We start from the raw sequence: 63,397 nt of genomic DNA, 5'->3' as shown, positions 1-63,397 counted from the left end.
ACGATAAGGGTATGGTTTTTCCATTCTTGCATTCCAAGACCGTCCTTGGCTTTTTCTGCTCTTTTGTCCTTGGGTCACCACATTATATATATGGCCTGTAAAACTTCCCTGGTGGCTCAGACAGTAAAGAATTTGCCTACAGTGCAGGAGACCTGGGTTCAATCCATGGGCCAGAAAGATCCCATGAGAAGAGAACGGCAACCCACTCCAGTATTCTTGCCTGGAGAATTTCATGGAAAGTGGAGCCTGGCAGGCTACAGTCCATGGGATCGCAAAGAGTTGGACATGACTGAAGCAACTTAGCACAAAATAGCACATGTCTAACGCCTGTATGAGCGACTTCACTTTCACTTTTCACTTTCATGCATTGGAGAAGGAAATGGCAACCCACTCCAGTGTTCTTGCCTGGAGAATCCCAGGGACGGGGGAGCCTGGTGGGCTGCCGTCTCTGGGGTCGCACAGAGTCGGACACGACTGAAGCGACTTAGCAGCAGCAGCAATGCCTGTATTCATTCTCTATGGATGCTATAACAAATTACCCAAAACTTAGTGGCTTAAAGTGATACAAAATTATCTTATGGTTCTGGAGCTTAGATGTCCTACACAAGTTTCACTGTGCTAAAATCAAGATGTCATCAGGGCTGCATTCCTGTTTTAAATCAATAGGGAAAATCAGTTTCCTTGTTTTTACTAGCTTCTGGAGGCCACTCACATTCCTTGGCTCATAGTCTCTCTTCTCCATCTTCAAAATCAGCAAGGGTAGGTCAAATCTTTCTCGTATTGCATCACTCTGGCCTTTTCTGCTTCCCTCTTCTATTTATGGGGAAATGACATTGAAGCCAACCAGAAAATCCAGGATTATCCCCTTATGTTAAAGTCAGCTGATTAGCAATGCTAATTCCATCTGCAACCTAATCCCCTTTGTAGTGCAACATATTCACAGGTTGGGGAGATAACATGTGGATGCCTAGAGAAGCAGTTATTTCATCTACACACTGCCTAGTTACTCTTCCCACTAGAGTATAACTCCATAAGACAAGGATTTTTATCTGTTCAGTTTATTGCTCTGTCCCTAGACTAGCTCAATAAAAGTATAGGAAATGTGTAGATACTTGCTATGGACTGAATTTTTATTCCCTACTTCATGCCCCCTCCCCTGCTGCAATTCACATATTGAAACCCTAATCCCCAATGTGATAGTATTTGAAGATGTGGTCTTTGGGAGGTAATTAGTGTTAGATAAGCTGAATGGGCATGGGGGTGAGGAGTGCTTCCCAGGTGGCTCAGTGGATAAAGAACCTGCCAGCCAATGCAGGAGACGAAAGAGAGGAGAATTCGATCCCTGGGTCAGGAAGATCTCCTGGAGGAGGGCATGGCAACCCCTCCAGTATTCTTGCCTGGAGAATTCCATGGGCAGAGGAGCCTGGTGGACTGCAGTCCATGGGGTTGCAAAGAGTTGGACACTACTGAGCAACTAACACACACACACACACACACACACACACACACACACACACGCTAAGTACTTTACATGAAGTATCCCATTTAATTCTCAGAAGATCCCCACGTGGTAGGTACAGGTGAAGACACTACAGACTAGAAAGTTGAATTAACTTGCCTAAGGTCATGCGGCTAGAACACCATGTAGGTGGGTTTTAGACTGGACAGTATGACTTAAGCCCACGGCCTTAACCCTCACACTGCACTGCCCCTATCACATGGCAATGGGCAAACCAGGGTCTTGCCCTCAGTATTCTTCCAATCTAGTAAAAATGATGAGAGAAACACAAGCAGCAACACACACACACACACAAAGACTATGGAGTGTAGTGTAGAAGAGGCCAGCATGTTTTTGTGGAATGTAGGGATGGGATAGATTAATTCTGGTTGGAGCTGATTGTAGGCAACTTTAGGGAGGATGTGGCATTTGGGCTGCACTCAAGATGGTGGACATTGGTGGAGTCGGATGGAAAGGCTGTTTCAGACAGAAGGAGCCACAGGAATAAGGATATCTGAAAGGAGAAAAATGCTAGATGTGTTCCGGAAACCAAGATTCATCTTGTTGGTATGGGGACTATGCATGCAGTTAGAGGATGGGGCTGGGATCCCAAAAGCTAGGCTAGAGATCAGGGGGATTTAATGATTTTGTTAACAGTTCTTAATGGAGAAAAATGACCTCAAGAAGCTTCCAAAGTAATGTCTGAAGCTGTGACTCAAAAGGCAACAAGCAGTAGAGAAAAACGAACATCTTGTAGAGGAAACTGTGTTCAGAAACTGCTAACTGTTTGCAGGGCAATCCTGGACCTACAAATCTGAGTTTAGGGCACAGCCTCAAATACAGGAGGCTCAAAAGTTTCTAAAAGAGGGCAGAAATGGACAATGAGAACAACTGGCCACTGCCAACCTTTGGACAAGTATGGTTCTCAACACTTCCACTTCACAGATAAAGGAACTAAGGCTGGAAGGATTAAGTGATTCATCCACGATGACACAACCACTAAAATTGAGACACTGAATCTGGATCTCATGACCATCAGTGTTCTGTGTATCCTGATACATAAGTGGAAAAGGCCACAGGGTGTATCAGTCCCTGGTGAGGAGGTTGTCAGCTTTTAGGTTCTTTCGCATCCCAGGTTCCTATGGGATAAGTCTGATGAGGAATTTGGATGTGGCCACTCATGAATCTCACTTCCAAGCTCTTCTAGGGAAAAGAGAGAAGCCAGAATTATCTGAAAGATGAAGTATAGACAGACAAGGTTCATAGTAATTAAGAGAATGGGCTTCGAAGTCTGAAAGACTGAGCTTAGCTGTGTCTAGTCTCTCCGAGTCAGCTTACTTCATTTTATAAAATGAGGTAAATGACACACGTAATTGTACGGACTCAATGCAGGGCTGCATGTAACATGCTTAGCAGAGTACCTGTCACTTTAAGTGCTGACAGGTAAGTGCTCTAAAACCTATGTCCTCTTCCTTCCAGTCATTCTCACGCCACCCTCACACAGCCCCTCCCCCAGGAGAGTAAGCTGTCCAGGCACTCAGTGGGTGTTACACTCCACACTGAATCCAGAAGCCCCACTGTCCCTTGGGGTGACATCTGCCGGGACTGGGAACAAAAAGAGAATGTTTCTGGTGAGGTCGATACAGAATGAATAACATTCACATTTCTTGTCAAGTCAGTGCAGCTTACTTTTCATCATTTTCAGTTCATGCTTTATACATGCATTTCCTAGAAGAGGAAAGTCATGCTGGTCTTCAGTGGTGTTATGGGAAAAGTCCCAGAAAGATTCTGTGGCCAGACCTCTTCATTACAGATTCCTCTGAGAGGGCACCAAAAGAGCAAAGGAATGTCAGAAGGGTATCACCATAGCAACATCATAACAGTCAAATTGAAATAGAGTAACAGTGGAGAGAGCCTGTATGCCTTGTCATTGATGAACATAGGCTCACAGTTATGTTGCCTTGGAGAGCAGTGCTCAGAGTTCAAGGGCTACTCCAGTTCAGCTTGGTGAGAGGTGAGATTTGGTGAAAATTCTGTTCATTTTGGCTGAGTTATTGTGTGCTAACCTGATTACTACAGGCGGCTTGCTAACAAACAGTAGATGTTCTCAGAGTCTCTCCTTTGATCCCAAGCAATGATGATTTGCAAGGCTAAGTGTCTACATAACAAATCAAAAGTAAGGGCTTACCCACTTTAATTTTGTTTACAAAATTCTGACTGGTCGCAAGTTTGGAGGGATTGTCTCAGTGCTTTATGGGATCTATGATACTAGCATTTATGTTAGTGAATTCTGGGTTCTGGAAATAAGTGTACATAGTTCCCCCTAAGCACTGAAATAATGGCAATTCAAAGAAAAGTGTATATGTGTGTGTATGTGTGTGTGTGTGTGTGTGTGTGTGTGTATATCAAGCAATTTCAAGCCAGGACAAAACTCCATGTTATCCATGTTGTTTTTAAAATGAAACTGAATGTCCATAGTCATTTCTGCTAAAATGATACTCTATGATACTGTTCAAAGTTCTAGCAGCAGCTAAAAAAAAAAAACAAAAAAACCCAAAAAACCCCCTGCAATTTAGAATCACAATGGATAATTACCTGCCTTCAATTCTATAGGCATAGAATGAATATTCTTTCCTAAGCTGTTTATTGAAAGGAGACTGTGAGCCTTCTTTCTGTTTTTAAGATCTGTTTGCACTTTTCATAGTGACCCAATGTTCTTCCAGTTCTTCCCTACTAGACTAGATTTAGGGTTTTTAATATAATTTGGATCTTTAATGGGTGACTCTTCTTCTTATCAGAAGATAAGCCTGATGTTTTTGCTCGGGCCTAACACAAGCTGAATGTGGTACACTTGTGGTTGGCCTCAGCACTTGAATAATGGAGAGAAATTGTCTCACCATTAAACAGGTCAACTTAGATAGGATCCAAGGAGGGATGGTTACCAGGAGGACCAGCAACTAATGTAGTCTTCTTTGCTGCTGCTGCTGCTAAGTTGCTTCAGTCGTGTCCGACTCTGTGCGACCCCGTAGACGGCAGCCCACCAGGCTCCCCCGTCCCTGGGATTCTCCAGGCAATAAGGACTGGGTATTCTAGTTCCCCGAAATCAATTTAAGAGTGAGTCTTGAGCACCTCTCTCAAGTGGGAAAATCAGACCATTGTATGCTCATGGATTTGGGAAGTCATGTTCTCAGAGTAGTTCATACAGAAAGGCATAGGAAGATAGAGAAGAGGCCGGTGTGTCATGGATGCTTCGAATTTGCTTGCATCCCCTTCCTTCTTCCAAATAGGAACATAACATGGGTATCAAATAGACTTTCTCTTCAAGAGGAGAAAACACCACCATACCTTTGTGATCCGTGTCTACCCACTGGGTGGCTAATAAGTCAGTCATGAACCCCTGCCTACCTTGTAGGGCCAACCAAGAAGTTGTGCAGATATAGTTCTCCTTGAATATCTGTGCAAAGAAACAAAAGAAACTACTGTCAGACTCAAGGTGCCGTGGAAGAACTTCTCCCAAGCCTTCCCAGCATAAAAAATAAACAAGATTTTCCTTTTCCTATCATAATTAAGGCAAGACACAAAAGCGAGGACATCACTTACTCTGTTCTACATTAGCCTCCAGCTGTTTCACCTACTCAGGACCCTCTTTCCTCAAGATTCCAATTAGATTTGATATACTGCTCAATATTAATTTCCTCCTAAGAAGCTACATCACCATTTGGAAAGCCCCTTGGGTTGAATAATTATTGAATTTCTGAATGGCCTCCAGCCAACCTCAAATGTGATATTGTTTCATGTCCAATAATATGAAAAAGACTTTGCCCTGGGCATTGAGCAGCCCTGATGATGCTTTTCTGAAGAAGCACAGCTCTCTGAAAGGTTTTCAGGGAAGTTTCATTTTAAACTGTCCCTGAGTCTTACGGTCTGCTCAGCAGAGTCCCTGTTGGATTATTTCCTTCCTTCTTTCTTTTATTTATTCTCGCCTCTTCCCTTCCATTATCCCTCTCTCTTCCCTTCCTCCTTTCTTTCTCTCCTTTCCTTCCTTTGTTACTTTGTTCCAGAGAGGATTTATGACAGCTAGGTCCCTCATCAAGATTTCCACCGAGCATTCCAGAAGGAGAAATCTCCTTTTTTATAAAAATAGAATTACACTTCCATTCCTTTTCCATGGCTTTTTTGCTTTCCTGGGTTCTTTTTTGTTTGTTTCAGCAGATGCTAAATCAGGTTTTCACTTGAAGTGGTTTCTCATTGCTACTCAAGTTGGGGCAGAGTCTTCACCAGAAACCCCAAAGAAAGCACAAGTGAAGAACTGGAAGGACTTTAGAGTTGATTTGCTTCAGCGTCTAGTACAGCTCCAGAATTTTTCAGGCGACGGAGGGCAGAGGATTCATGTTTATTGAGTGGCTGGTATGTGCTAGGAGCGGTGTTGGGCATTTTCACTTCTGTTAGCGCCTCGTATCTTCACAATGACCTTGGATGGTAGGTATGCTTCATCCTCATAGTGGCTTTTCCTCTTTTTCCTTTTAGTCAGCCTGCTCTCTAACTCCAGCTTCTTCTAATCACCTCCCAAATAAACTCACTGTCCTGGAGTCCTTATCTTAGGCTCTTATTTGAGGGGAATCCAAACCAAAATCCTTGGGTTCCTGCTGGACTGGAAATGAAAACCGTCTTGCATGCTGATTAGTAAAGGGGAAGGTTTCTGCCCTGAGTTCTGCAAGAAAATAGACTAAACCAGAGAGAAACCCGGAAGCAGAGGAGACAATTCCAAGCCAGGAACTCTATTAAGAAAATTTCCCTTAAGTAGAGCGTTCTTTGAGAAAATACATGCAAAGTGTTCACTCAACATCCGTGGCAGACAATACATCCAAACAGTCACCGTTTTTCTCTTCTGAATAAATCTTCAATAGAAGTCCCCTGGTCATCCTCACTTCTCTTTATCTGTCAGTCTATTTTTAAAAATTATTTCCTGGGCTGTGCTGCGTCTTCATTACTGCTCTCAGGTGTTTTTCTCTAGCTGTGGCAAGTAGGGGCTTCTCATTGCGGTGATTTCTCTCAATGTGGCGGCTTCTCTCGTTGTGAAGTGCAGGCTCTACAGTATTCGGGCTTCGGAAGCTGTGGCACAGTGGACTCAGGGGCCGCGGCTCCTGGGCGCTAGTGCACAGGCGCGAGAGCTGTGGCACATGCGCTTGGTTGTCCCACTGCATGTGGGATCTTCCTGGCCCAGGGGATCAAGCCCGTGCCTCCTGCATTGGTAAGCAGAGTTTTTACCACTGAGCCACCAAGGAAGAAACCCTGACCATCAGTCTTAAGTGCACCCTGGGGAATCTCAATTCCTGCCATTGGAGATAGTGACCTTTCCCTCTGCTGCTCACGCAAGGTACAAGACATAGACCTGGAAGGCAGCACAGAGTGTTAGCTGAAATAAGTTGTGGACCATAGAGGCACGTCATGTTCCAGTCAGCTGGGTGACCAAGTCTCACCGGTTTTGCTGCAGAAACGATCTCCCAGATTCAGCGGCCGAAAACCTGAAGGCTAACGTCTTGCTCACGTGACGTGCTTGGATTTGGTGGATGGGGGTGGGGGAGGTTGTGCTTCTGAGGCTCCCACAGCAGAACTGAGGCTGTGGAGCAGCCACTTTCCAGAATGCTGATGGTCGCTGTGACAGAGTGAAAGAGGCAGAGTTCACACTGATTTTGTTCATTCTAAGCGACCCATGTCTCTTGCTCAAGGTGAAGGTAAAGTACTATCCAACTTTTAGGTAAGAGAAAAGAGAGAGATCGAAAAGCAAGACACTTGTGAAAAATGTCTGTTTGGACAATCTTTCCACCTCAGTTTCAGTGTCTTTGTGGTGTACCATGCTGCTGCTGCTAAGTCACTTCAGTCGTGTCCGACTCTGTGCGACCCCATAGACCGCAGCCCACCAGGCTTCCCTGTCCCTGGGATTCTCTAGGCAAGAACATTGGAGTGGGTTACCATTTCCTTCTCCAATGCATGAAAGTAAACGTGAAAGTGAAGGTGCTCAGTCGTGTCCGACTCTTAGCGACCCCATGGACTACAGCCCACCAGGCTCCTCCGTCCATGGGATTCTCCAGGCAAGAGTACTGTGTACCAAGGGGGTATTCAATTTCTGAGGTTGTTGTGAGGGTTAAATGGGAAATGGCACATAGCCATTATTCCATAAATGTGGCTTATTAGTATGCCTGAAATATAGTATTAAGGCTTACTATAAACAATAACAAGCTCTTCAACCCTTTTCTATAAATTGCCCTGTCTTTAAAAATGATTCCTGTGCACTTTCTCTGAATTTCTCCAACTTCTGTCTGTTCTGAGATGTGGATTCTAGCAGTGTTCTCAGTCTAGAAAGGCCCTCACTACTACTAAGAGATAAGACAGTACTCTATTTTTTTTTTTGGAAGGGGGACTATTTGAATATAAAATGATGATCGTGATATTTAGTATTTATAGCAAGTATTGTTTCTGGTATAGAGATGAAGCAGTGCAGAAGTTCATCAGAACAGTATGGGCCTCATTAGAAAGAATACATTACTATGATGCTCAGAAAACTCAGTCTGGCTGGGTATGAAGTTCCTAGAACAGCACGGGCTTCCTTGGCCAAGTGTGTTATTATAACTTCAGTGGAACCATTATCCTGTCAAGAAAACACGAGGTAAAACCTGCAGGAGCTCCCTGTGACTCCATGAGAGAGAGTGGATGCTGACTTTCCCTGGGGAAAGCGGAAGCCTGGTGGGGTCTGAGCAAGGGCCTGAGGCATAGCCCGTACCCACAGCTGCCTCCTAGTCCCTCGTCAGCCTAGCTTTTGGCTCGGAAAGCTAGCACTTTGAGAATCTCATCAGGAGACTTTCTCATGTTTCTTGGGTTGATCCCACCCCTCCTCCTCGCTCCCCATCATCTTTTCACATGATGGCCATCAACTCCTAGTTTTATAAGGTGTTCTTTATTCTGGCAGAATTTAGGTCAGGGACTTTGTGTTCAGCAAATGGCTTGGCTCACGAGGACCCTGGGGCTGTTTACGTTTTTTAGGACTTGCTATTGCGAAACCCTAGTTTATTTTACGTAGTTGGACTGCTTTTGCCAGAATGAATTCATTTGCTCAAGTTATTTTTAAAATGTGGTTTTTCTTAGCTTTTTAGAGAAGTTCTAGTCTCTTGTTTGTGTGGGTCTAGGCCAGAAAACAAAACAAAACAAAATAAAAATGCCAAGTCTATTGATGGAAGCCAGGAAAAACGTCTAGCCAACGTGGATCAAAGGAGGTTCTCGGCTTTGAACAGAAAAGTCTCTCCTCCCTGAATGCCGACTTAACACACTCAGTGGTGCTAGTCCCAGGGCTGAAATCCTTGACGCTTCCAGAACCAGGAAGGCCCTGCAAATGAGTCTCACATTGCTCCTGCAGGTATGATGGAGGAGGCTTTCAGGATAGTTACCGAGAAAAAAACACCTTCTGCAGCCACTTGGCGCCTCCACAGTCCAGCAGGGAGACGACTGGAGGCTGTAGGGCCACACACCCACTACCTCGTCCAGGCCAAATGGGCTGATTCACCAAACTACCTTGCAAACAATTTTTGTGAGTGTGTGAGTGTGCTTTTATTTCCTTTTTTTAAAAAAAAAATTTTATTGAAATATAATTGATTTAGTGTTGCATTAATTTCTGCTGTACAGCAAAGTGATATATTCTTTTTCATGTTCTTTTCCATCATGGTTTATCACAGGGTATTGAATATATTTCCCTGTGCTGTACAGTAGGACCTTGTTGTTTATCCATCCTATATATAATCGTTTGCATCTGCTAATCCCAAACTCTCGGTCCATCCCTCCCCCTTGGCACCCTCAAGTCTGACCTGTGTCTGTGAGTCTATTTCTCTTTTGTAGTTAAGTTTGTTTGTGGCATTTTTAGATCCCACGAATAAGTGACATCGTAAGGTGCTTGTCTTTCTCTCTCTTTTTCACTTAGTATGATAAGCTCTAGGTCCATTCATGTTGCTGGAAATGGCATTATGTCATTCTTTTTTTTAAAATGGCAGAGCAGTATTCCATTGAATATAAGCACCACATCTTCTTATCCATGCATCTGTTGGTGGACATTTAGGTTGCTTCTATGTCTTGGCTACTGTGAACAGCCCTGCTGTGGACATAGGGCTGCATATAACTTTTTAAATTATAGTTTTGTCCAGATATATGGCTAGTAGTGGGATTGGAGGATCATATGTCAACTCTAGTTTTAGATTTTTAAGGAACTTCCACACCGTTCTCCATTGTGGCTGCACCACTTTACATTCCCACCAAGTGTTGAAGAGTTCCCTCCTCACCACACTCTCTCCATCATTTGTTATTTGTAGACTTTTTAAAGATAGCGATTCTAACTGGTGAGAGGTAGTATCTACATAGTAGTTTTGATTCCTTGCAAACATTTTATTTCACAACTGGTTTTTAAATATAACTCTTTAGGACTTAGATTCTTACCTTTGGGGGAATCAGAAACTCCTCTGAGAATCTGACGAAAGCTATGGCTCCACCAGTCAGAAAAGTGTATGTACATACAAATATTTGTCAGTGGTATTGTTGGGATAACATCCAAGAACTCCCAAGGTGGGAATGGGGGGCATAAATCCCATTGCTTCAGAATTTGGGGAAACTTCAAAACTGAGATTAATGGTATGTGGATACTATTCATTCTTTTGGAACTTGTTGAGTTCCTGTTTCATGGCAGGAACTATACTGGAAGATGGGGACACACTGGTGCATAAGACAAGGATCCAGCCTTGAGTGTGAAGGCTGCAGTTTAATGGAGACAAAGCTAGAATAATTGTGATTATAATGAGTTAAGTGTTATGCTAGGCCTGTGAGTATGGAAACCTCCAAGAACTCTGAATGAAGGGTAATTAATTCAACACATATTTGATAAACATATTATGTGCTAGATAATTAGGTATAAGCTAGTGCGCATTGTCCTTGCCTCAAGGAGCTTAAAGTTTGGATGCTCTAAATCCAAAGTTGAGGGAGGGGACTGGAAGAGCAGGATACCAGCCACAGGTAAACCCTGATGGACAAGTAAGTCCATCCAGGTGAAGGGAGTGAGTATCCCAGGCAGTGAGAGCAGTGATGAGAGCAAGGTGGGTGAGGAAACACAAACAGTCCATCTCTACATGGGGATGAGTGGTGAGGGCAGAGTGGAGAGGTCTGCTGGGTCAGATCCTGCAGGTCCCTGTGCTTCACCCAAGGACGGTGGGTTTTATACTGTGTCAAAGGTTGTCACTGAGGGTTTTTTTTTTTCCTAAAGTAAGTGAGTGAAGTTGAAGAGGAGATGATATTAGAAAGATGGCTCTGCTTTCTGTGGAGAAAATGGATTGGAGTGGTGGAGGGGCATGGTGCCTAGTAGGTGAAAAGACCAGAGACGGGAGTCTGTTGAGTTAGTGTGGGTGAGCGATGATGACGTCCTAGCAATGACAGTGGCGCTGGAGCAGAGATTTGAAAAACAGGGTGAAGCCTCTGGATAGTACCGCTCAGGTTGTGATGGATTCACACTAATAAAGCAACCTTGCTACTGAGGTGGTATCCTTTAGAATCATGGCTGCAGAACGGCTGGGGCTTAATAATCAGATGTGGAAATTCTACATTCAGTTGCTTAATGATGCTGATAATGACACCGATACCATTGACAACAGTGGTAACTGAATCTTGTTCACTTACTCTGTGCCCGTTACCCTTTCATGTGTTCTGCATGTATCAACCTATTTTTTTTTAATGACTTTATGATGTAAGTTCTATTATTCCTGTGGAATAGATGAGGATATTGAGATACCACAGATAAGTTCAATACCTTGTCCAAGCTCACACAGCCAAGAAGTAGAAAAACAGATTTGAAGTCTCGTTCCACACTCCTATCAAAACCACTCTTTTCCTACAATGACAGATATAGTGTCTTTTCCTGTAAAATTCTGTATGAGCACTAAAGTGGGGATTTTCAGTTTGTTCTGAACATTGTAGTTCAGTTAGTTAGTTAGTTCAGTTGCTCAGTCGTGTCCGACTCTTTGCGACTCCATGAATCATAGCACGCCAGGCCTCCCTGTCCATCACCAACTCCCGGAGTTCACTCAGACTCACGTCCATCGAGTTGGTGATGCCATCCAGCCATCTCATCCTCGGTCGTCCCCTCTTCCTCCTGCCCTCAATCCCTCCCAGCATCAGAGTCTTATCCAATGAGTCAATCTTTGCATGAGGTGGCCAAAGTACTGGAGTTTCAGCTTCAGCATCATTCCCTCCTAAGAAATCCCGGGACTTATCTCCTTTAGGATGGACTGGTTGGATTTCCTTGCAGTCCAAGGGACTCTCAAGAGTCTTCTCCAACACCACAGCTCAAAAGCATCAATTCTTCGGTGCTCAGCTTTCTTCACAGTCTAACTCTCACATCCACACATGACCACTGGAAAAACCATAGCCTTGACTAGACAGACCTTTGTTGGCAAAGTAATGTCTCTGCTTTTCAATATGCTCTCAAGGTTGGTCATAACTTTTCTTTCAAGGAGTAAGCGTCTTTTAATTTCATGGCTGCAGTCACCATGTGCAGTGATTTTGGAGCCCCCCAAAATAAAGTTTGACACTGTTTCCACTGTTTCCCCATCTATTTCCCATGAAGTGAACATTGTACCACAATAAAAAAGTTTCCATGCCACTCACATCCTCCAGAAAGGTAGTAAGTGAGGTGCTAAGTTGCTTCAGTTGGGTCTGACTCATTGCGACCCCATGGACTGTAGCCCACCGGGCTACTCTGTCCATAGGATTCTCCAGGTAAGAATACTGGAGGGGGTGCCAGGTCCTCCTCCAAATAAGTGAGGTGCATGAAGCAAAATGCTGGGTGTGAAGGTTTTTGCAGATTCAGTTCCCAAAAGCCAGAAAAGCAGAAAAAACAAACAATGGTGTTTTCGAACAATGAATGCTGTTTTCCTTTAGCCATAAGGGAGTTTTAAAACTTGACAAATCTATTTAGCTTTCAAAGCATTCCACACTCCCCACCCACAAGCAAATGCCAGAAGGTGCCAGTCTGAGCCAGTTCTGAGCTCAGGAATGATTTTCTCAATACTAGATCAGATTTCTTCAATGTCCATGCTCCACAAACGGATGCTCACCATTGTTCTAATGGGTCTGATGAAAACTGCTTAGCAATTTATCAAGCTACTAATGTAAAAAAGGACATTTCAGCAAGAGATGAGGTAGTGAGACACAAATGCAGAAATAGAAAATGACAGGGTCTTACTCCTTTAACGGGACTGAAAATCACTGCATTAAGATCTTTGAAATTTTAGAGCTAGGCTGTGCATAGGCTCAGTTCAATGGACTTTCTTGGAGGAAGAATGCTTCCAATTACATAAAGGAAGTAATTTCCTTATTTTGCAGGAACTAATTTTTTTTGGAGAGGACAAAGAAAATGATGTTTAATAAACTCATATTCACTGAACTAACTTTTTTGGAAGCAATGCCCTTTGACCTGACACCATGCTAGACACAGATACAAAAATGAAAAAGGCATCTATCTTGTCCAGACTTTAGCAGTGGAGAAAGAGAAGCAAAGAAATGGTGTTAACAGACACAGCAAAAGAATGTACCAGGAAATTAGAAGTGAGACACTGAGAAGTGAGGATATAGGGAGGAACAGAAACTGTGTCTTAAGATTTTGGCCTGAAATTTGGGAGTGATGCAGAGCCATTAAACAGAAGTGATGATCAGATTTGATTTTAGAAGGATCATGCTGTTGTCAGTGTGAAGATTGGGTTGCAGTGGGGAGATCAAAGGCAGGATCAGCTCCAATCTTCATAAAAATCATTCCAGAGCATTCTGATACCTCCCTGGCTGCTCTCTAATTCACTTCCTCTTGTCCCACAGACGTAAGATTTATAATCTTTAAAATGCTATTTACTTTCCAAGTATTTTAGGTTTTCCCAGATACCTGTTACTGACTTTTATTTCCATTTACTCTGCATGACTTGAATCCTTCTATTGTTATGGAGACTTGCTTTATGGCCCAGAATACGATCATCTTAGTACATGTCCCATGTGCTCTTGAAAAGAATGTGTATTCTACCATTGTTGGGTATCGCTGCATTCTGTCACGTGCATCAAATTGGCTGATAGTTTTTGCTCAAGTCTTCTATATCCTCACTGTTTAGATTGTTTTTTTCTGTTAAGTCGTTCATTAAAATTGAGCCTATGCATAATCTAGCTCTAGAATTTGTCTTCTTGTTCTAACATTGAAAGAAGTTTTCAAATCTCCAATTATAATTACAGATTTGTTAATTTCTCCTTATAGTTTTATCAGTTTTTACTTCAAGAATTTTGAAGCTGTTATGTAAACAAGTATTTAGGATTTTTGTGTCTTCTTGCTGAATTGACCCTTTATTTGGCATTATGAAATATTCTCTATCTTTGGTAATATTCTTTGCTGGGAAACCTACTTGGTCTGATATTAATATAGCCACTCCTGCTTTCTTTGATTAGTGTTAGATGGTGTATCTTTTTCTACCTTTTTAATCTGTTTGCCCTTTATTTTCAACATATGCTTTTTGTTGGTAGCATATAGTTGGATCTTGTTTTTTTATCCAATCTAGACAATCTCTGCCTTTTAATTGGGGTATTTAGAATATTTATATTTAACTCTTTTCAAAAGATAATTGACTGTTTAAGCAAAAATAATAACAAAGTGTGCAGCTTATACTATATGCAGAAGTAAAACATGAGGCCACAACAGCACAAAGGCAAGAAGAGAAAAATGAACATTTTTCATTATGAGCTTCTTAAACTATATGTCAAGTGGTGTATCACTTGAATGTAGACAGGTATGTAAAAGATGGACATACTATAATGCTAAAGTAATCACTGAAATAAAACAGAGTTGTAACTAATAAACCAACAAAAGAGATAAAATGCAATCATAAAAAATACTCAACTCAAAAGAAAGCAGAAAAGGAAGAAAAGCGAACAAAGAAAAAATGGAAACAGCAAGATGATATATTTAACATAAACATATCAACAATCACATTAAATGCAAAAGCTCCAAACACCCTGATTAAAAGGTAATGATTGTCAGATTGGGTAAAAGCAGGTATAAAACCACTCATCAGGTCCTGAGCTAAGTACCTTACACAGTCTCATGAAATCCTCTTTAACAAGCATGATGTTATCATCATGCCTTCATTTCAAATATTTAAAAAATGAGCCTCAGAGAGGTTAAGGAACTTCTCCAAGTAGCACAGCAGGGCACTGCAGAGTGCTGATGAGCATATACTTGCTTCATTCCCTTCCCTCCATTTCAGCAGCACTGAGTACCTGTTTCATGGAGCTGTGCCACATGACAACTTCTATAACTGCTTGAGATGAAATCCAGTTTAACCATCTGAGTGACCATGGTCTGTGTATTATATACACTTACTTAATCTCTAGCTTCCTCATCTGTAAAATGGAACTAATACCTGCCTCATTTTGTTGTTGTGATGATAGATTCAGAAAGTCCAGTGGGTAGTGTGTGTTAAATGGGGGTATAATAAATGTTTTTGTTACTTTTAGCTGTACCCTGAAGATCACACAAGAAATATCAATTTGTACAATTCCATGTCAATACCAAAACAGTGTTACAGAAATGTACTGTTCACTATCTTCCTCTTTGGCCTGCAACATTACAGAAACAGATTCTAGTGGCAACTGTCTCATTCCTAATTTTCAGCATTATATGGAGTTCAGGTTTCCTCTTTGAGAATTTAGCAATGTAATGAATCAGTCGTCTTCTAGAGACACCTTTCAACTCAACTGTTATATTTATGAATTAATTTTTTCCTTGGAGTAAAAATGTCAATCTTATTTGTTTTCTAGATGGAAGGGTTTAGATTTCTTACACTTTCACATTGTATACCTATATTGGCAATCTGGAAGGAATAACTTCAGCTTAGGTTGTATTATTATAATAGTAACTAAGAAAAAAAGAATTTGCCCAAGCATTATCTTATATCTGCTATTTTAATATGTAAATTAAAAAATCAGAATGTGATCTTGGGAATTAATAGACAATACCAACCAAATAAACAAATGAACAAAACAACAACCACATATGATTCCAGTATCATACAGAACCTGTAAATATATTTTCTTTCAAAAGAGAATATCAGTAAAATAAAAGTTGTTTAGATACGCCATGATTGTCAGCTAAGAAGGAAGCCAATCACTCGTTCAATATAGCACTGCTTTTCTGAGCAAATAACTGAAAGAGACAAAATTTCCAACATTTTATTCAAAATTCTCCATCTAGGAGCAAAGACATATAACAATGTGCACACATGCTTTAATAACTTATTTCACTGTACAACTTGCATCCCAAACAACGGTACAATAAATGAGCAAAAGAAACTAATTAGCACTTAAATAATCTAGCAAGTAAACAGCACTGAATACGGGGTTCAACAAGGTGGTATCTGTACACTGTTTCATGACTGAGCCATAGCATCCCTCATCTGGTTGAGTGTGTGTCTAAAAATTGAGATGTCTATGCCTTCCCTATTAGTGACGTGAAAGGCTGGTAGGACCTATGTTGGTTCTGGTTAAATTCGGTGGGCAAAGGTGGAGGGGCTCTACTACTTTTCTCCCTTTCTTATACGTGTCTTTCCCTTTTATGTTACTTTCACAGTTTTACATAAAAAATGTATTTTATGATTGTATATATTGTTTTGTCAATACTGTTTTAGCACAGAATTAGGTTAATTGGGTATTTTATAGCTAGCACAACGGTCCAAATACAGGAAGGAAACAAAGAAATTGACCACTTAGTTCTGCCAAAGTAGCACCTAGTAAAAACAGCAGGTCAGTAAAGTTTCTCCTGCTAGTCCTTGTATGATGAAGGCAAAGAGACATGGCAACAACTCCAAAAACATGGGCAGAAATTTAAGGAAGACGATATTATTCTCGTTCTTGAAAAGGAATCTTGCTAGTGAGTATTTTTCTATTCCATTTAATAATCTGAGTTATAATGATTACTAAATCAGAACAAGACTATACAAGAGGAAAACAAGATAAAAATGAGTGACTAAGGAAATCTGACCTTCTTCCAAGTGATTATATTTTCCAAGGGGAAAAAAAAGGCACAGGAGGTACACATTTCAGTTTGGCTCAAAAATAATGAAAAGGAACTGGAAAAGTTGGCAATAACTATGGAAACATTAAAATCCAATTCTCTCTATTTTCTGTGACAGAGCTCAACAAACAAACAGAAAAAACCACCCTGACCGTGGTTCACCATCATCGGGACTATACACAGTGCCTGACGCTTCTACCCAGACTGAATCCCGAGGAGTACGTCTGCAAAGCAGAGTCTTATAACTGACTTCAACAACACGTATGCTTGATCAATATTTTCTTTCTAAATATTTTCTTTCTTAATCTATGTGCAAGCTACCTTCCTTCTGTGGAGCTGAAAGAATCTAAATGCTCTGGTTAGTAGCTGATTGTAAAAGTATTACAGTAACCCCACATACCAAGGAACGCCAAGAGATGGAAAGTCAACTAGTCTTATGCCTGTGAAAGCTAACTCAGATATCACTTTGATACTTGTAAACATGAATCATAAGTTTCAAAAAACAGCAGTTGTGGTCAAGTTTATATCCTACATCTTTAAAAGACAGCAATACTATTTATTATAATTGTAAACATAATAAGTCTGTCTCCGAAGACAGCACATCCAGGAAAAGGTGCATTTATTGTAACCTGACATCCCCTTACAGACTTTTTGTGACAACTGTAGTGTAACTAACTAACTGCCGTTGCTAAGTAGGACCCTAGAGCATGACAGGAGGGAGTCACCTTTTCCAACATCACCGACCTACGTTAGCAGCAATTATGACTGTGACGAAACATTCTTAACAGGTTACACATTTAAAACGTCATTAGAACATCTCGTTCTTGGACACTGGTATAGAAAGGTCTTCCAAAGATAAAGGAGTGGAGGCCTGGCTTGATTTTCTCAGCCAGAGCCATTATTATGTTAAGATCGCCCTCTGCTGTTAAATCAAGGTCTATCTTCAGGTTCCGAAGCGATTTAAAGGGCTTTTTCCCCTTCTGCCTACAAATAATGATACAAGAGAAATTATAAGATAGAAGAGGTCCAAAGGGGACAAAATGAAAGCAATTAATGAAGGTTTGTCTTCCGTGGAGGAGTCTGACTTACGTATCATCTTCTATATATTTTATTAGTGTCAAGGCTTTTCTGTGAAGGACGAGCAGAAACTGCGCAAGGAAAGTACTCCTGAGAGACAGACCGGGTTTCAAATGAAAGACCTGCAGGAAAATGAAGCATGCTCATAAATAATTTGCTCCCGTTCTGCTTATCCACAGCATGTTTCTGCTGATAGTGCCTGGCAGGTAGCCCACGTTTGAGCAGCTCTCCCTAATCGTCTCCATAGATGGATACATCCTGGTGGACAGGAGGGGATGGACATACTGGAGCGGTCTGACAGTTCTGCTTCCTCTTTAAGAATGGACTCAAAATTGTCCTTCTACCTTAGACTACAATCATATTTATTTTGTTATTAAAAATCATGATGTAGGTTACTTCTGGTTGTGTTACTTAGCTTTTCTCTGTCCACATCTGCAATTAAAACTGGAGCTCCTAGAGGTTGAGCTGTGCTTACACTATGGTTTTGAGATATTCATATTTTTCTATTTTGAGGGGTGGGAGTGCATGCGTAGTGGTAGAACAATTTTATTTCTGCTTGGGAAGCATGGAATCACATGACTTTGAATTATCCCTGAACTTTGCAATATGTCACAGATCACACAGACCTGGATCCAAAATTTCTAGTTAACCTCAGGATTATATTATTTCAAAGCTACATCTATGACAACGGTTTCCTGGCCTGATCCCTAGAGTGACATCATAACAAAGTCCCTCTATTTTAAGAAATAAGACCCATATAATCTAAAATTTTCTTTAAAATCTAGATCATTTACAAAGAAATGAGACAGTAAGGGTGCTATCATTTAAGTAAGTCTTAAAGACATTTTTTGCTTAATTAAGGCAAATACACAACATTTGTACAAAACCTCCCTTCACTAAAAGAAAACATTCCTGGGTTATAAATTAGTGCTTAGAAGTTATTATCTGAACTGGGGGATGCTGCATCTTTAATTGTTAACATACAAACTACTTTCCATAAATAATTCAGTAGAAAAAATTTTGACACTTTAGAAAAATCAGAGATAAAACTACAAAAGGAGCTAATTCTGCAGGCATTGTGGGATATATTGAAACAGAAGACATATCCTATCATTCACTCTGACAATCTCAGGTTTAACACTTACCTGATCCAGGAAGGCTTTCACAAGAGTGTCTCTATGTAAGACATCTTGAAAAATATTCCTACGAAGGAAACAGACCAAATGTTAACATGGCTATACAAAGCTGTTTTCCACAACCTCTCACGCCAGCCAAACTGAATTATTCGAAATGGGATTATAAACATATTTATAAGAATTACATAAATAAATATAATAAACTACAATAAATAGTTTTGGAAATACAATAAAATAGATTAATACACTCATTTTAACTCAAGGATACATTTATCTATTACTGGAGTCTGTCAAGCCATAATGTAATTATTTTCTTTTTAATAGTGTAAGCAGTCCCAGGAAAGGTACATACGTATCTATCAATGTATTTTAATACCTCATCTTATAAATAATATTGAGAGCCTTAGGCAATTGGTAAATGCAACTACCAATTCCTGCCATCTCGAAAACATAAAACAGCAACAAAAATAAATATACGCCACTACTATCAAAAACCAAAACAAAAGGTTAACTTCATGTACTAATAACTCCTAATAAGCAGTCTTGGAAGAAAAAAAGAGCAAGAGGCTGAATGTTAGGAAACATTCAAGTGGGAATAAGGAACACACACAGATGATTATCTCCAACGTCTTACCCACTGGGTTTGCATCCACAAGTCCATCATCTGGTGAGTAACATGAATCAGCTACCTAAGAAAATGTTAGCTACATCGGCAATGAGCAGAGTCAGAAATTAAGTTCTAATTCACACTTGAGATAATGTTCATCTACCACACAACTTAAGATATTGTAGGCATTTTAAAAAGACTGTCTATTTCCCAGGTCCCAACCCCTTTTGATCTTTCTCTTCTTCCTTCCCTCTCCTTGCCTTCTACTTTCCTAAGGGATTTACTGGGATACTAGGCTATAATCAAGTCAGAGGGGTAACATAACATTTACTAAGGTAAGCAATTTTTAACTGAAAAGAAAGAGAATAGTAGGGATCATCATATACCTGATCGAAGTAGCAAGGAAAGAGATGTGTGTGCAGATGTAAATAGCAAAGTACCTAAAACTTCCTAGTTTTAGGGGATGGGTGTTCCCTACTGCAGAAGAAGGAAACTCAGAAAAGGGGAAAAAAAAATCAGCATTTCACAATTACTGGCTGTTCAACCGGTGGCCAGTGTGGGTAGTGACAGCACCCACTTTCTGGCTTTGGAGAGAGAATTTAGCTATTTAAGTCTAGTGTTCTGAACATATCTGCTTTATAATTTGATTGTCTTGGTCAAAAGGGAATTAGATGAAGCAAAGTGTCATAAGAAGAGTATTTTCAGTGACTGATTTTTCATGTTTAGGCAGTGAGTGAAATTATTTTTAAAGAGCTAAAATTAAAAATATCTTAAAAATAAGTAATATTGCTTAACATAAACTAAAAAGTAAAACATGTCCATAAAACATAAAAGTTAATAATACATCAATCTAGAGTTTGAAAATATTATGTTGATAATTTTATGTTTAGAAAATTTACTTAACAGCTGGAAACAAATTTTAAAAGTTCATGACATTATTTGTTATGATCAGCAAAACAAGAACAGGTGGCTCATCATAGTTTGTCAAATAAGCAAAGCCAACGTAACTGGCTAAAATGAGTAAGACATATTAAAACCATAGATGTATCTCCTCTAAAAAAAAATTCCAGAACTTTAGATAAAGTTCACTAAATTCCCACCAAAGAGCTCTCCAGCTACCTACCAAAAAAAAAACAGAAAAAATGGACAGCCAGGAAAAGCTGGTTCCTAATGAAGCCATCTTTCCGTATCTAGAGACACATGAGGCTGGGGATTCCTAGGACATGGTGTTCCCCTGCTATGCCTGCGGGAACACCTGCTGTCTGTCTACTGATGCGTCACAAGTCTGTTGCCTCAGCTCAAAATTTTCCTGTAAGACACAGGATAGGGTTGCTTGCTCCAATTGTACTGCTGCCTTATCCACTCAAACCTGGATTATTTACTAGTCAGCATTTACCGAGCACACTCTATATGCCGGGTACAGAGAACCATGAGAGAATACGACAATTTATTTTCCTGATTTCAGAACACTATTTAAGTGTTTTACAGTTCAGATTTCTTTTTTTTTCTTAATTGGGTCCACATTCAACATTTTATTGTCATTACTTTTTCTGTTAATTTACCGATCATACCTTATGGTAAGAAATAAGTAACACAATACCTTATGGCAAACACAATCATACTAAGAAAAACAGACATTTAAGAAAAACAATGCTTGATTCACCAAAGATTCCTTCTAGCATAATTAACATGTCTTCCCCTTTTAAACACTGAATTGTTTGTTTCTACTCATAAAAGACAGTTTCCTAATACTGCTGAATGACATCATCAGAAAGCAGGGCGTGACGTACAAGTCGGGGGTAAAGCTCTCATCTGTGTAGATGAAGGTGTCCTGAGCTACGTCCTCCTCTGAAGTGGCTCGCCAGAACGCTGCCAGCTCTGATCGCATGTACCGACGCTGATTATAAATATGTTCGTGACAGGGTGGCATCTGCTTGACAGTATTGATGTCCACGTCTATGTGTGTGGTGGGGTAGGGCGCATACATGACTTGCCGGAAGGGAAGTACAAAGCTTCCCGTTGAATCCTGTCAGAATGCAAAGAAAACTGTCTTTTACACCGAAAGATATGAAGATTATCTTTTAATTTAAAAAATTGGCTTTAACTTAGCAAACTCAGCTCTAGAAATTTATCCCAGAATATGAATCATGTTTGTGTGTCAAATTTGAGTGACGTGTGTGCTACAGCATTGGATTAAACAGTAAAACACCAGAAACACCCTGAGCATCCAAAAAGAGAAATAAATATTCATTCATCTTAAATAAATGAAAGTAATTTATTTAGCTGCTAAAAATTAAGTTGCCAATGTTTATGTGTTGATACTGAAAGATGTTCATAATATATTGTGAAAAAAGGAGCTTAAAACATGAAGAGTATAATCTAATTTTCTGGGCTGGGGAAAGGGGAAGATATGCAAAAATTACAGAAAAAGAAAAAGACCAGAAAGATATATGCCAAATATTAATAGGGGTTATTCAATGGATTATGAGATTACAAGTGACTTTTAATATTCTTGGTTATTCACATGTTCTGTTAAGTATCAGTTGCATATGCATTTTTATAGTAAGTAAGTATGAAAGTGAAGTGAAGGTGAAGTCACTCAGTCGTGTCCGACTCTTCGCGACCCTGTGGACTGTAGCCTACTAGGCTCCTCCATCCATGGGATTCTCCAGGCAAGAATACTGGAGTGGGCTGCCATTTCCTTCTCCAGAGGATCTTCCCGACCCAGGGATTGAACTTGGGTCTCCCGCATTGCAGGCAGACACTTTAACCTCTGAGCCAGCAGGGAAGCCTATAATAAGTATACTTTCCAGGTACAGTCAGTGGGTAGTCAGTTGCCATATAACAGTACCTACTGTTATAATATCAAAGTATGCTCTAAAAGGCTATACAATTTAAAGTTGCATGGAAAATTCTTAACAAACATGTTTTTATTAAATTATAGTTTCAAATTCTCTGCTATGCATTTGGTATAGGTCCCTTTAAGGGGTAAAATTATACAATAAGTGAGATGATGCTGAGGAAATAAAAGTACTAAGTACCTCACTGAGTTGAAATAAAAGTACTAAGTACCTCATTATGCCTTTATAGGAGAAGTTCTAATTTTCAGATCTGTACATATCAAATAAAAAATGAGTTTCTCTTAAGTAGTTTCTGTATTTAAACAATATTATTCTGAGCTCAGAGCAAGCATATTATTGAAAATATAACAGCTGAATATAATTTTTACTTGCAACAATTTTTAGTATTTTTTCTTTCATTTTACTATGCCTACATCCTCAAGAAAGCAATCACTGAGAGACTCAGACAATCATTAGGAAATCTACTTCTTATCTCTGACGATAATCGAAACATCAGTAATAGATTAAATAAAGCGAATAAGGATTCCCCATAATTAATGAAAATAATTGTTAATTTATATTTATCCGTTTTGCTCCTTGAAAAGCAGACTCAAGTAAATAAAGAAAAAATATAAAATAAATTTTTTCTTATATATACATATACACTGATATACAGAAACTGGTCAAATCCTATATACTTTTTCAACAAAGGAAGCAGCTTAACATTTTCTTTTCAGTAAATGAATGTGGTACATAAAACATAAAATGGTAACACAAAAATTCAAATCTGTTCAGTAAATAAGAAATATTCCCATTTTAGTTGTGTGAACTGATTCAAGCACATATCAAAAAAAAAAAATCCTGAGACCAGACAGGTGTGGAAAACACAAAGAAAGCTAATCTGTGATGTTTCACTGATACAAACTATAAATTTATAAGATATACACTCCATCCACAGACCTGTGAAAAGGAAGTCAAGCTCCTTACCATACAAACATGAGACACGTTAAATGCTAATGTTCAACATATAAAGAATCTCAAAAATGATTTTAAAAAAGGTGGTTTCACTTGTGATAAATGGAAAGTGTACCTTTAGTAGGCCTTGTACAAAGAGCCCTGACTCGTATTTAAATGATGATTCTGCTTCACACAATCTGGAGCATTTTCTCTCTGCTGGAGTCAGAAAAAGGCATAATGTTCTTACTATCTGTAAAATGAAAATATTTTAGCATTAAAATATGGATAAAAAGGCCACTAGTTTGCTTAGGAAAGAGACGTGAATAGAAATCTCAGGTGTTACTTTCAATAAAACCTATTCTGAAAAATAAGTACTGATCGCAGTAACCTGGAACAGTCTATGGGACTATAACAGCTACTGCTCAGCCTAAGTATTCTGTGGCCCAAGAAGCTTGGGAAACGTTAGTAAAGGTAGCTGTATGGCGTCCCACAGCCATTACCATTTGAACGCACACTCCGACTCTCTAGGTGACTGACACAATGTGCAGACTTTCTCACACTTATTTTACCATGGAAACCTTATTCCTAATCTTATATGAGGAAATAATGGCCTGACATAATTACTGATTGTATATCCACCTGGCAATAATTTGGATGAGAAAACTAAATGCAGTTAAATTAGGCAGAATTATATCTTCTGTTTAAAAGTTCTATATGTGAAATCTCATCACAATGAGTATAAAAGAATTTCTAAATCCTTGAATAGAATGAGAATTAATTTTATCAAACTTAATTTGAAATAAGCAATCCATTCAGTTGGGGTTTAGAAACCTATCATTCTGACGAGATTTGATCATAGATCTATTAGGAAAAAATAAAAAGTCATGTAACTATCTCAGAATTCAGGTTATATTCAGAATTTTTATGTTAAAATAGTGGTTTTTAAAATAGTGGTGGCAACCTTTTTTCCCTCAAATTAAAAAGATAAAAAAGAAGCTATTAAGCTAAAAGAGGATGGTAGATAAGAAAAATGTTTGCAAAATACAGAACCCCAACCATCGAGGCTTTTTCTCCCCAAGAAGCAACTGGGAAGGTCCTATGGAACCTGAAAGCTTTGTAGGACATGAACCGAAAGCTACCTTTTTGGGGCAGCAGAAATAAGAAGAAGCCACTAGATATCATATAATAACAGGTAAGTTAATCTGTCATAAATGGTTATACCAGAAATATAATCTTGGTAAATCAAGGGTTGGTTAAGTCTATAGGGAAGCTTATCACAGAAAAAAATATAATGAAATTATTTGTCAAGCAAATAATCATTCCTAACATACTTCTTGTGTAAAACCTGAAAAATTAGGTTTGCTTAAATTGATAAGATACATATACTTATCTCTAATTACTGATCAGTGAAGAAAAGTACAAAATCCCTTAGTTTACTACCTAATGCTTGGAAAGGTTCATGAATTCTTTTTTAACTCACAGAGCACTAAAGGAGGTGGTCACAAATGTTGCCATACAACCACCAATGACCACTTATTAGCAATAGGTTCCTAAAAGGAAAAGATTTAGAGGGAAAAGCAAGGTAATGAAATCAAGATGAATGATGAGATACCATTTCCTTGAAATTAGTACCAAAAGAACATGCCTATCTTCATATACATTAAAGATAACATCAGGAAATAGAAGACAAATATTTTTAAAAACATCTGATTTTAAAATATTATCAAAACCATTTATACAATACTGAGACTAGTATTTATACATTATCATGATGAAATTGATAAATGACTTCCTTTTCAGATAGTTTATTTTTGCCATAGGCTGTCCCAGTAACTTGGTCAGATTACACTGCCTCCTAATATTATAAGATCATCTTGACTGCAACCTAACCTTTAAATTACAATCCACATACGCTAGCAGCATTAAAAAATCAGATTATTTGCTGGATTACAAAATAAATTACCTTATTTACTTTCTCTGCACTGCTACCTACTACAACAGAGCAGCCACAAGTTTGCAAGTGTGAGCTGATAGCACTGTGAATTGAAAAAAAAAAAAAAGATTAAAAACATGTTGACTGTAAAATAATTTCACAGACTAAAAAAGAAAAAAAAAAAAAGACAAGTGAACTTCAAAAGACTCTGAATAGCTTTAAATGATGAACACCAAAGTTTTGACTGTAATGCCATCTTTTATTTCTATAGTACTCTGCATTTTCTACCACATGCCTTTCACAGATTCTATCTGAACCTTAAAACAGTGCAGTTAGTAAAATATCACAGTTTTATAGTGGAAGAAACTGAGGTATAAAGAGGTTAAAGTGGTTTGTTTAAAGTCAAATGGGGCTAAAAATAACCTCATGAATGGCTGACACTGAGCAGAATCAGGACTAAAGAGTTTCTGATTCAAGCCATGTAAAGGCTTTGAGGTTAAACACATACCTTTAAGACCCTATCATGAATCTAAAGGAGAAGACTGTAGACATAATATTTTATCCTTTCATTCCTCATTTTTTAAAACAAAATTTCATGATAATCTATAATTGTAAAGAAACAGTCAAGTAGAAGATGAGATTATGTAAGTAGAAGATGAGATTATAAATGCAGGCCAAGCACTTAGGGGACTGAGATTATAAATGCAGGCCAAGCACTTAGGGGACTAATGTGGAGGCACTCAATAAACACTGGCCATTATCATTGTTATTATCATTTTTCTTAGAATAAATACATAGAAAATGTTAGCTATTTGCTATTATTACGTGCCCATATGTGCCATGCACTGTTTTAAATGCCTAACACGACTCATCTCACTCAATCTTACAACACTCCTATGAAGTAGGCAATATTATCCCATGTTATAGATGAGGAAATGCAGGCATGGAGAGCTCCTGTAGCTTGCTCAGGGTTACACAGCAGTAAGCCAGGATGCCTGATTTTAGAGCTCACATTCTAATATCTACTGTAACAAGGAAAGGATCAGTACAAATATGAAAATTTTCTTTTCTAGGCCTAAGTACGTCCATCTATAACACAAGTTAATTAGAAAGGGTTCTTTGCTTCAGTTTTAATGAGAAGAAAAACAAGAAACCAGAACCAGACAAGGGTCCAAGAACTCTTATCTAAACACTATGGGAAACTCAGCTTCTTTGAATATTAAAAAGAGTCACATCAACTATATCATAGGTATGTAACAAGTAAAGAAGCAACACAAAGCTAAGCAATAATTCAGTCATGCATCGCTGACCCTAGAATAATCTAGTTAGGCATTCTCTTATTATTTTCTTCCTTCCCAATCTTGTCACAGGTGAGCATAAGATCTGCATCTGCTTCATCCAGCTTTTACGAAAAGAAACAAAATTCTTACTTGAGAAGAAAGCCTTCATGGCAGCTGTCACCAATATCATCATCATTGAGAACTGTATCAGCTATCTAAAATGCACCAAAAGGAAAAAAAAGAATATTCTGGCTGTTAACAAAACGCTGAAATAACAATTTTAATACATAAGTTTTCTGAAGTCTAGGTTCAATATGACACATTGCCCTCATTTCTGAGCATCACAAATCCCCATAAAACAATCTGTGTCACCAATATAAACGTGCAGAATAAATGATGCAAAAGCTGGTGAGACAGGTTAAGCAACCATTTTTACAAGAACTACTTCCTCTTCTGAGCTGTCACAATCAGGAAACAAATCTTAATTACAAAGTCAGGAAGCTGCTAATCTAGTTGCCTAAAGATTTCTCTTCACATCTATAGTGTGTAATTCCTAATGTCCTCAACAAATGAGTGATTAAGGAAATCACACTAGTGAAGATAAGGGAACCTCCATTAGCAGCTAGTGATCTGTACACTACTTTGTTACAAAAAGTACTGCACTAAACACTGATTGACTCTCTAAGGTCTGAAATTCTCATACTTCCAGGAAATACAAAAGTGGAAAATTTAACTAAACAAATTTATCATAACTGCTATTACTAACCAAAAGGTCTCTGTTTGGCCATTAAATTCAGGATTTTAAATGTGCTTGTTAAAGTGGCTCATAATTCATATGAATGATATGTATGATAAAAATTTGTACTACTGAAGTTAGAACATTACTAATATACGTAATAGTAATATAACTTAGGGGAATTAATAAACGGTACCATTGCTCCGATTTAACATGACAACTGAGAACTTACATCGATTTCTTCAGGAACACTGTGCGATTTCATAGATGAAAGCAATTCCATTACAGGAATGACTTCTCCAGTAAGCATTGGAATAATACTCTGACCCTGCAGAAAAAAGTAAAATGAGGTGAAGAAAATCACAAAATATAGGATGAAGTTGGCGATAACAAATCAAAAACTGAAAGCAAAGAATAACACCCTTTAACAGAAATACTTGATAACTTATTCAAACACTGGAGGAGGAAATAACAATCCCTTCTGGTATTCCTGCCTGGAAAATTCCATGGACAGAGGAGCCTGGTGGTCTACAGTCCATGGGGTCGCAAAGAATTGGACACGACTGAGCAACTGAGCACACACATTCAAACACAGCCTCAAAACAGTGTCTACTCCAAAACCTTTCTATTTCCAAACGATTTATATGCTATTTAAAACTCCTTTTCATTCTTCCAGGAATAATTTTCTTTAGTCAGAATGGAATCACTGGTCTATCATTTACATGCAATAATTAAATCACCACACCAAATTTAGAAAAAATCTCCTTTGCAATTTTGTGAACTCTTGCTAATCAAAGGTGATCGATGTATTTTATATTAAAAATGGGGAAAGACAAGCGTAAAAAGGCTTTAAAATTCTCAGTAGAAATCTCAGTAGTAAAGCTTGAGTCAATACTCAATCTCTATATTCATAATAAGGTATAATCTACCCAAATCAAAGTCATAGCATGTATTTTTAAGAATCAATAAAGAAGACAAGCTTCCTTTAGTGTTCTTTCAAGGTAATACTACGACTGCTTACATCTCAAAAATGTAACTTTAAAATCTGCAGTTTATAGAAGGAAGCTGAAAACTCAACAGAGAACACCACACGTGTGAAGTGCTTCAAGTATGGGTAGCTCCCGCATGCATTCACGGCCACTGTTCAGTTCAGTTCAGTTCAGTTCAGTTCAGTCGCTCAGTCGTGTCCGACTCTTTGCGACCCCATGAATCACAGCACGCCAGGCCTCCCTGTCCATCACCATCCCCCGGAGTCCACCCAGACCCACGTCCATTGAGTCCGCGATGCCATCCAGCCATCTCATCCTCTGTCGTCCCCTTCTCCTCCTGCCCCCAATCCCTCCCAGCATCAGAGTCTTTTCCAATGAGTCAACTCTTCTCATGAGGTGGCCAAAGTACTGGAGTTTCAGCTTTAGCATCATTCCTTCCAAAGAAATCCCAGGGCTGATCTCCGTCAGAATGGACTGGTTGGATCTCCTTGCAGTCCAAGGGACTCTCAAGAGTCTTCTCCAACACCACAGTTCAAAAGCATCAATTCTTCGGCACTCAGCCTTCTTCACAGTTCAACTCTCACATCCATACATGACCACAGGAAAAACCATAGCCTTGACTAGACGGACCTTAGTTGGCAAAGTACCAAAATGTTTTGCCCATGCTGAAATCACAAACTTTTAAAGAGGCAGATGAAACTGTCATATGTCTATCAATTTTTAGCTAAACATGTTTTTAAAATCACATATTAAGATCAATCTAAGAACAAAACTTATCCCCTCATTCACATTTTAGGAAATGATTATATTTAAACTCCTTACATTAAATTGAAGAAAGTAGGGAAAACCACTAGACTATTCAGATATGACCTAAATAAAATCCCTTACGGTTATACAGGGGAAGTAACAAATAGATTCAAGGGATTAGATCTGACAGACAGAGTGCCTGAAGAACTATGGGCAGAGGTTTGTGACATTGTACAGGAGGCAGTGATCAAGACCATCCCCAAGAAAAAGAAATGCAAACAAGGCAAAATGGTTGTCTGACGAGGCCTTACAAATAGCTGAGATAAGAAGAGAAGCTAAAGGCAACGGAGAAAAGGAAAGATATACCTATTTGAATGCAGCCTTCCAAAGAATAGCAAGGAGAGATAAGAAGACTTTCCTAAGTGATCAATGCAAAGAAACAGAGGAAAACAACAGAATGGGAAAGACTAGATACCTCTTCAGGAAAATTAGAGATACCACGGGAACATTTCACGCAAAGATGGGCTCAATAAAGGACAGAAATGGTATGGACCTAACAGAAGCAGAAGATATTGAGAAAAGGTGGCAAGAATACACAGAAGAACTGTATAAAAAAGATCTTCATGACCCAGATAATCATGATGGTGTGATTACTAATCTAGAGCCAGACATCCTGGAATTCTAAGTTAAGTGGGCTTTAGGGAAGCATCACTATGAACAAAGCTAGAAGAGGTGATGAAATTCCAGTTGAGCTATTTCAAATCCTAGAAGATGATGCTGTGAAAGTGCAGCACTTGATATGCCAGCAACTTTGGAAAACTCAGCAGTGGCCACAGGACTGGAAAAGGTCAGTTTTCATTCCAATCCCAAAGAAACGCAATGCCAAAGAATGTTCAAACTGTTGCACAATTACGCCTCTCACATGCTAGCAAAGCAATGCTCAACATTCTCCAAGCCAGGCTTCAACAGTACATGAACCGTCAACTTCCAGATGTTCAAGGTGGATTTAGAAAAGGCAGAGGAACCAGAGATCAAATGGCCACCATCCGTTGGATCATAGAAAAAGCAAGAGAGTTCCAGAAAAACATCTATTTCTGCTTCAATGACTATGCCAAAGCCTCTGACTCTGGACCACAACAAACTGTGGAAAAGTCTTAAAGAGATGGGAATATCAGACCACCTGACCTGCCTCCTGAGAGATTTGTATGTGGGTCAAGGAGCAACAGTTAGAACTGGACATGGAACAACAGACTGGTTCCAAATCAGGAAAGGAGTACGTCAAGGCTGTATATTGTCACCCTGCTTATTTAACTTATATGCAGAGTACATAATGCTCTGGATGGGCTAGATGAAGCACAAGGTTGAATCAAGATTGCTGGAGGAAATATCAATAACTTCAGATATGCAGATAACACCACCCTTATGGCAGAAAGTGAAGAAGAACTAAAGAGCCTCTTGATGAAAGAGGAGAGTGAAAAAGTTGGCTTAAAACTTAACATTCAGAAAACTAAGATCATGGCATCTGGTCCAATTACTTCATGGCAAACAGACAGGGAAACAATGGAAACAGTGACAGACTTTATTTTCTTGGGCTTCCAAATCACTGCAGATGGTGACTGCAGCCATGAAATTAAAAGATGCTTGCTCCTTGGAAGAAAAGTTATGACCAACCTAGACAACATATTAAAAAGCAGAGACATCACTTTGCAGACAAAGGTCGGTTTAGTCAAAGCTATTGTTTTCCCAGTGGTCATGTATGGATGTGAGAATTAGACTATAAAGAAAGCTGAGCGCCAAAGAACTGATGCTTTTGAACTGTGGTGCTGGAGAAGACTCTTGAGAGTCTGCTGGACTACAAGGAGATCCAACCAGTCCATCCTAAAGGAAATCAGTCCTGAATATTCATTGGACTGATGTTGAAGCTGAAACTCCAATACTTTGGCCACCTGATGTGAAGAACTGACTCAGTGGAAAATATCCTGATGCTGGGAAAGATTGAAGGCAGGAGAAGGGGATGACAGAGGATGAGATGGTTGGATGGCATCATCGACTCAATGGACATGAGTTTGAGCAAGCTCTGGGAGTTAGTGCTGGACAAGAAGGCTTGGCGTGCTGCAGTCCACGGGGTCGCAAAGAGTCAGACATGATTGAGCGACTGAACTGAACTCAAACTCCTTACGTGCCTATTTGAAGTAGAAACTCTGCATTCCTAGGACCAGTCCTTTTTTTCAGTGACTTAACCTAGTTTTCAGAGCCCCATATCATGTTAAGTTGCTTTAGAATTTAAATGTGATGCTGCCTCCGGAAATGGTATCCTAAGTCATAGGCCCCCTTGTATCTCTCAGGATGTTTTATTATAAAAAAAATTTGATCCTGTAGTAACCCATGAATATAAACCTTCATTTGTTTTTGCTTTTTAATTTTTTAAATGTCAGTTTATAATTACAACAATCAACACATGCAATTCAAAAAGACTAATGATTGAAGTTGTGTTAAATCTGCTTACTTGTAAAACAATTTTACGATATGACAGCTACAAGCAACTAAAACTAGCATGACTAAACTTGTTTTAGACTATATATCATCGTCAAACAGTACTTATTGCTCAAAATAAAGTCACCGCAACCTCATGATCTGAGATTTGCAAGAACTCAATTATCAGGCAACTCATTTTCAGAAAGGATAATTATGGGAGAATACCGTCCCTTTGGGCCTTCCCTGGTAGTTGATCTGGTAGAGAATCCACCTGCAATGCAGGAGACCCCGGTTGGATTCCTGGGTTGGGAAGATGCCCTGGAGAAGGGGTAGGCTACCCACTCTAGTCTTCTTGGGCTTCCCTTGTGGTTCAGATGGTAAAGAATTCGCCTGCAATGCGGGAGACCTGGGTTTGATCCCTGGGTTGGGAAGATCTCCTGTAGGAGAGCAAGGCAACCCACTCTAGTATTCTTGCCTGGAGAATCCCCATGGACAGAGGAGCCTGGCAGGCTACAGTCCATGGGGTCGCAAAGAGTAGGACATGACTGAGCAACTAAGCACACACCTTCCCTTTCAGTTCAGTCCAGTTGCTCAGTTGTGTCCGACTCTTTTCGACCCCATGATGTAGGCATATATACTATTTATACACAGCATCTCAGACATTTATCATTATAAGCAAATGGAGATCCTCCCTGAAGCTTAACAACAACAAATACTAGATGGCTGAACACAGAAGAGGCTCTAAAATGTCTTGAATTTCTCAGCAGGAAAGCGGTTCCCCTTTAAAAACCTCCTGTTTGTTCAAGTATGTGTGTGCTTAGTTGCTCAGTCATGTCCCACTCTTTGCGACCCCATGGACTGTAGCCTGCCAGGCTCCTCTGTCCATGGGGATTCTCTAGGCAAGAATATTGGAGTGAGGTGTTATGCCCTACTCCAGGGGATCTTCCCAACCCTGGGATCGAACTCAGTTTTCCTGCATTGCAGGTGGATTCTTTACTGTCTGAGCCACCAGGGAAGCCCAAGTATAATTTCCTCCTGACACAGAAAGGGGAGGATAACATTTTAAGAAGAGGGCTTAAAAGAGAAATAAACCTTAACGTCAATCGCTGTCAACTTTATAAGCACTGATTTCTGGTTTGAAAAACTCCCAGAAAACGTAGAATTTTACTGGGTTCTAAATTTCATTATGTTGACATAACGCTACTAGCTCCTCTATAACTAGAAGGTGCATCCAGAGGTTGGTGAAAATCACCCCGTTCCTGGGCACACTTCTTACTGCCTAGGCAAGGAAAGCCAGGCTTCTGTGAGTAAAGGGAAATATTTTCTTGTTAAGTCTTAGACCTTTCTCCATATCTGCCTCCTTCTGACTTCTATAAGTGTTATTTACAAAAGTACAAACATATAAATTTTGTAAAGATCACTTTATAGCATTTTGTATTTGCCTTGTTTATATTCCTATATCCTGACAAATTTCTAGAAAAAGTTATTGTTTAAAATACTATTTGTCTCAGGCATCCCAAAGAGAACCAGAGAGAAGGCTTGTTTACACTGGAGTTTTCAGAGGAGTAATGAGGGTGGCCAGAGGCGATGAGAGTAAATGCAGAGAACACTTTCTCTGTGGGGAGATCTCCCTTCAGAGAATCTCTGCCCTGGGTTGAAATGCTTTGTAATTAATTTCCATGAGGGAAGCCATACCCTTGCAATCATGCTTCTCAAACCCTGGTGCCTGTTCCCTAAGGATATTCAAAGCCATGGGATAAACACGGCATGTTTTCTTGGAGACTTGATACCACCAGAAGCCGGGATGGTAAGAAGGTAAGGAATACTAGTGGCAAACTGTAATATTAAAACAAATAGATATATCACAGAATAAAGTGTAAACTGCATGAGGTTTAAATTGAGAAAGGAGCATTGATATAGACATACACTATCATGTGTAAAATAGATAAGTAGTGGGAAGCTGCTGTGTAACACAGGGAGCCTACCCTGGTGCTCTGTGACGATCTAGAAGGATGCACTGGGGTGGGGATGGGATATATTATATATATAAAAACTTATGCCTGATTCATGTTTTTGTTCAGCGGAGACTGCCACAAGACTGTAAAGCAATTATCCTCCAAAAAAAAAAAATAATTTGCAAGATACAAATGAGACGTCAAAGAAATATTATGCCTAGACCTGTGTGTGTACTCCCAGATATCTTAGGTGTACTCACTCTCTTGCTATAACTACTTCTGTGGAAATGCTTAAGAAGCAATACCTTAAAAAAAATAATATATAGCGCTTAAAATTTTTACTATCCAAAACTTATCCTATGCAAATGGAAAAAAGGTAGCAAAATATTAATTTGTAGATGCGGTTCTTATTATCATTTATTTATTTAACTCTTCAGGTCTAAGATATGGAAGTTTTCATCCAATTTATTCCATTTATCCCCATAAAGGTTCTGTTCGCATTCAGGCTCACTCTGTCCAACTAATAATGTCTGCAGGGAATCCTCTCAACCCAGGTCTCCTGCATTGCAGGCAGACTGTTTGCCATCTGAGCCAGCAGGGCACTTTAACAGAAGCACCCCTTAGCTTTATGCAGCCCTTAGTGGTGGGTCTGGCCGTGTCCGGGGATGAGAAATCTGCGCCTTACCTGATCTTCCATTCTCTCTGTGCCTTCCAAGACGATTTTCTGGACATTTTCTTGCCTCTCCTGAGCGAGAGAAAATTCATTAAAATTAATAAACCATAACTGTTAGGTACTTGTTTATTTTCCACAATACAGTTAAATGGCAGACATCTTCCTGGGTAATTTAATTCATGGGGAAAAATACTTTCCACTTTAGGGTAAAAAAAAGGAGGCGTGGGTGGGAAGCACCCAACAAATCCATGCTTTCATAGACAATATGAAATAAAATAACACCCTTTTGGTCAGCAGTTAAAAATAGAATTTGACAGAAAGACAGTCAATGTAACATCTGCAAAGTTTCACAAAAGAAACTAATGATTTGTACTTTCCAAACTGGATAAGATCAAGATGAATCTACGGAATATCGAGCTAGATTTTAAATGATTTTTATAAACGTGAGAATTAAGGAGCTATACCTGCAAACATAGTTTAAAAAAAACCTCTTCTTTTAAAAGATATTACTTTCCCCTACTATCTGGTAAAAGCCTTACAAAAATCAGTAATGCTTTAGTGGATTTCCATGTTAGTATCAAACTGCAAAGCAGAAAGAATGAAATTTGCTCTTCTCATGTGCCAGAATGACAATATATGGAAATATAAATATCACTATTTATTAAACTATAGGATTTAAGTGATAACAATAATTTCCTCTAGCTCAAGTCACAAAATCGAAAGGAATATCTTCTGAATACCATTTGGTCCAACTTCTTCATTTTAAAATATTTGGGAACTTGGCAAAGAACTTAAAGGGACCAAAGGTTATATGGGCAAAGGCTTATGAAACAATTGTCCTAAACTGCTTACACTATACACAGTAAGTGAAAGACAGGGTCATGCAATGCAAAAATAAGCTTTCAGAGTCAAATACTTCGCAAGACAAATCCAGACTCTGAAGCTTATGTTTCTTAATTTCTCTAAGCTTTGGTTTTCTGTTTACAATGTGGAGCTATCATCTTCTACCTTCCAGGGTTAAAAGACCACAAACACTAGCCTAGATGGATCTGTACCTAATATAGTAGAAGCAAATAACAGCTCCTGTTTGAAGTTAACTGTATATAATTTCTAAAAATTAGATATAAATGTGTGTGCATGCCCACTCAGTTGCGTCTGATTCTTTGTGACCTCATGGACTGTAGCCTGAGAGGCTCCTCTGAACATGGAATCTGCCAGGAATACTGGAGTGGGTTGCCATTTCCTTCTCCAGGAGATCCTCCCCATCCAGGGATTGAATCCAGTCTCTTGCATTGGCAGGCGGATTCTTACCACTGAGCCACCTGGGAAGCCAGATATAAATGTACTGGAAGGTAAACAGTCAGTGGCTAGGTTAGCATGCTTAATAAGTTCCAAACCCACTCACCTTATGCATCCATATCCTCCCTTTCCGGATAATGTGAGTTAATCTATCCACACACACTCTGTGAAGTGGGAGGTAGAAGCTCAGCTCTGTCTGGGGAAGTATAATCGATAGTCCATAGGTGCTTCTATCCCCATTCCAGTTTCCGTCGAAGATTAACGAAACAATAATTACTCCTTTCTCAGATAAGACAAAGAACTTCACATCTATTGCCCCACTCTCTGCATTTCGAAGGATTTCTCCGTTGAGGGTATGGTTGGCAAGAAAAGTTATTTCTCCGTCGCTGAGAAGTACCTGTTCTGTCTTTGGAGCCCAGATGTGCCTTACTCTGGGACCAAGAATATTGTCCCAGTAAGCGAAGGTCGCTGCTAATAAAGGGGATTCGCCACTTAAAGCAATCTCTGTCTTTGCAACAGCTGGAGATGGTGGTGGACAGAGGGTCGACATCTCTGCATCCCATTTGTCACATTATCTGCAAGCTCCAGGGGTATCTGGACAATGACATACAAAACCAGTAATCAAGTTCAGTGATTTTAAAAGTCATCCATCAAAAACGCAATTGTTGGTATTGATATCTACACGTGTGCGCATACTCAGTCATGTCTGTCTATTTGTGATCACATGGACTGCAGCCCGCCAGGCTCCTCGGTCCATGGGATTCTCCAGGGAAGAATACTGGAGCGGGTTGCCATTTCCTCCTCCAGGGGATTTTCCCAACCCAGGGATCAAACTCACATCTCCTGCGTTGGTAGGCAGATTCTTTACCTTAGAGCCACCTGGGAAGCCCACTGATATATACAACACGACTTCGTTTAAAATGGATAACTAACAAAGACCTGCTGTATAACATGGAAAACTCTTCTCAATACTCTGCAATGACCTATCTGGGAAAATAACATGAAGAGTGGATATATGCACGTGCTGTACAACAGAAACACAACACTGTAAACTAACTATACTTCAATAAAAATTAAAAAAAAAAAAGTGCACTCTAAGGTAAAAAAAAAAAAATCTTAAATGATTTAGACATATGTGGTTTTCTCCTCTCCAGTCAAAAAGATGTGAAAGCATGTCTCCAACTATGCATGGCAGGGGCACATTAAGTGTTTGCTGATATGATGATAATTTCATGATACACAGTAGTAAATTACCACTTATAATCAGGATACACACTTAGAAATCCAAAATAATGACCTTAAAAAAAGCCTTTGAACATTAATATGAAATATTCTATACTAAAGCTCATCAAATAGATCCTCACTGTTTCTAAATGGCCAGCCTATTTGCAATTCTAATATGATTGGCTATTTGGTTCCTGAACCATAGGAATTAAAGAGAAGCCAACTGGGAAAGGGAGGGCTCACCTAGAGACCATGGCCCCTGTTGTGGGCTGAACTGTGCCCTTCCCCACCCCAAACACATATGCAAGTCCTAACCCCCTGCGATCTTATTTAGAAATAAGTGTAATGAAGCTAGGATGAGGTGATACTGAATCAGGATGGTCCTAACACAATGGCTGGTGTCCTGACAAGGAGAGAAAGCTGTGGAGGCAAGCAGACAGAGACAGGGCTGTGTGGAGACGAAGATAAACTGGAGTATGTGGCTCCAGGCCAAGGTATGTGTGCTGGTACTACCAGAAGCTAAACAGAGGCAAAGAGAGATTCTTCCCTGGAGTATTTAGAGGAGCATGCCTCTGCCAACCACTTATTTTGGGCTTCTAGCTTTCAGAATTGAGACAGGATACATTTTTACATCACCCAGTTTGTGGTACTTTGTTATGGCAGTCCATACCTGGCAGTAGAAAACCTTAAAAGCTGCTAAGAAGGCGGGGGGTTGTGGGGGGAGGTGGGGTGGCGGTGAGGAGAGAAAAGAAAGACAAAGACCACAACAATCTGGAACCATATGAGAAAATGAGGAAACAGGATGCACAGGATTATTCTCAACATACTCTTTGGGCATCAAGGGTATTAAAGCCAAATACAGGTGTTTAAAATGAGGTAAGTATATTTAATATGCTGTTCAAGAAATAGGAAATATATTTAATATGCTATTTAAGAAAGCAGTGTGGTATTTTATCATTACAAAGAAGCTTCTACACTAAATGGCTGAAGTAAAAAAGCTTTAATTATTTAAAACATGTAGAGGACTAAATGGTTGGATGGGCCCTTTCAATCTACTGAGAAAATAGAGAAGAGTGAACTGCCCAAGGTCACTGAGCCACACTAGAATCCAGGTCTCTTCGACATCTTGCTGCTGCTGCCAAGTCGCTTCAGTCGTGTCCGACTGTGTGACCCCATAGACAGCAGCCCACCAGGTGCCCCCGTCCCTGGGATTCTCCAGCAAGAACACTGGAGTGGGTTGCCATTTCCTTCTCCAGTGCATGAAAGTGAAAAGTGAAAGTGAAGTCGCTCAGTCGTGTCCGACTCTTAGTGACCCCATGGACTGTAGCCCACCAGGCTCCTCCATCCATGGGCTTCTCCTGGCAAGAGTACTGGAGCGGGGTGCCATTTTGACATCTTAACCCACTCCAATGAATCACTCTAAAATTGTACATTCAATGAGGTATGAATGCAAAATGAATCATTCCTGCGTATTCAGTGCCAATTTCATTTAGGCAAGTCTAAAATTGTGGATTCTATTCATTATAATGGTAAAGGATAGTAGTTAATAGGTGAGCTATGATACATCTATCTTTGCCTGTATGATTGCTTTAGAAATAACATTTGATCTATAACTAAGGTCATGTCAAAGTAAACCATTTTACTTAAAATAAAGAACTTTATCTACACCTTGTCAGGAGGGCTCAGAGACCGATGAAAAGCAAAAAATAAAATACTCTAATTTTAGAGTGCTGTATGAGCACTTTTATCATGATGTCAAGAATGGATATACAGCGTTTGGCAAAATGCCTAACTGTAAGTATGTGCAGAAATCGTTTAACACAAAGACAGTCCTTGTGTATTTTTTATTTTAGAAATTCATTTAGGGAATATTCACAGTTTTAAATGTGCTGTCTCAATTTAATAGACTTTAGAGATTACACTCAGTATAAGTTGTATAGCTTGCTTAAAATATTCACTGTTGGGACTTCCCTGGTGGTCCAGTGGTTAGGATACCACGTTCCCAATGCCGGGAGCGTGGGTTCAATCCCTGGTCAGGGAACTAGGATCCTGCAGCCCACATGACTCAGTCGGAAAAAAAAAAAATCCATTGTTACAGATACGATTTAAATACTTTACAATGACAGAATATAGGAATATAATTTGAATAGAAACTGTAATGATGCTAAGATAATTAATAACAGCAAACTTTAGAGGCCAAGGAGATGCATTAAGTAAACACATACCCATACCAGTATACTGTAACATGTTCTTTTGTTCTTCCTTTTTGGATTAAAAAAGGTGAATAATCATAAAAGTAATACTGCCATTCAAACATTTCATCATTGTATTGAAAATAAAAAACACTTCTTAAGTGGAATTGAGCCCTGGAACAAAATCTGGTTAGATTATAGCACAACCTTTTACCTAATTGTGAAAACTGTTCTATTATAGGCCACTAACTACGTTCAACGGAAAAGGCAATGGCACCCCACTCCAGTACTCTTGCCTGGAAAATCCCATGGACAGAGGAGCCTGGTGGGCTGGAGTCCATGGGGTCGCTAAGAACCAGACACGACTGAGCAACTTCACTTTCACTTTTCACTTTCATGCATTGGAGAAGGAAATGGCAGCCCACTCCAGTGTTCTTGCCTGGAGAATCCCAGGGACAGGGGAGCCGGTGGGCTGCCGTCTATGGGGTCGCACAGAGTTGGACACGACTGACGCGACTTAGCGGCAGCAGCAGCAGCAGCAGCAAGTACGTTCAATCTTACTGCTAGTAACATCAGAAAGAAAATAAAGGATGAAGATTATGTTGAATTGTTTAGCTTTAAATCTTACTAGAAGAAATAACTTAAGAAATTAAAGTCACAGAGAAGTATAGTTAAGAGAGCAGTAAAATGAATTTGCTAACAGTTAAAGTCATCATCTTTGGCAAAGAAAATTCACATATACAGAAATGGCTTGAAATCAAGAGTCTTTCATCAATATATCTTTTTACATGTAGTGCTGGCTACACCAGACAGTTATGAAACAAGAGTTTTGAGGTAAGCCAGGATCCAAACTGGGTGACACAGTGGCTTGCCACACTCCTGTAAACAAAGAACAGGGTTCATGAAGGTATACCCAATATACCTGCTGAAAATAATTCAACACATGCAGACATAAAGATTAATTACCACATGTTAAAACTGTTAGCACAGGGGTAGTTTTAAAGTTTTGCTTTTTTTAAACCTCTGCTAAAAATCAGTCGTCTCTTCTCCGGTTGATATTTAGAAAGTTGGTTGGCCTTTACTGCTGTTGTAAATAAGAACTCAACCATCATTAGGCCCACATTTCTCATAACCATGCTTTCTGTTTATTACCTCCCAATCCTAAAAGAGGGGGCTTCCCTGGTCGTTCAGGCTGTAAAGCATCTGCCTGCAATGCGGGAGACCTGGGTTCGATCCCTGGGGTGGGAAGATCCTCTGGAGAAGGAAATGGCAACCCACTCCAATACCCTTGCCAGGAAAATCCCATGGATGGAAGAGACTAGTAGGCTATAGTCCACGGGGTCACAAAGAGTCAGACATGACTGAGTGACTTCACAATCCTAAGAGAGGGCTTCCCAGATGGCGAGGTGGTAAAGAATCTGTTTGGCAATGCAGGAGACTCAACAGACTTGGGTTCAATCCCTGGGTTGGGAAGACTCCCTGGAGGGAGAAATGGCAACCCACTCGAGTATTTTAGTCCGGTAAATTCCATGGAGAGTGCACACACACACACCCATCTCTCACAGCTCCAGTTTCTCTAACAGGCAGGCTAACGTACTACTCCTTAGAATTACTTAATTAAAACAGAAAAATAGGAGTCTTTGGTTTTTTCTTTCTCTGAAAATTAATTTGGATTGCTAACAGAGCCAGAAAAACAACAACAACAAAAAATGACATTGTTTTATTAACTTTATAAGGTGGGAGGAAAAAACCCTTTAGCTCCTATGTAATTGTTCCCCGGGGCAGGTTACTGCTAGCCTAGCGCACAATCTATCACTTCTCTTGTTTTCGTTTCATAGACTACATTCATCATGATGTTAGTTTCCAACTGATTCAGGGCTTTCCTAGACGGACAAGGTGCCGGCAATACTATCTGTGTCACATAACACCATCGTATTTCAAGTATTCTGACTCCAGGCTATTAATTCCCCATACATTATATTCCTGCTTCTGTGACTTTTCCAACGTCTCAGATCATCAGTAAGATATAACAGTATTTTCCAAGCTCTTTGTACAAATTAAAATGCCAGATGGATTGACCCCTCCTTGCTTTGGCTCACAAGATGAGAACAGTCTGAATCGGAATTTATCCACTGGCCACGGTCAGACTGTTTTCACTAAATCCTAACAATCTCCATTGTTTCGGAAAGGGCCACCTCTCTAGGGCAAGTGCGTGACCTCCCAGTCTCCTGAATACAGAAGCCTGGTGGAGATCACCAGGGCCAGTCAGACCCTGTGTGGTCAAAGCAGACGTGTAATCACGGCACTTCTTTCTGCAACTGATGCCATCAGTCAAGTGATACCCAAATCATAATGGTCACTTCCTTTAAGTCTGTGCAATCTCGGAGAAGAGAAGTAAACAGGTCATGAACCACAGAACGGGAGCAAAACCCAGTCTAGAATTGCTGCACCAAATTCCAAGACATCAGCAATCCTTAGAAACCTCGAAACCGAGACAATTCTGTAAGCCAGCAGTTTGATCCCAGCCCACCCCAACCCGCTTCATCCTCTCTCGGACCCCGACTCGGTCCGGAGCAGCCGCGCGCCGCCAGCTCTCTGGCCTTCCCCGGGCCAGGCCTCTTGGTGCCCGAGGCTCCTTCCCCTCGAGCTCGCGCGGCACAGGGATCCGACGGATCGATCTCTTCGGATCTCACGCCAGGACCCCGGGAAAGAGCCAGCTCGGGGACTGCGGGCGGGAAAGCAGAAAAGGAGACGGAACCCTATGCCCCTATCTCTGCACCGCCGCTGCCGGAAAGTCCGGGGCCCGGATGCAGGCAACTCCACTAGTCGCCGGGCTGGAAAACCCGATGCCCGCTTTCGGTCAGGGGGGAAAGGGAAGACCCGCAGAGCCGAGCCCTGGGGAGAGCCTCCTCCTCCGCCCTTGTCGGATCCCAGCAACCGAAGCCCAAACAGCCACCTATGCGCCGGCAACTCACTCACCCACTCGCCACCGCCTGCTGCTTCGCCGTCGCCGCCGCGGGCAAATGGACCGCAACCGCAGCCCCGCCCCCAGCTCTGGCCCCGCCCCCTGCCCCGCCCCCGTGAGCGTCGCGTCCCCGAACTGGCTTCACGCCACGGTCATTTCTCGCCTCGTGCTTTTTTCCTGGTTAAATTTTTTCCTGTCCTTGCTCGTTCACCGTCCGCGAATATAGTGAGAGCAAAGGGAGGAGAGAAAGGGCGGGAAAAACAAAAACACACACTTCCTAAACACCCGTCCTTTCTGGGCCCCGCCCCCGTAAGGAAGGAACCGGGCAGCAGGGATGGCTGACGCATTAAGCGCCATCTTCCACGAGGGCGGAACAAGTTGCAGCACTACCATCTCCTCGTGGGACACCGTAGGTACGTCTTGGCGTTTTCGAAATACGATTACGAGGCCGGCGAGAGGAGGGGCGGGGCCTTCTTGCTCTATCCCTTTGCTCAAAGACGGGCTCTGGAAACTTAGCGTAAGGAGTTAGCCGTGAAGATTTTATAGTTTACCCGGTGGGCTGCCGGGCCCCCAGAAAGTAAAGTCGAATTGATGGCTGTGAATTGTTTTGTTTGTGTTTGGCAGGTAGCGGGCGTTCAACAAATACTTGATGAATGAGTGGATTTCTTTTATTTATGACACAATTCAGTGTACTGTAACTTCACCCCAAGTGTCCTTAGGCAATTTCCCTTCCCACAATATATAGTCACCGCAGCTTTGTCTTCTGTACATATAAGCATTTTCTCAGGCATGATTTTCACATCTTTAAAGATCCTATTAGCCAGTTGCACAATGTGAGTTGGGGTTTTACTAACCTTTCAAAATATATTTTATTATTCTCTGATGTGTTGTAAGATTTTTTTTAAATTTAAACCTCGAGTTAAATCAGCCTTTTGGTCTGCACATGTGCATATTCAGGTTATTTGCTGCAGATGAGTAGCACTAACATTTTAAATCTTTATAAATATCTTTATCGTTCAGAGGAAGAAATACACAAAATGATTCTCTCACAACTATACTCTCTGCGGAAATAGACCCCTTTGTGTTTTATGCTTATATCAAACACCAGAAAAGCTATCATTTGTCTAGTTACTACTGTGTCTTTGGTGGTGTGCTTCTCAGCCTACATAAAGAATTACGCCCAATCCTCCTAACATGTTTAGGATATAGATATCGTCATCCTTGTTTTACAGAGGATTTGACTAAGGTTCAGACAGATTACCCAAAACCATCCAGCCAGCGGATTCAGGCCAGTTTTGTGCAATTCTAAGCACCCACTGAGTTCTGAGGATACCAGGCTGATACTGAGTTGATGACAGTCTTTCTCAGATAACACCCAGGGGGGATAATACCAGCACTTGCAGTTTAGAGTAAGATTGGGACTCAGAGTAAGTGCTTGAGAGAGGAATACAGTGCCAAGAGCAGTTTTTCCTACTTCAGCATTCTGCCTCAGGACAAGATAACTTTCCTGGTCTCCAATTCCTCTTGGAGACAATGGAAATTGTTTCTGGCTTTGTGCAACATCAACCCTAGAACAACTATGCTTCCTGTGAGAGATATAATCAAACACCAAGGCCTAAATTCTGCATGGCCATGAGAAATAAGATACATAATGAAAGTGGCTCTGTATGCAGGATGCTTTATAGTTAGTAAATGTGAGTTTTACCCCCTCACATCTCATTGAACAATTTCTGTAGGTATTGTGCAACACTCCAGTGTTCTTGCCTGGAGAATCCCAGGGATGGCGGAGCCTGGTGGGCTGCTGTCTATGGGGTAGCACAGAGTCGGACACGACTGAAGTGACTTAGCAGCAGCAGCAGCAGCAGCTTATATGTCTTTCAGTGAATCAGAACAAAAAAAAATCCAGTTGGAGGGACAAAACAGTTGTGACAGTATTGTGGTTTTTGGTATTTGCACGCTCCAACGTGTAAAATAGGAAGACAGGTATCGTCACACATTGATTTCTTCAGCAAACCAAAGAGAAAATGGAGGTAACTATGTAGTAAAAATGTTAGTTGATAGGTTGGGTCCGACTCTTTGTGACCCCATGGACTATAGCCTGCCAGGCTTCTCTGTCCATGGTATTCTCCAGGCAAGAATACTGCAGTGGGTTACCATGGCTTCTCCGGTAATGTGATCCGTATTAGCAGCTGGGAGTACTTTAACCCTTAATCCCTCCAAGTTCTGTTAACCCAAATAAACCACCCCAAATATTAATAACTATACTGTTTAAGGGCAAGTAGGTTTTGTTATTGAAACACATCTTCAAGCAAGAGCCCTATTCCTCATTTCCAACCAGAATGATAGCCCTAAAATCTTATTTAGAAATGCGTGAGTGCACCAGCAGTCCACATATAATTAATGAGCAATTATACAAAAAGGCTTTGCAACTAAGGGAGCCATGAAGCACCTGGCTAAGAGTTTGGGCTCTGGCATCAGAGCTGGTGTGTTATCTCTGCCTTTGGCTAATTATTAGATTTTGAACGCTACTTCACTTTCTTGCCTCAGTTTCCTCAGCTGCAAAATAGCAAGCAGAGTAAGTTCTCAAAGGGTTCTGTGAGGCTCGCCCAGGATCAAGCAAGGTAAGAATTTAGAGTAGCACACCCAAGAGATAGGGACTCTAATCTCAGTAACAGAAGCAATAACAAATGACTCATCAATCTCTTCAACAATGTAAATATTTATAATTCCAATAAATAGGCAATCAGAACCCAGGGGACCTTCCTGCTACATCACAAATGTCAGTTATGGTCAGGGAACCTTTCCCCCATCTTCTCTTTATTACTTTATTTCAGAAACATGTTATGTGCTGCTTCTGGGCTGGAGCTGGGGACTTGTTGACTGCCTCCCATTTACCAAGATTACAGCAAATTAGATTCAGCTGTGACTGGTGCGGGCATTCCAGTGTTGGACATGGATGAGGAATATTGCTGAATAAACCACAGTGAGTTTAATTTCTTTTAAGTAAAAAGATTTTATGTGGTTGCCTTAACCATTGCAGACTTAACAATATGTAGTTTAGTTTACTGTTTGGTGGGAATAGGAGTGAGCCAACCCCCAAATGAGGTACTTGCAGTTGAAATCTTGATTCCTGGATGTATCAAGTTAGTTCTATGAGTTAGTGTGGTGTATACATGGTTGAGAAAGCTCTAGTGGGTCCATGTTTGGAGCTCACAGTCTCTAGTTCTAATGATGCTCAATGTAGGCAGTGACCCTGCAGGAGAACATCATTAGGATCCAATATATATTTCTTTCTGGGTCCTCCGTAGGACTCGTCATTCTATAGGCAAGTCAGTAAGCCTCTAGTGGGAGGAATCACACCATTGGCCAGGTATTAACCTCCGTTCCTTCCATATTGGTGATCTGAAAACAAGTTGTGAATGATCTAAAGCTCCAGATGAAAAACTCCCAGTTCACTACAGTCTCATGTAACCCGCAACAAGAAGGGCAGAAAGAGTAGGATGACAGGCATACCCTTTTCTGTTCTTAGCATGCTGTGCGGCATGTGAGATCCTAGTTCCCTGACCAGGGATTGAACCCACGCCCCCTGCATTTGGAGTATGGAGTCTTAACCACTGGACCACCAGGGAAGCCCCCCATTTTCTAAATTCCTAGACAAGATCATTGATTAATTTCTTACAGAAGACAGATTATGAAGTTTTAGCTTGAAAAGTTTATCCTACTTTGATGGAATTTAGATGCAATCAACAGTGCACAGGGATGGGTCTGGTGCTACCCTACTGGATGTCTGAGTCACAGTGGACCAGAAACAGGTGACAGGCAGCAAGCTCCCTTACTGACAGTGACAGGTGAAAGGCAGTGACTCCCTTACTGACCCTATGCTTTCCAGACCCGCCTCCCTGAGCACATCTGCCCACGGTTACCCCTCTGCTCGCAACTCTCAGCACTTTTGTGTTTATATTCGTCCTTTATTGTACTTAATAGAATGTTGCTTTGTAAGCAGGTTCCTCATTTCCTGTGTGTCTTCTGCCTCTTAACTTTGTCCCAGGCTATTTGAGACCCAGGGCAGAGTGCTTACAGTTTCGTCTTCTGACTCCTTTGTTTGGATTGGCAAATGCTGGGTGGATGATTGAACTATTTCACTCCAACTATCATTATCCTTAGACCAGACACCTGTGGTATAAGTGCTTCTTTTGAAAATAGTTTTTGTCTTTATTTAAGAGTCAGGGTTGCTCTGTTTGAGTATCAGGGTCCCTCTCATTTAAAGTGGATGAGGAGCTGTGAAGGAGACCACCTCTTTTTGTCATCCATGACATCTTTTCTGTCTCCTTTCTTTGTTTCTTTAACCCAACAAAGAAACATAAAAGCACAACTGATGACTCTGGACCAGTCTTGGGTCACTTAAAAAAATTTTTTTTTTTAAGAATAGTATGCTTCTTAAAATAAAATAAGTTGCAGGTGTACAATATAGTGATTCACAGTTTTTAAAGCTTAAAATTCATTCGTAGTTATTATAGGGGTTTCCCAGGTGGCACAGTGGTAAAGAATCTGCCTGCCAATGCAGTAGGTGCAAGACACTCCCTGGGCCTGGTCGATCCCTTGGAGGAGGAAATGGCAACCTGCTCCAGTGTTCTTGCCTGGAGAATTCCATGGACAGAGGAGCCTGGCGAGCTACAGTACATGGGGTTGCAAAGAGTCAGACACGACTGAGCATGCTCATCACATCATCACAGTTATTATAAAATATTAGCTGCATTCCCCGTGTTGTACAGTGTATGCTTGTGGCTTATTTTACACGTCATGGCTTACACCTCATAATCCTCTACGCCTGTCTTGCCCCTCCCCTCTTCACTCTCCCTCCTGGTAACCACTAGTTTGTTCTCTGTATCTGCCTCTCTCAGGTCACTTAGTTTTAAAATGTTTTAACACCTGGGGAGTTTCGACATCTCCTCCTTCTTCAAAATCATCTTGACCAACTTGGCCCTTTTTCTTCTGTGAGCATGAGGACCAATTGGCCTGTGAACTTCCACAAATAACCCTTTTAGATTTTTATTGGTTTTGCATTGAATTTATAGATCAGCTTCTTATCTTTCCATTTATGAGCATGGTCTGTCTCTCTACTTAACAACTTCTCTTGTACTCATTAATTAGATTTTATAGTTTTCTCAGAAAAGACACTTTCCATCTTTTGGGAGTTTTCCCCAAGTTATGTTTTAATTAGGTTGCCATTGAAATTATTTCTTCTATAAATGACATTTTAAATTATTTGTTGCTAGTATTCGGTTATACTCGTTTTGTATGTTCATCTTTTTTTTTTTACATAAATAATTAAAAGCAACAAAACAAAGAAATAAGCCCCAGACAAGAAGGTACTAATCATTTTACTTTCATGTCCCTTAACTTGCAGTAGCTGCTTATGTTTTTTATAGTGTCCAGAGTCCTTAGAATGGCTCTCAAGGCTCTCCCTAATCTGCTTCCAGTCGACTTTGCAAGACGTCATTCTTCTTGCCTTTTCCCCTGTTGCTTTCTGATACAGCATTCACTGCTCTGTAACCGTTCGGTTTTCTCACCCTGGAATGCCCTTACCTTCTGGTTCTGTGTGAAGAAATCTTGTTAACTGCAGCCACATGGTGTCAGCTGCAGGAAGGAATTAATGTGTCTTGTGCACCGTTAATCTCAACTGTTAATATAAAAGCCTAACTCTTCGTCATATGTACTTTACATTTTTAGGGCAAATAATGGTCTTGCTTTAATAATATTGAGGTTAGAATCTTTTGGAGAGGGCTGCGTGTGTGCTCAGTCACTCAGTTGTGTCCGACTCTTTGCTACCCCGTGGACCTGCCAGGCTCCTCTGTCCATGGGATTCTCCAGGCAAGAATACTGCAGTGGGTTGTCATTTTCTCTTCCAGGGGATCTTCTGACCCAGGGATCGAACCCATGTTTCTTGAGTCTCCTGCATTGGCAGGTGGATTCTTTACCACTTAGCCCCCTGGGAAGCCTTTGGAGATGGTTGCAGGAACACTGTGTAGGGTTTAAAGGCATCAGCTTTTAGACTTGAATCAACTGAGGCTTGAATCCCGGCCCAACCACTTTGTAACCTTGGGTAAGTTGTGTAACATACTTTTTTTTGCTTTTGTTTTTTGATAAAGGGTTTCAGAAAGAGCTTTACAGTTTAAGAATCGGAAAAAGAGATTGTCTTATCATTCCACAACACAAAAAAAGCATCTTTTCCTGACATCATGAATTTGGCCCTGTCGCAGGAAACATCAAACTGGCCAAAGTTAAACAGGCAAGGAGGACTTTCTATAGCTACTGTGATAGGGAAGAGAGACAGAAAACTCTGCTGAAATAATAGTTGGAAAAGTTTTTGAGAGCTAAGATCTTTAAGCCCTGAGGGGGAATCTTAGGTTATCTATATTTATTAATTGCCAAAAGGATAAGCTCAAAATTCTCCAAAACAGGCTTCAGCAGTACACGAACCGTGAACTTCCAGATGTTCAAGTTGGTTTTAGAAAAGGCAGAGAAACCAGAGATCAAATTGCCAACATCTGATAGATCATTGAAAAAGCAAGAGAGTTCCAGAAAAACATCTATTTCTGCTTTCCTGACTATGCCAAAGCCTTTGACTGTGTGGATCACAATAATCTGTGGAAAATTCTGAAAGAGATGGGAATACCAGACCACCTGACCTGCCTCTTGAGAAATCTGTATGCAAGTCAGGAAGCAACAGTTAGAACTGGACATGGAACGATAGACTGGTTCCAAATAGGAAAAGGAGTATGTCAAGGCTGTATATTGTCACCCTGCTTATAAAGCACAAGCTGGAATCAAGATTGGTGGGAGAAATATCAATAACCTCAAATACGCAGATGATACCACCCTTATGGCAGAAAGTGAAGAAGAACTAAAGAGCCTCTTGATGAAAGCGAAAGAGGAGAGTGAAAAAGTTGGCTTAAAGCTCAACATTCAGAAAACTAACATCATGGCATCTGGTCCCATTACTTCATGGCAAATAGATGGAGAAACAGTGGCAACAGTGTCAGACTTTATCTTTTTGGGCTCCAAAATCACCACAGATGGTGATTGCAGCCATGAAATTAAAAGATACTTACTCCTTGGAAGGAAACTTATGACCACCTAGACAGCATATTAAAAAGCAGAGAGATCACTTTGTCAACAAAGGTTCGTCTAGTCAAGGCTGTGGTTTTTTCAATAGTCATGTGTGGATGTGAGAGTTGGACTACAAAGAAAGCTGAGCATCGACGAATTGGTGCTTTTAAACTGTGGTGTTGGAGAAGACTCTTGAGAGTCCCTTAGACTACAAGGAGATCCAGCCAGTCCATCCTAAAGGAAATCAGTCCTGAATGTTCATTGAAAGGACTGATGTTGAAGCTGAAACTCTAATACGTTGGTCACCTGATGTGAAGAGCTGACTCATTGGAAAAGACCCTGATGCTGGGAAAGACTGAGGGCAGGAGGAGAAGGGGACGACAGAGGATGAGATGGTTGGATGACATCACTGACTCAATGGACATGAGTTTGGGTGGACTCCTGGAGTTGGTGGTAGACAGGGAGGCCTGGCGTTCTGTAGTCCATGGGGTCGCAAAGAATTGGACATGACTGAACTACTGAACTGAACTGAACTGAAAAGGATAAGCAGTCTTTGTCTTCACAATAGGAGGTAGCTTTACAACCTGGAGCAAGGCTGTCTGCATCCTGAAGATACGCCCCTTCTCTCTCATGGCGATTGGGAGAGGGGTTACTCTCTTCCTTGATGCATATATTTCAAAGGTATGATCCCAGGGCCTCAAGAAAGACATCCCTGGGTTGTAAAACTTGCAAGAGGCTTTTAAAAATTTTACATCTCTGTAGGGAAGATAAGGAATTTACCTTGACAAGCTTTCTAAGGTAAAAACTCTAAAGCAAGAGTGATAGGTTCTAGAGTCAGGGAGAAACCAGTCTGAAGTTTAGACAAGCTGAGGTGAACATGAAGGCCATCTTCCCATCTTGATCAACTCGTAACTGCATTACCACTTTGAGGTAGAGTGAGAGAGAATCCAGTTATGTTCCTGCAAAATAGACTGTTCCTACATATAGGGCTGTGTGTCTGTGTGTGTGACAAAGAGAAGAGAGAGAGGGAGAGGGAGGGAGATTTGGACAAAGAATGAGATGGAAAGAGAATTATTTTTGAGAAAATAGGACATTTTGAGATAATGAGTTGGATAGCATCCCCTACTCAATAGAAATAAGTTTGAGCAAGCTCCAGGAGATGGTGAAGGACAGGGAAGCCCAGCATGCTGCAGTCCATGGGGTCACAAAGAGTTGGACACAGCTGAGCAACTGAACAACAACAAATAAATATAAATAAGAATGTTGGTAAATATCAGCAAACCGAAATGAAGGACCATTAAAATGATTAGAATTCTTAAGATCCAGAAAGACTTAAGTAAATTTTCCATTATATTTATTAGATCTTATTAAGTAAGTTACTGAATAAAATATTATGGTTCTGTCAACAGGTATAGGTTTTTCCAATAATGTTTCCAAAAAAATTATAATTTCTTTTTCAGTCTATCTCCTAAAGCAATGGTATGCCATCCAATCTTTTTTAAAAAAATTTTTTATAGCATTTTTTTTTAATTGTTAAAATTCTGGCTGTTCTGGGTCTTTGTTGTGGCAGGTGGGCTTTCTCTTGTTGAGGCAATCAGATTCTCTAGTGTGGTGCATGGGTTTAATTGCCCCACGGCATGTTATGGCTTTGTCAGCAGGTATAGATTTTTTGTGAAAATATTGTTGGAAAAACCTATACCTGTTGACAAAGCCGTATCTTTTAATTGCCCTGTAACATGTGGGATCTCAGTTCCCTGACCAGGGATTGAACCCAAGTCCCTGAGTCCCCTGCATTGGAAGGTGAATTCTTAACCACTGGACCATCAGGGAAGTCCTACCATCCAGTCTTAATGTGTGCACTGACTGTGCCACAGAGAAGTGAGTAAATTCAACGTCATTCTTCCCGTCCCTTCTGTGGAAATGTGTGAAATATTTCAACATAATATTTAGTTTGACACAGATGCATTTTCACTGTTAAAAGTACACCTATTTTAAGTGATGAGATGGTTAGGTAGCGTCACCGACTCAATGGACCTGAATTTGAGCAAACTCTGGGAGATGAGCCAACTCCCTTGTGGCGTGCTGCAGTCCATGGGGTTGCAAAGAGTCGGACAGGACTTAGCGACTGAACGACAACGACAACGACATTTTAAGTGATGGTAGTTTTGTGTGTGTATGGAGAAGAGTAGGTTGCTTGGGTTGTAAAAGTGGAACTTGATGCTAGAGCAAGGATAATGACATCATCCTTTTTACAGATCTCTCCAGTTTATATAGCAACACACACACAATTGTGTGCTTGTTTATTTGTTGTAGGAGATGGTAAGAGATTACTAGGTAATAGTACTCGGTTTTCTGATGTTTGTTAGTAATGCACTGTATTTATTTAAATTATTTTTAACCTTTGATCCACTTCACCCATTTCTCCCACCCTCCCCCACTCACTACCTCTGGCAACCACGTATCTCTTCTCCACATCTACATGAACTTGTTTTTTCCCACATTTCACATGTAAGAGAAATCATACAGTATTTGTCTCTGTCTTATTGTTCAGTCACTCAGTCGTGTCCGACTCTTTGTGACCCCATGAACCGCAGCACGCCAGGCCTCCCTGTCCATCACCACCTCCCAGAGTCCACCCAAACCCACGTCCATTGAGTTGGTGATGCCATCCAACCATCTCGTCCTCTGTTGTCCCCTTCTCCTCCTGCCTTCAATCTTGCCCAGCATCAGGGTCTTTTCCAATGAATCAGCTCTGTCTGTCTTATTTCATTTAGGGTGATTCCCTCAAAGACCATCCGTGCGTGTGTGCATGCTAGGTTGCTTCAGTTGTGTCCGACTCTTTGCGACCCTATGGGCTGTAGCCCGCTAGGCTCCTCTGTCCATGGGATTTTCCAGGCAAGAATACTGGAGTGGGTTGCCATGCCCCCCTCCAGGGGATCTTCCTGACCCAGAGATTGAACCTGTGTCTCCTGTGGCTCCTGCATTTCAGGCGGATTCTTTACCGATGAGCTGCCAGGGAAGCCCCAAAGTCCATCCATGTTGTTGCAGATGGCAAGATTTCCTCTTTTTTGTAGTTAAATTATTTCATTGTATAGAGCCACAATTTCTTGGTCCATTCATCCACTGATGGACACAGGTTATTTCCGTATTTTGGCTATTGTAAATAATACTGCAATGAACATGGGAGTACAGATGTCCTTTAGTATTTTCATTTTCTTTGGATGAATACCTAGAAGTGGAATTATTGGATCATGTGATGATTCTGTTTTGGTTTTTGAGGAACCTCCATACTGTTTTCCATAGTGGCTGTATCAGTCAACATTCCCACCAACAGCATAGGAGGGTACATTTTCTCCATATCCTCACCAACATTTATTTCATGTCCTTTTTGATAACAGCCATTCAAAACAGTTGTGAGGTGGTATCCTACTGTGGTTTTGATTTGCATTTCCTGATGGTTAATTACTCTGAGCATCTTTTCATCTACCTGTTGGCCATCTGTATATATTATTTGAAAAAATGTTTATTCAGATCTTCTGCCCATTTTTTAAAATCAGGGTTTTTTTTGCTGTTGAGTTATATGAGTTCTTTATATATTTTGAATGTTTTAGCCCCTTTTAAGATGTGTGATTTACAAATACTTTCTTCCATTCACTAGATTGCCTTTTCTGTTCATGGTTTCCTTTGCTATCCAAAGGCTTTTTAGTATAATGTGGTTCCACATACTTATTTTTGCTTTTGTTGCTTTTGCATTTTCTGATTAAAAAAAAAAATCATCACCAAGACTTGTGTCAAGGAGCTTACCACTTGTGTTTTCTCGTAGGAATTTTATGGTTTCAGCTCCTGTGATCAAGTCTTTAATGCATTTTGAGTTAATTTTTGTGTATGGTATAGGATAGTGGTCAAGTTTCATTCTTTTTCAGTTTTCCCAACACCGTTATTAGAGACTGTTCTTTACCCATTGTGTTTTCTTGGCTCCTTTGTTGTAAATTAAATGACCAGATATGTGTGGGTTTATTTCTGAGCTCTCTGTTCTGTTCAGTTGCTCTGTGTGTCTGTTTTTAGGTCAATATCATACTATTTTAATTACTATAGTTTTGGAATAGTTTGAAATCAAAGAACATGATACCTCCAGGTTTGTTCTTCTTTATCCAAATTACTTTGGCTATTCACGCTTTTTTTGTGATTCCACACACATGTTAAGATTGTTTGTTCTGTTTCTTTGAAAAATGCCATTAGAATTTTGATAGGGATTACATTGAATCTGTAACTTGCTTTGGTAGTGTGGACATTGAACAGTATTGGCTATTCTGATTAATGAGCACAGAATATTTATTTATTTATGTCTTGAATTTCCTTCGTTAATATCTTGTAGTTTTCAGCATACAGTTTTTTCACCTTTTTGGTTAAATTTATTCCTAGATATTTTATTCTTTGTAATGCAATTATAAATGGGATTGTTTTCTTTATTCTCTTTATGATAGTTATTGGTGTATAGACATGCAGCAGATTTTGTGTATTGATTTAGTATCCTGCAGCTTTACTGAATTTATTAGTTATAATAAATACTAATAAGAGACATTACATGATGATAAAGGGCTCAATCCAAGAAGAGGATGTAATATTTTACAATTTTTATACACTGAACATGGGAGCACTTAAATATTTAAAGCAGATGTTAACAGACTAAAAGGGAGAAATGGATAGCAACACAATAAGAGCAGCAGATTATAACACCCCATTGACGTCAACAGATAGATCAGCACACAGAAAATCAATAAGGAAACATTAGCCTTAAATGACATGTTAGAACAAATATATACAGAACATTCTGCACCTTTGTGTGCTAACAACGAGGTGTGAGCTCTTTCCGCATTATCAGCATCAGGTGAACGTAAGTTTTATCTCCTCACTAGACTAAGGTTTCTGAGAACAGGGGGCTTCTCTGATTCACCTTTGCCTGCCCCTTTGCCTCTAAGCTCAGTGCCTTGCCCAGGTGAGAGTCTCAGTAAATGGTTAATGCAGTTTAACCTAAGAAAATTCCCACCAGGAATGAGGATAAATTAAGCAAATTTCTCCAATCAGTGCATAGATTTGACTATGGAGAATTTTGCTTAGCTCCAAATATAGTACAGACAGTCCTAATAAAGAAAAGCTTAACTTGAAATGTTAGTGCATTGTTAGGTGACACAGGCCACTTGCATCAAGATTTCTAGATAAACATTTCATACACTACTAAGTGAAAAGGATGAGAAATTCCGGCATGTTATTTTTAACTGGCAGCTGTACCCAGAGTGGTAATCATCAGTTTAAACTTTTGTTATGAAAGATAAGAAAGAATTGTCTTTATGAAAGTAATAGAATTTGACAAGTTGTTATCATGAAGGTTAATTTGGACTCTTTGTGAGAGCAAGTAACTGAGTCACAGGCAGTAAGTCTGTTTCTAAAAACATAAAAAGGAATGAGTTATCATGTCATTGTTTTTCATCTTAAAAAATGTAGAGAGATACTCATCTTTTTAGTAGCTTGCCTGGGAAATTATAGAATGTCTTTTTTTTTTTTTTTGCCGTAATTAAGATTTTGCAACTTTTCATATAAATTATAAACATATTGCTGCTGCTGCTGCTAAGTCACTTCAGTCGTGTCCGACTCTGTGCAACCCCATAGACGGCAGCCCACCAGGCTCCGCCGTCCCTGGGATTCTCCAGGCAAGAACACTGGAGTGGGTTGCCATTTCCTTCTCCAATGCATGAAAATGAAAAGTGAAAGTGAAGTCGCTCAGTCGTGTCCGACCCTCAGTGACCCCATGGACTGCAGCCTACCAGGCTCCTCTGTCCATGGGATTTTCCAGGCAAGAGTACTGGAGTGGGGTGCCGTTCCCTTCTCCATACATAAACATACAGACATGCATAAATCATTTAGTATAGAACAATAAACTCGATGGATAGATGAGAGGTAGGTTATTAGTATGAAATCAAGTATTAGTTCTCTCTAGATTTATTTTCCTGCTCAGACATGACTCATTAATTGCTTGCCCATATTCCATGTACAGCGACATAAGAGAGAAATAGTGCTCAAACATTGTTCATCACATCGCAAGACTATCACCTGCTTTTACAATAGTGCTTTAAAAAAAGAATGAAAATGCTGCATGGGAAATGGTGTAAGGATCTAATTCTAAAGCACTTTTTCCTCTAATGAACTATATATTATAAGTCAGGTGATGTGCACATTTCTTTTCTGAACACAGGGGAAAAAGAAAAGAAAAACAAGTGGCCCTTTTGATGAATAGCGTATACCTAATACCCTTCTAGTTTTGCTACAGCAAGATCCAATTATCTCCTACATTTCTTAACAGTTTTTACAAACTGCTTGTGTATTCAAGTACATGAAAAAAACCCCAGTGAAGAAGAAAAAAAGAACAAAGTAAAGTTGCAGTCCAGATGATTTTTAAATGCCTAAATAATGTCATTGTGGAAAAAACACCATAAAAAGTGCACTTCGAATTCATAGTTGGTCTAGGGCAGCTCGTCTACAGGCCAGCTCAGGCTGCCAAGTGCTTGTTAAAATTAATTATCATACAGCAGCTTCCTCGCTCTAAGTGGAACTCACAGAAAATGTGCTTGGAGTGGGGAAATGCAAATTGGGTGATGAGGTAATTTTATACTCTAGGGACAGATTTTCTTTTTTCTTTTTTTTTCTCATTTCACGTTAGTTCTTGTTGGAAAAGCTTCATTATTATTTATAAAGCAGAACAAGCCCCAAAGCCAATCCATTTCCGACCTCATTGTCACTTTTCTGCATTCCAAACACCACTAAATTCCCAAATGAGTAGGCTAATTCTTTCCTTACAGAGCCATAAAACTTGCTTGGGGTATTACTGACTTAGGTGACAGCACTTTATTTAAAATAATTCTTATTCTCCAGGAAAAGCTTTCCAAACACCTTATTTCTAGGTGGCCATAACTTTGGTGGAAGCTAAGTAGGCTTGTCTCCTGTTTGTCACCATTGAATTTTGTTGCTTTGAGCACCTGGGTCCTACAGTGATAGGAGCTCCTCGGATGCTTCAGAGTGCATGCTTAGAAGATAGTTAGCACTCTATTTGTCATTTTACATGTTTAAGGTGCACTCCCGAAAAACATTATTTTTCAGGTGAATTTGGTCCATTAGAGGATTAAAGGGTACACTGAATATAGTATGCTTCTATTTTGCAATTAATCTAAACACTGTTACCTAATTATTTTCAATGCAAAAGTGACCAGTGTTTGCTTAGAACCCAACAACAGGGACTTCCCTGGTGGTCCAGTGGCTAAGACTCCGAGCCTCCAATGCAGGGGGCCTGGGTTCCATCCGTGGTCAGCAAGTAAGAGTGTGCATCCTCCAACTAAAGATCCTGCGTGCCACAACTAAGACCCAGCACTGTCAAGTAAATAAATAAGTGTTTTAAAAAAAGAATCCAAAACCAGCAAAAACATTCATTCTCTTTCCCCTTCCCACTCCTGCATCCTGACTCCATTAACTAACGAAAGCCATAGAGCAATTCTTCTAGTGTGACGAATTTAACTCATGTGAGATGAATTTGCCTTGTCTGCAAATTTGTGGTTAGCATCAGAACCAGGGGCTTGAAGATAAGAGATTTTCCATCTCATCGTAAGAGCTTGCATCCAGATGACGGTGGTAGTGAGTTCCCTTCACAGGAAGTGTTCAAAGGTGGCCCCCCTGTGCCAAGGAGGCCATTCAGGTATTAGGTGGGCAGTTCCAATCCTGAGCATCAGGGCAGTGACTCCTCCCAGGGTGAGTTCCCTCTTTCCATCGCTATAGCCCTATTGTGTGTGTTCAGTTGCTCCTCAGTCCTGCCCAACTCTTTGCTCCCCTGTCCATGGAGTTTCGCAGGCAAGAATGCTAGAGTGGGTAGATTCTCCAGAGTATCTTCCTGACCCAGAGATCAAACCCGTGTCTCTTGCATCTCCTGCATTGGCATAAGCACTTACAAAGCGAAATCTCTTTGTTAAGTGTAGGACAGGAACAGATACTTGCTGTTCCTCTCCTGATTCTGGCCTACCCATGCAGAGGAACTGTCTATGAAAGCTGACAGAGAGAAAAACTTCCCGAGGTGATGTGAAATTTTAAGTGAGAAAGCAATAAAATACAGTAGTATAACTTTTTCAATTGTTTTCAGTCCAGACTCTGATTTCTGTATACTATTTTTATGTTAAGGAAGGACTGAGATGACCAGGAAAACCTAATTTTGTGACATTATTCACTTTTTGATAATTGAGTAGAAACGATGAAGTATCTCCTTCCTGCCTTCCCATTACATCCCCTTAGCCTCAACACCCATTCAGAAAAATCAGCATAATCAAGGTGGTTCTGGGGGAAAAAAAAGCATTTGTACAGAAAAAGTTCACTTTTTTCCTGTGGAAGAAGTTTTTGTGAAAAAGGTTTAATTTATTTGATACCCACGACCAAGCTCAAGTTTTACCTTCTCTGAAGCCTTTCTGGATGAGTTCAGCAGTAGGACTTTTCTCTCCTCTGATCTAGAAGTATATTTCCTTTAGTATTTATTTAGCTCTATTGTACACCATTGATAGGTATCTTTTTATTCAGGTGTGTCTTGTCTCCTCTAAGGTCATATTCATGCTGGGCCCTGAGGCAGAGAAGTACAAGTCAAAGATGGAAATTTTACTCCAGTATGACTTATACACCATGAGTTCCATTCCTCCCTCAACCTCCATCAACCAACTCAGACACTGTGTCAAGCACATTGATGCTCATATTAATCATTGTAGCTGGTTTAAAAGTGTTACTATAGTACTGAACACAAGGCTTTCTACCTAGCAGGTAAACAGTAAGTACATCTTAAGTATAATTTTATGAATAGATAACACAGTCATCTGGTAAAAAATCAAAATGATCTTAAAATGAATACACTAGGAAATCTAGTTCCCACCTTCATCCTCATTCACTCTGTTTTTCCTACGTTGGTAGGAAACCACTTTATTCTATTCCAGTTTTGTGTCTAGCACCTCTTTATGTTAATGCAAGCAAATGTAAATATTTGTTCATTTTACCTTCCTTTCTTTGATTAAAATGTCTCCGACTCTGTGGCCAGTTTTATACTCTTTTCCTTCAGCCATCTGCCGTCCTTCTTTGTAAGTGTGTAGAGAGCTTCCTTGGGCTTCCCTGGTGACTCAGACGGTGAACAATCTGCCCACTGTGTGGGAGACCTGGCTTTGATCCCTGGGTCAGGAAGATCCCTTGGAGAAGGGAATGGCAACCCACTCCAGTATTCTTGTCTGGAGAATTCCATGGACAGAGGAGCCTGGTGGGCTACAGTCCATGAGGTCACAAAGAGTCAGACACGACTGAGTGACTAATACTCACACACACACACACACACACACACACACACACACACAGATGGAAGGCTTCCTCATTCTTTCTCTGGGCTATAGAATATTCCACTTTGTGGCTGAATCATAGTTAGAGAACTGGTTCCCTTTAGATTGATATGTGAGTTGCTTCCAGGTTATTGCTGTTACAAAGAATTCTATGATGAATTACCAGTAATAAATATATGTTATTTTCTAAGTGTGTAGGTAATCTTTAAGGCAACCCCCTAGAAATAGACTTGCTAGTATAAATGCACTTATAATTATAGTTGTTACTGAATTTACTTTCATTGGTGTTAAATGATTTTCACTGCCTCCAATAGTACACGAAGAGTCCATATTTCTTCACAACTTTGCCAACCAAATGTTTAATCAAGCTTGTGGATGTTTGCACATTTGACAGGTGGGAAATTGCAACTTAGTGTAGTATTTTTTTGCATTGCTTTTACTGTGACTGCAGTTGAAATCTTTTCATATATTTAAGGATCATTCGTATGTGCCAATTTTTTCTATTGGATTGTTGGTCTGTGTTTTTTATTTCCAGCAATTTACTATATATTATAGAGAGAAGCCCTTTGTAGCATGTGTTGAAATCAAATTTCTAGTGTTTTATTGTCTTGAGTTTGTCATGGAATTTTATTTTAGTATTTTTATGTAATGAATCAGTTGATCTTTTTTTTTATGACTTCTGAATTATGAGTCATATTTGGAATTGCCTTCCTTTCTCCAAGATCGTAAAATTTTTCCATTTCTTGTAGTTCTTTATGTTTCATGTACAATCTTTGATTCATTTGCAGTTTATCCATGTGTATAGTGTGATGTGGGAATGTAGCTTCATCTTTCCTTCCCAGAAAATCACCCAGTAGTAATCCAGAAATATAGATTGATTATAAACAGCTGTGACCTATTTATAGTTAAACCAGTATATTGATTTGTTTAATTCAGAGAAACAACTGATCAGATTAGCAAAACCAGAAGCAAGCCAATGAACAAACATATAACCAACAAAAAACAAATCAACAGATTTCTTTGTGTTTCCCCTTAACCTGCATTTGATCTTCATGAAACGGTTTAAAAAGAGTTCTGTTAAACCTAGTTCCTAACAGTGAGGTGCCTGGCACCGTCCTAGGCACCGCGCGTGTCATCTCTGACCTGTTTACCTCTGGTCCATCCAGTTTCATGTCAGGTGGTTTTTATTATCCTCATCATGCCTGTGAGAAACTGAGCCTCAGAGAAGGGAAGTGATTAGCTCAAGAAAAATTAACTTCATTAATGCAGAAAAGTAAAGAGAAAACCATTTAACCATGTCACATCTTTTGGGCTTTCCACTCTGCTTTTAGGTCAGGTTACTTGATTATGATTGCCTCTATTAAAACTGAAGATCTAACCTATGCAGAAATGAAATAAATTTTCTATTAGAAGTGGGTGACCCAAGTGACGCTGACTTGAGGGTGAATATAAAAAGTAAAATAATGTTGATACTGACCAGATAACTTACGTTATGCTTGAAGTGCAAAGAGGTATGAAGGGAATTATATGTAAAATTCTCATTATATATAATATAGCTTTCAGAAATTTAAGTTCAAAGAATGGCATTTATTGGAATTTTGTTGTGGAGTTTCCTAACATGAGAAAGACTCAAATTCTCAGCTTTGTGTCTCAGTTTCAGTGTTTTATTTGATTCTTTCTTTGAAAGTTCAATTGTTCATGTATTTCCGTGATGCAGAAGGTTATGTTTTAGCATGAGCCTAAAAATAAAACCATGTATTTGCACAATTATCTGTTAATCCCCTAAGTCTCTGGGGCACACCTGTCAGGCTGCAGTGGGCCAGGAATTGGGGCATCTGTGGCGGAAACGCACAGGCAGGAGCATCGTGGGGCTGGCTGCTGAATCTGTGAGAAGGTGTCTACTGTGACTGTGTTGGTCAGGCCAGGAGGTGATGCCTGAACTGGGAGGAGGACTAAGGTCTTAGCCATGCTGAATGAGAGGGGCATCCAGTGAAAACAAAACTAGGACTTTGAAGTATAGGTCACTGCTCACCAAAACGGCAGGCAGATTGTTTCCAGTGTTTTAGCAAGTTGAATCTGAGACCGGCATGCTTTAGCAGAGTCTAGCTTATAAATGTGGACACACTCACTTCTGCTTGAAGCTTCTGTGGGATCGTATGCCTTTAAAATTAAAATGATAATTTGCCAGGGTCCAGCCCCGGTGGATCCAGGGAATTCGAAGCGGGGACGGAGTTGGCGAGGAAAGACTTATTTACTCAGAGATATAAAGAAAGATTAGGAAAGAATAGTGTAGTAGGAGAATTGGTGGAGAAAAGAGGCTGAATAACTTGGTTTACGCGGAAAACCAATAAAGTTCCAAGACAAGGAACTTGCACCGTCTACGTAGGCCACCAGCGCCTGCTTGAATAGCGGAGGGTGCCCCGCCTTGGGCTCCCTCTCACGTGGGTCTTAGAAGCCAGGGCAAATAAGTAGACACGGTGAGCCTCCTTGCTCCAGATGGGAATTCAGCCAGAAAAGGGAGAAAAGAATGACATGGGGGAGCCAAGCATTGGTGCCAGACCCACAACTTTATTTTCAAAAGCAGCTTATATACCCCAAGTTGTCCATAAAGAAATAATGGAATATGCAGAGTTATGCAGGGGCAGCAGTCCTAACCCTTATTGAGACCAGGCTTTCCTCTTGCATACCTTCCCATATACAAAAGGTCCCAGGTGGTTTTACATCCTCTTCTGGCCAGGGGCCCTGTTAACATTTTTATGGCTCTTTTCCTAGATAAATGTCTGTCAACCAGAAAACTCTTTTTCCCTTGAAGTGTTTTTCCTTTAATCTGCATCACCCTCAAAGTACTAAATAAAGTTGCATTCCTGTAGAACAAAGGTGCAGTGGGTTATAACAAAGAAAGTACTTAACTCAGAGATCTAATGTTGCTAATGCCAGGGCTACTACCTGTTTTTCCTACATGCCAACTATCTCTACAAATAAAAGATATGAACACTTGGCAGCAAGTGTTGGCTCAACAAATGAAACCTTTAATCAGTCCTATTCTAATGATTTTGACTCCTTGGAAGCCCCTACATTCCTAGGATGTTTTAAGCTTCCTGTGCCTCTCGGGGTCGGGAGGCCGCAAACAATCACATGCACAGCTGTAAGAGTCTGGCAGGCAGGCTAGAAAGCCATCAGAGGGGTGTTTGGATTGAAACACTCTTATTATGCCCAGGAGACTTATCATCTAAAAGCTCTAAATTAACTTTTTCCAGAAAAAGGTGGTGGGGGGACAGCTCCCTGTTAATGTCAGAAGAGTAGGTGGAAAGCATAACACAGTAAAGCAGGCAGACTCTGGTTTTGGGGGTAGATGCTCGAGAATTTCCAGAGGGACCCCTGAGGCTCGATCCTGCCTTTGCGTATGCCGAGCCTCCTTCCTCACGACCTTTGCCACGGGCAGGGTTCCTCATGCTGTCTCCCGGCAATAATTAGTAGCATTTTTTTTGTTGTTGTTGCAATTTGCTTTTTTCTCCGTCTCAAGATATATTTTTGTGATATGTCAGGATAATATGTATTGTTTGGGGATGGAGAGAAGGAAAGTAAAAGCAGGAGAATAAAGCACAACCCAGGTACATACCTGCTCTGGAAGATGGAGGGGAAAGGAAGGCAGAGGGTGGGAGAGGAGCTTTCAGTCTGGGCAAGTGGTTGTTTTAGTCTCTGCACTTTCCTATATATTTTATATATTTGGAAATTTTTACTTTTAACTGTGGTAAAATGCACATAATATAAACTTACCATTTTAACCATGCAGTGTCCAGTGTGGTATTAAGTATGTCCACATCCTTGTGCCCCCCATCTCCAGAACTTTTTCATCCTGCAAAACTGAAACTGTGTACCCATTAACCCACAAGTTTCCATTCCCTTCCCAGGCTCCTGGCAACCACCATTCTGCTGTCTGTTCCTATTAATTGTTTTGTTCCAGTTTTATTGAGGCATTGTTAATATACAGCACTGTATAGGCTTAACGTGTACAGTGTAATGATGTGATTTACATACATCATGAAACGATTATCACAGTAAGTTTAGGGAGCATCCATCATCTCATTTAGATACAAAACTAAAGAAATGGAAAAGGAGAAACAAATTTTCTTTGCGGTAAGAACTCCTAGGATTTACTTTCTTAATTTTTATATGTAACATGTTAAGTCACTTTAGTTGTGTCTGACTCTTTGCGATCCCCTGTCAGGCTCCTCTGTCCATATAGCAGTGTTAATTTATCATGTTGTGCATTATATCCCTAGTACTTACGTATCTTATAGCTGGTAGTTTGTATCGTTTGACTGCCTTCATCCAATTCCCCTTCCTCCCACTGCCCTACCTCTGTATCTACAAATCTCATCTCTTTTTCCTTTGAGTTTGTTTATAGGTTTTCTCTTTTTTAATTAAAAAAAAATTCACTGTGGCATGAGGCATGCAGGATCTTAGTTCCCTGACCAGGGATCAAACCCATGCCACCTGCAATGAAAGCTTAGAGTCTTAGAAATGGACCACCAGGGAAGTCCCTGTTTGTTTTTGAAGTATGTTCGACTTACAACAATATGTTAATTGCTATTATACAACATAGTGATTTTTTTCCCATACATTTCAAAATGATAACTGCAATGTTTAGTTATGCTATATCACAAAGGTATTATTTATTGACGTGATTCCCCACACTTGGTTTATTTTATACTCATGACTCATTTATTTTGCAGCTGGCGGTCTGTACCTCTTAATCATCCTCGCCTATTTTCCTCTGGTAACCACCTGTTTGTTCTCTGTATCTCTAACTTTCTGTTTTGTTGTGTTTGTTCATTTGTTCTGTTTTTTTAGATTCCACATATAATTGAAATCATACAGCATTTGTCTTTTTTTGGTCTGACTTATTTCACATAGCATAATACCCTCTAGGTCCATCCATGTTGTTGCAAATAGCAAGATTTCATTCTTCTTTATGGCTAAGTAGTATTCCATTGTATATGTGTACTATATCTTCCTTATCCGTTCATCTGTTGATAGGCACATAGGTTGCTTCCATATCTTGGCTATTGCAAATAATGATGCAGTGAACATTGGGGTGCATATATCTTTTCTAATTAGTGTTTTTGTTTTCTTTAGATAAATATCCAAGACTGGAATTTCTGGATCATATGGT

The 63,397-nt window shown here is 40.1% G+C and overlaps 1 protein-coding gene across 1 annotated transcript; it reads right to left on the bottom strand.

Annotated features, from left to right (window-relative positions):
• Positions 1 to 15,634: 15,634 nt before the first annotated feature.
• Positions 15,635 to 41,766, bottom strand: C9orf72 (C9orf72-SMCR8 complex subunit). The gene is made up of 11 exons (XM_052644879.1): positions 41,725 to 41,766; positions 35,436 to 35,923; positions 34,043 to 34,102; positions 27,424 to 27,519; positions 26,606 to 26,670; positions 25,206 to 25,278; positions 23,376 to 23,492; positions 21,236 to 21,471; positions 18,848 to 18,905; positions 17,715 to 17,824; positions 15,635 to 17,609 (listed from the first exon to the last, which is right to left on the bottom strand). The coding sequence occupies exons 2-11, from the start codon at positions 35,877 to 35,879 to the stop codon at positions 17,423 to 17,425; spliced, it is 1,446 nt and encodes a 481-aa protein (XP_052500839.1). The 5' UTR covers positions 35,880 to 35,923; positions 41,725 to 41,766; the 3' UTR covers positions 15,635 to 17,422.
• Between the last annotated feature and the right edge of the window lie 21,631 nt (positions 41,767 to 63,397).

The sequence above is a fragment of the Budorcas taxicolor genome, chromosome 8 (assembly GCF_023091745.1).
Source record: "Budorcas taxicolor isolate Tak-1 chromosome 8, Takin1.1, whole genome shotgun sequence".
Lineage (NCBI taxonomy): Eukaryota > Metazoa > Chordata > Mammalia > Artiodactyla > Bovidae > Budorcas > Budorcas taxicolor.
This window is presented reverse-complemented; position numbering and strand designations above follow the sequence as displayed.

Excerpts from the sequence above, each read along its gene's own strand:
- C9orf72 (XM_052644879.1), bottom strand. The coding sequence starts at position 35,879 with ATGTCGACCCTCTGTCCACCACCATCTCCAGCTGTTGCAAAGACAGAG. Across the intron at positions 26,671-27,423 it reads GTGTTCCTGAAGAAATCGAT|ATAGCTGATACAGTTCTCAA; the intron begins GTAAGTTCTCAG and ends GGTGCATTTTAG. Across the intron at positions 21,472-23,375 it reads TTGTACAAGGCCTACTAAAG|GATTCAACGGGAAGCTTTGT; the intron begins GTACACTTTCCA and ends GCATTCTGACAG.